Source organism: Haematobia irritans, chromosome 3 (genome assembly GCF_050003625.1).
Source record: "Haematobia irritans isolate KBUSLIRL chromosome 3, ASM5000362v1, whole genome shotgun sequence".
NCBI lineage: Eukaryota > Metazoa > Arthropoda > Insecta > Diptera > Muscidae > Haematobia > Haematobia irritans.
In genome coordinates, this window is record NC_134399.1 from 67,327,898 (window position 1) to 67,383,302 (window position 55,405).

Genomic DNA, 55,405 nt, shown 5'->3' on the forward strand with positions numbered 1-55,405 from the left:
TTTGTAAAACTATCTTCTATTGCAGGTTTGTCTCAGATACACCACACAAGTCGTCAGTGATTGTGTTCTTGGCATAGACACATTAAGTCTCTCCGATAAACCCTCTCATTTGATGAATAAAGTGCACGAGTTATTCAAACCATCTACTTCGTTGATACTCCACCAGATTGCTATTGCCCTTGTGCCCAGTTTAAAAAACATCTGGAAAGTGACGTTCTTTTCCAAATCGATAACAAAATATTTCTTCGATTTGATGGAAGGTGCCATTGAACTTAGACGAAAACAGGGTGATAACAGTCGCGTGGATTTTTTGAATTTTGTACTGCAATTACAGGATAAGAAGGAATTGCCAAGTAAAATTATGGGTGCAAATGTTATGACATTTTTAACAGATGGATTTTTCACAACTGCTCATACAATTGCACATTGTTTGCTGGAGGTAAGTTTTGATGTAGCCAGCGTTACCGTTGGGAATTTTCAAAAAGTGGCACAAAAAGTGGCAAACGTCGAAAAAAGGGGCACAATTATTTTTGAAAAGTGGCACAAAAAGTGGCACATTCTTTTTATTAACTTATACAAAAAAAAAAACTTAAGAAATAAATACTGCTATGAGGTTAAGTTAAAATATATTTTGCGAATTCATACAAATTGGTGAACAAATCCTATTTAAAATTATTTTTTAAGCGTCTATAAAATAATCAGGCCTTTCAATTATATCTTTAAATTTATTTACGATATCAAAATAATTTATATTATCATTGGTTTTGAAGTAATGCGGAACCTCCTTTTCTTCAGTTTTTTGTCATTTATGTCAATTCATGGTAAAATTTGTCCACGACTTTTGGATTGTGATGTCATTTTGTGACCTATCTATATTGTTTTAATGTTTTTAATATACAAAGAATTTTTATAGTCGATATCTGCTAAATCACGTTTTTACAAACTTTCTTACAAAATTTATGTATATTTGTAATAGAATATTTTTGTTAAATATAAGTAATAAACAATTTAAGGTAAGCACTATGTTCGATTTTCGAGTTGACATTTTCGCGGTTACTTTACTAAAACAGTTCAATATAAAGCAGATAAATTAACTCAATAACTCAATCATTTATAATTTTGATTATTTCAGGAAAAGTAATCGCGAAAATAAAGTGATTTTCAACTCGAAAACCGAACATAGTACTCACGTTTAGGAGGATTCGCTTTGAAATATTTTGTTAACGGTATTCATACTTTTGATAATATAAACTAAAAATTTAAGATAAATCTGTGGTATTTGAAAGTGCATTTTGGATCTTTAACATATACTTTTTCTAATTTCTTAGGACACTTTTATTCCAATTTTTCTCTAATGAGGTAATGCTTCAATACTGTCCACTGTTCCAGCATTCATTTTGAGGAATATAGTAGAATTGGAACAATCTGTCTCAAAGGGCGATTGCAATTTTTTCTAACTGGGTCCTTATGGGATCCATCATCAATTATTTCCTTCGGTCGTAATACAAACCTTAAACATTTTCATACCAAATAAGTTTAATCGTAACTGTTCACGTAATAAGAATTAATGAGCGAAGGCTGTTGGTGCACAAGATTAAATTTTCTTAATAACACATCTATGGTGATAACTATCCATAATATTTAAACTTTTGAAAAAGTGGCACGAATTATTGGAAAAGTGGCACAAAATCGTAAAAAGTATCACATTTAGTGGCACAAACAAAAAGTGGCGCAAAAGTGGCACCGCCCAAGAAAAGTGGCAAATTTGCCACTAAAGTGGCACAACGGTAACGCTGGATGTAGCTCACACACACACACATATACAAATACAGTGAACGTTATAATGAAGTGTATATAAGCATTTGTTTAAAAACGTCCTTTATTTCAGCTTTTACATGAAGGATTTTTTTTTAAGTTTTTGGTTTAGGTAAAGAATATTAAATTCCCTCCGTAATTAAACCTATAATTCCAAACTAAAAAATTTAGCAAAGCGAAACACTTCACACTTTATTGTAACGCTCACTGTATATTATAAAAGAGAATTAAGTTTGTGTAAGTGTAAAAAATTTGAATGTATCCGGACAGTTATGTCTTTCGTATGGCAACAAGAGTCTGGGCGGAGGAAAGCTTTCACTTCCTTATTTCCGTCTTTGCATCCAACACTGTTTTTACTTAATGATTACAAAAACTACTTTTTAGTTGGCCCGCAACCAAGATGTCCAAGAAAAATTGAGGGAAGAGATTTTAAATAACACAAACGAAGATGGTTTTGTGACCTTTGAGAGTCTTTCGGAGATGCCTTATTTGAATGCTTGTTTTAATGGTAAGTTGAATATATATATTCCAAGGGAGGTCTATTGCAATTAACCATAAACATCAGGTAACTAAGATCGATATACAAGCAACTACATTGAAAAAGGGGGATTTCTTTACTGAGGAACGTGATTTTCTGTTGACGCTAAAACCTTTTATTTAAAAGTAAAAAAAGACAATAAGCAGACATTGCAACAATTGTCATAAATTCAAGTTTAGTTGCTTCGATCATTAAGAAATTCCTTTATAATAGAGGGGAATGTTTTTTGCCCAAAACTTCAAAGAATAGGAATATGATCACAATGTCTCAACAGCAAAATGTTATTTTTGATCAGGGAACAAGTAACATGTTTGTCGCAACGGATCACGGATTCAAGCTCAGTTTTCAAAGAACAATAAAAATTAAGTTTCCTTGTCATTAAACTCAACACAGAATCGGGCAGCACTCATGAATAAGGGAGAAGATAATCACGTGTTTCACAGAAACCCTACACTTAACCTACGCGGTATTCTGATTGTATTCAATAAGAAAACAAGTAAGGAAAGTCTAAAGTCGGGCGGGGCCGACTATACTATACCCTGCACCACTTTGTAGATATAAATTTTCGATACCATATCACATCCGACAAATGTATTGGGGGATATATATAAAAGTTTGTCCCTAATACATACATTTAAATATCACTCGATCTGGACAGAATTTGATAGACCCAAAATTTAAGTCGGCTAATGCACTAGGGTGGAACGCAATGTTAGTAAAAAAATATGGGAAACATTTAAGTCTGAAGCAATTTTAAGGAAACTTCGCAAAAGTTTATTTATGATTTATCGCTCGATATATATGTATTAGAAGTTTAGGAAAATTATAGTCATTTTTACAACTTTTCGACTAAGCAGTGGCGATTTTACAAGGAAAATGATGGTATTTGGACCATTTTTGTCGAAATCAGAAAAACATATATATGGGAGCTATATCTAAATCTGAACCGATTTCAACCAAATTTGGCACGCATAGCTACAATGCTAATTCTACTCCCTGTGCAAAATTTTAACTAAATCGGAGCAAAAAATTGGCCTCTGTGGTCATATGAGTGTAAATCGGGCCAAAGCTATATATGGGAGCTATATCTAAATCTGAACCGATTTCAACCAAATTTGGCACGCATAGCTACAATGCTAATTCTACTCTCTGTGCAAAATTTCAACTAAATCGGAGTAAAAAATTGGCCTCTGTGGTCATATGAGTGTAAATCGGGCGAACGATATATATGGGAGCTATATCTAAATCTGAACCGATTTCAACCAAATTTGGCAAGCATAGTTATAATGTTAAATCTATTCCCTGTGCAAAATTTCAACCAAATTGGGCTAAAACTCTGGCTTTTAGGATAATATTAGTCCATATCGGGCGAAAGATATATATGGGAGCTATATCTGAATCTGAACCGATTTCAATCAAATTTTGCACACTTGACTATACTACTAATTGTACTCCTAGTGCAAAATTTCAACCAAATTCGGCCAAAAATCTGGCTTCTGGGACCATATAAGTCCATATCGGGCGAAAGATATATATGGGAGCTATATCTAAATCTAAACCGATTTCAATCAAATTTTGCACACTTGACTATACCACTAACTGTACTCCTAGTGCAAAATTTCAAGCAAATTCGGCCAAAAATCTGGCTTCTGGGGCCATATAAGTCCATATCGGGCGAAAGATATATATGGGAGCTATATCTAAATCTGAACCAAAATCAATAGGGTTCTATTCTGACCCAAATTAGGAACATGTGCCAAATTTGAAGGCGATTGGACTCAAGGCCGTATTCAGGGGGGGGGGGGATGAGGGGGATCAAACCCCCCCCCCGAAATGAATGAATATTTTTATATAAATAAATATATATTTTTAGCTGCATAGAAAAATCTTTTCGAAGATGTTGAAGAAAAGCTGGAGGTTTTATTTTGAAAAACGCTTACCTATAAAACTTGCACAAATCATAGAATACTAGTTGAAAAGTCCGTCAAACGACGGTCAAAAATAACAAATTGTTTTTGTTTTCGCACCACAAATTTCATTTTTGGAAAATGTATATCTGCTTTTTATGTGTGTTTGTTGTTCTTTTTGTGAACATGACTTGCTTTGTTTGGCCATAGAACAACAACGAAACAGCCAAACACACATGTGTAAATGAAATGGCGCAAAACCTACGAAAAGAACCTGCCTAATTTAGCGATGGAAGCAATAAAGAGATATATCCAAACGTGCATATTCTTTTAAAAATTTTGGTCACTTTGCCAGTTACTCAGGGATGGAAAATACAATTTTTAGGAAAGTACAAAAAAGGTATTTTTTGACAAAAATTTTGACAAAATTTTTTATATAAATAAAATTTTGCAAGAATTTTCTAAAGAAATAAAATTTTGCAAAAAAATTCTATAGAAAAAAAAATTTGCAAAATTTTTTCTATAGAAATAAAATTTTGACAAAATTTTCTATAAAAATAAAATTTTGCAAAAATTCTATATAGAAATAAAATTTTGACAACATTTTCTACCGAAATAAAAAATCGATAATGTAGAATCGCATTCGTTTTTCGACTAAAACATTTTTGAAGTTCAATAAAATCCTGTTTTTGAGTATGTCTTTTACGAAATAGATTTTTTCCCCACATGGTCTGTTTTGCCATATTTGTAATTTCTCAAAATATTAAAATATTTTGTCAAAGCTATTGTACCATAAATCTGATATCGACTCAAAAATGTCTACACAAAAGGTACTAAATCATTCGCGGGGGTACTATGGTACTGACCGGGGTGAAAAAGGTTTGAAAAAAGTACTATAGAACTGCATTTTCCATCCCTGCAGTTACTACGTGCTCATCCGAACGTTCATTTTCAACAATGAAGAGATTAAAGACGTATCTTAGAAATTCGACTAGCGAGAGTAGACTCAAAGGATTGGCATTAATGTCGGTTCATCGCCGAATAAATGTGCCGACTGAAGAAGTCATTCATTTATTTGCTGCCCAAAAAACCCGTCGGCTCAATTTAATATTATAACAAGTATATACAGCAGTAAGTTCGGCCGGGCCGAATCTTAAATACCCACCACCATGAACCAAATATTAGAGTTTCCTTTGAAATTTCAGGAGGGCTTGAGGACACTTCCCGAAGATAAATTTAAAGATTTCACCTATGAGGACTATATCAGATTCTGGATTTATAAGAACCATTTTTGTTTGAGTTTTAGAGGAATCATTAACATCTCTTGTAAGTGTGCAAGAAAATTATAAAATAACGTCTTGATTTGAAATCGTAAATCTGTAGAAGTAAAATCTGGAAATTTTACATTGAGTTTCAACCAATTTTCATGATCAGTGCGCCTTCTATACCCTGAAGAAGTAAAGTCTGTTTATATGGAGGCATTACCAAATGGAGCGATAAAAACTTAATCCGATATACGTTTTTGTGAGCCTAAAATACCATAATATTTACAATTTCAGGCAAATCAGATAAAAACTACGGTTTCTAGAAACCCAAGGAGTTAAATCGGGAGATCGTTCTTAAGGGGGCTATACTAAAATATGGACCGATACTCACCGTTTTCGGCACACCTCTTTATGACCCGAAAATACCTCTAGATTTCCAATTTCAGACAAATTAGATAAAAACTACGGTTTCTATAAGCCCAAGACCCCAAATCGGGAGGTCGTTTAATATGGGGACCATACCAAAACATGGACCGATACTCACAATTTTTGGCACACGTATTTGTGGTCTTACAATACCTCTAGATTTCCAATTTCCGGTAAATTTAATAAAAACTGCGGTTTCTATAAGCCCAAGAAGTAAAATCGGGAAATCGGTCTATATGGGGGCTATACCAAAATATGGACCGATACTCACAATTTTTGGCACAAGTATTTGTGGTCCTACAATACCTCTAGATTTCCAATTTCAGGTAAATTGAATAAAAACTGCGGTTTCTATAAGCCCAAGAAGTAAAATCGGGAGTTCGGTCTATATGGGGGCTATACCAAAACATGGACCTATACTCACCATTTTTGGCACACCTCTTTATAGTCCTAAAATACCTCTAGATTTCCCATTTCAGACAAATTGGATAAAAACAACGGTTTCTATAAGCCCAAGACCCCAAATCGGGAGGTCGTTTTATATGGGGACCATACCAAAACATGGACCGATACTCACAATTTTTGGCACACGTATTTTTGGTCCTACAATACCTCTAGATTTCCAATTTCAGGTAAATTTAATAAAAACTGCGGTTTCTATAAGCCCAAGAAGTAAAAACGGAAGATCGGTCTATATGGGGGCTATACCAAAACATGGACCGATACTCACCATTTTTGGCACACCTCTTTATGGTCATAAAATACCTCTAGATTTCAAATTTCAGGCAAATTGGATCAAAACTACGATTTCTATAAGCCCAAGACCCCAAATCGGGAGGTCGGTTTATATGGGGACTATATCAAAACCTGGACCGATATAGCCCATCTTCGAACTTGACCTTCCTGCAGACAAAGGACGAGTTTGTGCTAAATTTCAGCACGATTGCTTCATTAGTGAATACTGTAGCGTGATTACAAAAGACAGACGGACATCGTTATATCGTCTTAGAATTTCTCCCTGATCAATAATATATATACTTTATATAGTCGGAAATCGATATTTCGATGTGTTTGTAACACATGACAAACTTATTATACCCCCGTCACCATTCTATGGTGGTGGGTATAAAAATATTGTGTGCATAACTATGCATAAATAAAATTTTCTACACATGAGATTATATGAATATTTTTTTTTTAAGTTGAACCCCCCCCGAATTAAAATCCTGGCTACGGCCTTGATTGGACTTAAATTGCGACCTAGACTTTGATCACAAAAATGTGTTCACAGACAGACGGACATGGTTATATCGACTCAGGGAACCACCCTGAGTATTATTGCCAAAGACACCATGTGTCTATCTCGTCTCCTTCTGGGTGTTACAAACATATGTACTAACTTATAATACCCTGTTCCACAGTGTGGCGCAGGGTATAAAAATGTTACGACAGAAATAATGTATGTGCTTTTTTCCAAAAAAAATGGTCAAAATTCGATTTTTTTTTTGAAATTCTAATTTGTGCACTTTACAACTTTTAATTTAAAGCACATGGGTACACGTTTTTATACCCTCCATCATAGGATGGGGGTATATTAACTTTGTCATTCCGTTTGTAACACATCGAAATATTGCTCTAAGACCCCATAAAGTATATATATTCTGGGTCGTGGTGAAATTCTGAGTCGATCTAAGCATGTCCGTCCGTCCGTCCGTCCGTCCGTCCGTCCGTCCGTCCGTCCGTCCGTCCGTCCGTCCGTCTGTTGAAATCACGCTAACTTCCGAACGAAACAAGCTATCGACTTGAAACTTGGCACAAGTAGTTGTTATCGATGTAGGTCGGATGGTATTGAAAATGGGCCATATCGGTCCACTTTTACGTATAGCCCCCATATAAAGGGACCCTCAGATTTGGCTTGTGGAGCCTCTAACAGAAGCATATTTCATCCGATCGGGCTGAAATTTGGTACATGGTGTTGGTATATGGTCTCTAACAACCATGCAAAAATTGGTCCATATCGGTCCATAATTATATATAGCCCCCATATAAACCGATCCCCAGATTTGGCTTGTGGAGCCTCTAATAGAAGCATATTTAATCCGATCCGGCTGAAATTTGGTACATGGTGTTAGTATATGGTCTCTAACAATCATGCAAAAATTGGTCGACATCGGTCCATAATTATATATAGCCCCCATATAAACCGATCCCCAGATTTGGCTTGCGGAGCCTCAAAGAGAAGCAAATTTCATCCGATCCGGCTGAAATTTGGTACATGATGTTGGTATATGGTCTCTAGCAACCATGCAAAAATTGGTCCACATCGGTTCATAATTATATATAGCCCCCATATAAACCGATCCCCAGATTTGGTTTGTGGAGCCTCTAAGAGAAGCATATTTCATCCGATCCGGCTGAAATTTGGTACATGATGTTGGTATATGGTATCTAACAACCATGCAAAAATTGGTCCATATCGGTCCTTAATTATATATAGCCCCCATATAAACCGATCCCCAGATTTGGTTTGTGGAGTCTCTAAGAGAAGCATATTTCATCCGATCTGGCTGAAATTTGGTACATGGTGTTGGTATATGGTCTCTAACAATCATGCAAAAATTGGTCCACATCGGTCCATAATTATATATAACCTCCATATAAACCGATCCCCAGATTTGGCTTGCGGAGCCTCAAAGAGAAGCAAATTTCATCCGATCCGGCAGAAATTTGGTACATGATGTTGGTATATGGTCTCTAACAACCATGCAAAAATTGGTCCACATCGCTTCATAATTATATATAGCCCCCATATAAACCGATCCCCAGATTTGGCTTGCGAAGTCTCCAAGAGAAGCAAATTTCATCCAAGCCGGTTGTAATTTGGAACATGGTGTTAGTATATGATCTTTAACAACCGTGCCAGAATTGGTCCATATCGGTCCATAATTATATATAGCCCCCATATAAAACGTTCTCCAGATTTGCCCTCCGGAGCCTCTTGGAGGAGCAAAATTCATCCGATCCGGTTCAAATTAGGAACGTGGTGTTAGTATATGGTCGCTAACAACCATACCAAAATTGGTCCAATCACACAAAAATTGGTCCATATCGGTTCATAATCATGGTTGCAACTAGGGCCAAAAATAATCTACCAAAATTTTATTTCTATAGAAAATTTTGTCAAAATGTTATTTCTATAGAAAATTTTGTCAAAATTTTATTTCTAGAGAAAATTTTGTTAAAATTTTATTCGGTTCATAATAAAATTTTCATCATTTTCAAAATTTTATTTCTATAGAAAATTTTGTCAAAATTTTATTTCTATAGAAAATTTTGTTCAAATTTTATTCGGTTCATAATCATAGTTGCCACTCGAGCCACAAATAATCTACCAAGATTTTATTTCTATAGAAAATTTTGTCAAAAGTTTATTTCTATAGAAAATTTTGTTAAAATTTTATTTCTGTAGAAATTTTTGTCAAAATTTTCTTTCTATAGAATATTTTGTTAAAATTTTTATTTCTATAGAAAATTTTGTGAAAATTTTATTTCTATAGAAAATTTTGTTAAAATTTTATTTCTGTAGAAAATTTTGTCAAAATTTTATGTCTACTTTGTCAAACTGAATTATATACGTATTGGATCGATCTTTTTTGATTTAATATATACCACGTATGGACTTACATACAATTTAGAAGATGGTGTTAGGAGGTTTTAAGATACCTTGCCATCGGCAAGCGTTACCGCAACTTAAGTAATTCGATTGTGGATGGCAGTGTTTAGAAGAAGTTTCTACGCAATCCATGATGGAGGGTACATAAGCTTCGGCCTGGCCGAACTTACGGCCGTATATACTTGTTTTCTTCTAGGATTCTAGGGAATGCAGTTAAGAAGAAAAATTACGAATCCGCTCAAAAACAGTACTTCTAGGTTCAAAATACTGACTCCACTTTGTCAAAATTTTGCAAAAGAAAAAAAATTAATTGTGGGACCCATATCTTGCGAATAGTAAACGATAATTGCACACGTAGAGCTTGCTTTACAAGTTCTACCCAGCAAAGAAAAAATTATCGAAATGGGTTCAAAATTACGGGGTGACCAATTTTCAACGCCTACAGGTTAGTCCGTGGATCCACTAGGGACCCACAAATTTACAAAAGCTTTCACACACAGAAAAAAATATGTTGATATCTTTATCCGTTGAAAAGTTGCAGAATTATTTTCAAAAATAAGCGATTTGGAACCACTGTGCGATGTCCTGTATTTAGAGAAACTAGGTTGGCGATATTTGAAAGGAACTACCTAAACTTAAATGAAGTAATTGGTATAAAAGATGGCCGAGATATAAATCATTGGAAAAATCTTGTAAAATATATAAGTTACTGTTTACGATATAGAAACTTTCTTATCAATTAATTTTATTGACGGCAAACATTATTGCCAGATGTTACAGTGTAGGTTAGGTAAGGTTAGGTGGCAGCCCGATGTATCAGGATCACTTAGACTATTCAGTCCGTTGTGGTACCACATTGGTGAACTTCTCTCTTATCACTGAGTGCTGCCCGATTCCATGTTAAGCTCAATGACAAGGGACCTCCTTTTTATAGCCGAGTCCGAACGGCGTTTCACATTGCAGTGAAACCACTTAGAGAAGCTTTGAAACCCTCAGAAATGTCACCAGCATTACTGAGGTGGGATAATCCACCGCTGAAAAACTTTTTTGGTGTTCGGTCGAAGCAGGAATCGAACCCACGACCTTGTGTATGCAAGGCGGGCATGCTAACCATTGCACCACGGTGTTACAGTGTAACATGGCGTACGAATTAAAATATGGTATCTTCTTTATATTATATTATGTTATATTATGTAAATACACATATTGTACTTGTACAACCAAACTTAATATGAAAAAATAAAGAAGACATACATACATACTCGTACAAGTCAATGATTAAATATTTTAAATTTTTTAATTAAAAAATTAATTGAAACAATTAACTTTTTTAAAAAAGTGATGATAATGTCCATTTTATTTTTAATTAAAAATTTATTTCAAAAGTCAAATCAAATCAATTGTTAATCAAACTAAAAATACTAAGTCAATTCAAAAAGTAATTTAAAATTGTTATATTTTTAAATTAAAAAATTAATTGAGTTTTTCTATCAACATCAATTAAATTTTTTATTGAATATATTAAAAAATTAATTAATTAAATCAAATCAATTCAATTTTTAATCAAATATTTTGTTTATGTCCAATTAAAACTGTAACTGATACTATCATTTTTTTGATTGAATCATTCCATGATTGAATCAGAAAAAAAATTTTGGTGTGTATGGATATATGAGATTGGAGTCCAAGATGAGATATGCGCAGATCTACTGAAAATACCCCTCTTAAGCAAATCTAACTCACTGATTTTATTTATACAATTTTTCCAATTTTACAGAAGCCGTACGAATGTTTCCACCTTTCGTCATGAACACAAAACTCTGTACTAGACCCTATGAATTCGTTAACAGTGATGGTCAAACGTATAAAATGCAAAAGGGCGAAGTGGTACTCCTTCCACACTATTGTTTCCATCATGATGAACGATATTATGAAGATCCTGAAGAATTTAAACCCGAAAGATTTTTGGCAGAAAACAAAAGTATTAAAGATCATCGAGATAAGGGATTATATTTGGGTTTTGGTGATGGTCCACGCATATGCATGGGTAAGATTAAATGTAGAAAAATCCACAAACCCATGTTAATGTTTTCTTTTTATTTATGATTCAAGGAATGCGCTTTGCCTTAACACAGGGTAAAGCAGCCATTGTCGAGCTGATTCGCAATTTCCATCTTAAACTTAACCCAAAAACTCGGAAGGATATTATGTTTGAGAAGAAAGAGTTTATGGTTCGTTTGGATGGTGGTATATGGCTAGACTTTGAAATGATTAAAAACTAACCCCCAAATTCATAAAAGTTAAAGTAAACTTTAAACGTACTATTACCATACAAATTCTTACAATAAACTGTCAGTAAATTATTATGAATATATGCATAAAACTATTGACCAAATAAAAAAAGCAAACACAAAAAGAAACTAAAATATAAATTTTTACACACACATTAAAGGGTGATACGGTCAAAATATGGTCAATATAAACTTGACGTATTTCTTTCAATTTTGCATTTAAAAAACCTGAACACCCCTCATTTTGAAGGTGTGTGTGTGTAGAATGTTGCTCCTATTTTGATTTTGGAATTCACTCTTCAGTTGTCAAAATGCCGTCCAAGCAAGAAGAGCAGCGTATCAAAATTTTGCTCGCGCATCGCGAAAATCCGAGCTACTCGCACGCAAAGCTGGCAAAATCGCTAAAAGTTGCCAAATCAACCGTTACAAATGTAATTAAAGTGTTTGGGGAACGTTTGTCGACAGCCAGGAAGTCTGATTCGGGGGGAAATCGAAAACCGGAAGCCGCTGAGACGACAAAGAGAGTTGCCGGTAGTTTCAAGCGAAACCCTAACCTCTCTCTCCGAGATGCCGCAAATAAGCTGGGTGTATCGTCTACAACCGTGCATCGAGCCAAAAAACGAGCCGGACTATCGACTTACAAGAAGGTAGTGACTCCAAATCGCGAAGATAAACAAAATACGACGGCCAAAGCGCGATCCCGGAGGCTATACACGACGATGCTGACGAAGTTTGACTGCGTGGTAATGGACGACGAAACCTACGTCAAAGCCGACTACAAGCAGCTTCCGGGACAGGAGTTTTATACGGCAAAAGGAAGGGGAAAGGTAGCAGATATTTTCAAGCACATAAAACTGTCAAAGTTCGCAAAGAAATATCTGGTTTGGCAAGCCATCTGCACCTGTGGCTTGAAAAGCAGCATTTTCATAGCTTCCGGGACTGTCAACCAAGAAATTTACGTGAAAGAGTGTTTGAATAAACGTCTGCTGCCTTTCCTGAAGAAACACGGTTGTTCCGTACTGTTTTGGCCGGATTTGGCATCTTGCCATTACGGTAAAAAGGCCATGGAGTGGTACGCCGCCAACAACGTGCAGGTGATTCCCAAGGACAAGAACCCTCCCAACACGCCAGAGCTCCGCCCAATTGAGAAATACTGGGCTATTGTCAAGCGGAACCTAAAGAAGACCAAAAAAACTGCTAAGGACGAGCAGCAGTTCAAGGCAAACTGGCTTTCTACGGCGAAGAAGGTGGACAAGGTGGTTGTACAAAATCTGATGGCAGATGTCAAGCGTGAGGCCCGGCAATTCGGATTTGGAAAAGCGAAAGCCTAACTGAATATTTTTCCTGAATTTTATACTAATTGAACTTGAAAAAGAAATTTAATTTGATTTTTTAAATAAACGATTTCAGCGATTTACACGCGTTTTCCCTTGACCAAATTTTGACCGTATCACCCTTTATAACAGTTTTACACAGTTTTTTTAAATTAAACAAGTTCATAAACTCAAAATATATGATATTTTACCTATTATATCCTAAAATTCTGTTTTTTCTTGACGTTAGGAAATCACTGCATATGTACACTCACTGCACTGTTTTTCGTGGGGAATTTTCGAAATCTGTTCAGTATAATAAATAAAGGTTAGCGTTATAGTTTGTATGAAATTCTTTACTTCTACATGCGTACAAAAGGGCTTGAAGAAGTATCTTTATTTTGCAGAAAAAAAATCATTTTCTTTACTCCACGGCATTTATTCTTTATTCCACGGCCCTCCACCATAGGATGGGGGTATATTAACTTAGTCATTCCGTTTGTAACACATCGAAATATTGCTCTAAGACCCCATAAAGTATATATATTCTGGGTCATGGTGAAATTCTGAGTCGATCTGAGCATGTCCGTCCGTCTGTTGAAATCACGCTAACTTCCGAACGAAACAAGCTATCGACTTGAAATTTGGCACAAGTAGTTGTTATTGATGTAGGTCGGATGGTATTGCAAATGGGTCATATCGGTCCACTTTTGCGTATAGCCCCCATATAAACCGATTCCCCGATTTGGCTTGCGTAGCCTCTAAGAGAAGCAAATTTCATCCGATCCGGCTGAAATTTGGTACATGGTGTTAGTATATGGTCTCTAACAACCATGAAAAAATTGGTCCACATCGGTCCATAATTATATATAACGCCCATATAAACCCATGGAGAGCCACCGTGGTGCAATGGTTAGCATGCCCACCTTGCATACACAAGGTCGTGGGTTCGATTCCTGCTACGACCGAACACAAAAAAGTTTTTCAGCGGTGGATTATCCCACCTCAGTAATGCTGGTGACATTTCTGAGGGTTTCAAAGCTTTTCTAAGTGGTTTCACTAGAATGTGGAACGCCGTTCGGACTCTGCTATAGAAAGGAGGTCCCTTGTCATTGAGCTTAACATGGAATCGGGCAGCACTCAATGATAAGAGAGAAGTATACCACCACTGTGGTATCACAATGGACTGAATAGTCTAAGTGAGCCTGATATCGGGCTGCCACATAACCTAACCTAACCTAACATATAAACATGGTCACCATACAAAAATAACATTTTGCTCTTGAAACATGTTTGAGGTGATCATATTCCTTCTCTGCGTGTACAATCATCCACTTCGTGAAATCAATTCACTTGCAAAAGTCTTGGTGAAAGTTGAATTATGTCATAGATGGATGTATTTCCGGATAAAAAAGTACTCGCTTAAGAAATTTGAAATGTTTTATATTTAATACACGAGTTTTATTAAAAATATGTCATTTTTATTAAAAAAATAGTAAATTAAAATAAGTCTATTTATTCCACTTCCCAGCAAAAAAAAGAGCTTCCAAAAAAGTAGTTTGGATCCCCAATCTGTGATCCGGAAGTAGTGCAAACTTGGATCATCTCCAATGAATTTTACATAGGCTTGTCATAGGACGGAAGTACTCCCTTTTTGGATCCTTTGCATTGCTTTAGAAGTTGTGCCCTGGAAGTTAATTTGAATGAAGAAATTTAAAACGCGAAAAAAAATTTTTTTTCAACCAATTTAATTTTTTTTTCAACTATATTTTTTATTACACTATTATTCTCCTATTACCTAATTTCTTACAATTTGAAAAACTTTTTCGCTCCGACCAGGGGTTGAACCTGGGTTTGATGGCACCATAACAGAACGCCTTAGCACACTCAGCCACAAACGCCATTGAACATAAAGCGTCGAAAGGTCAATTCAAATGTTTGTGATATGATCGTAATACGACACCAAAGAATAACATTCTAATTGCTTCTCGAGATGTTCTTTATTAGTATGAACGAAAAAATAAGAAACGCAGGTTCAAATCTCACCACAGGCAATTTTTTTTATCAAATATTTTTCTAAAAAAAAATATTTTTTATGTTTTGCATCGTTTTTATTTTTTATTTTCGGCATATATTTTCGTATATTTAAATATATTTAAAAATCTACAAAAAAATTAAAAATCCTCGTAATTTGCAAACCCTTCTCAAAAGAACTTCCATGGAAGCAAAAAAGTCGAACGGCACCGGTTCAAATACTAGCGGGGATGCAATTTATTTTTTTTTATTATTATTATTATTTTACTTATTTATTAATTTTCTATTTTTTTTTTTTTAATTTTCTATTTTTTTTTTTTGTCAAATTTAATTGTTCATAATTTTCACTTAAAATAGCCTGATTGCGTACTTTCTAATACTTGTCCACAAGGACTGCATCGGAAGTAGACAAAAATCATTGGGGGATCCCAAGATGCGCTTTAGAAGAAATGATTGTGGACTTGTCCAAATGGACTGCATCGGGAGTGGAAAAAAATCATTGGGGATCCCACGATGCGCTTTAGAAGAAATGTTTGTGGACTTGTCCAAAAGGACTGCTTCGGAAGTTGAAAAAGATCGATGGGGGATTCTGGGATGGGCTTTAAAAGAAATGTTTGTGGAACAACTTCCAATTTTTTTTTGCTGGGTTGTTTTGATTTCCGTCTTAGTGAATTTTTGGGTGATTGGTGCAACCCAGCTGGTTGCAGAAAAGTTGAAAAAAGAACACCAAATTTTCACGTCGTGGATTTGACGTGAATAGTGGGAGTGGAATTGAAGAGGATATCCGAACATGGGTGAATATGTATTTATTTCCGCTCAAACAGCGGTTACCTCTTTTCAACCATGTATAAACGAACAAGTTTTATATATTTTCAGCAGTATGTTCCATAACTTAATTTTTAGTTAATACACTATCGACGCAAATCGATGAGCTTAACTAAAGACAAGAGGAACATAAATATCGCCCTAAAGTAGGCTTTGAACAAAAGGTAAACAAGCTACACGGACGAAAAAGACTGTTTTTCATATGTTATGTCTGGAACTCACATTTTTTAACACAATATTTTTAAGTGCACGCATAATATGCGTAAGAAAATATACGCTCTACAGGATCAGGAAAAACCAGATTCACTTGAATCACTTTTTTTGGATGTTGTACCTTCCGGTTCCATTCCTACACGGATGAAAAAGACTGTTTTTCATATGTTTGGCTATAAACATTATATGTTTGGAACACAAATTTTTAAACACAATATTTTTGAGTGCAAGCATATAATGTTCATAAACTAGCATAACATGTTTGGGACATATATGTTAATATGTTAGAACATATTATGTTTGGGACATAAAATGTTTGTAAATATAATATGCTTGGATGCAAACATATATTAATTTAGAAATAGCCTATAAACATATATGTGTTTAGTAGCTTGGAGCGCTATTAAACAGGGAGCGATATTGAATTAAGTTGGTGGTGTTTGCTTGTTATTACAAAATTAACATTTTATTTTTCCTTGGGCAATTGATCAGCTACTTCTTTGATCCTTACAAACTGTGTGGTCCGCTGTTCGAATCCCCGTCCGGCAAAAGGTAAAATTAAAATAAAAAAAATCATACAATTGGATAATTTCTTCTACAATGTTTGTATTACAGAAAAAGGTGCTAAGAACTAAAAAATCTCGTGGAAGTGAGAAAGATGTGGGGGAATATACAATTGGGCAGAAACAAAATTTTGAGCATTCAGGTCGAAAACCTATGTTGTTAGCACCTATATTACCTGTTTATTTTCATAATTCATTATGATTGTAAATATATAAATAAATAAATAAAATTTTGAGCACAATTTTGTTTGGGAGAATTTTTTTTAAGCATATAATATTTTTGGGTGCAAAATGCTTCCAAACATATTATATGGTCACATAATAACATATTGTTTTTTGGAAGACAACATTATTGAATTTGGATGCAAAAATACAAAATGTTTGGAACTTAGACTACCCAAACATGTATGTTTAGACCAATATGCTTTCAAACATATTATATATTGGTAGAGATCAAACATATAAATGTTTGGGCAATACCCAAAAATGTATATGCTTGAAGCAAAATATGTTTGGGAGTATATGTTACAGAAGCGATTTTTTGTGAGGGTGTAGTTATAAAGACAATTATCGCTCCTAAAAAAAAAGATTATTTATCAGAAGAATTCAATAAATTCAATTTTTTTTTTCGATTCAAAAAAATTATTATTTGTATGACAAATAACAACTAACGAATGACGAATAATTATTTGTGACACAAATAAACAGATAACAGTTGAAATTTGATTTCAAAAAATTCCAAATGAAAAATAACGAATAAAAAATTATTTGTTATTTGAATAAAAATTTATTGAATAACGCCTAACACTGCCGTCCATGTTTTGGTGGAGCCCCCATATAGACCGATTTTCTGATTTAACTTGTTGGTCTTCTAGAAACCGTATTTTCAATCCGATTTTCCTGAAATTAGAAATCTAAAGGTATGTTAGGACCACAAACAGGTGTGCTGAATATGGTGTGTATCGGTCTAGGGTTTGCTATAGCCCCCATATATTTTTGTTAGAAACAATTTTTTTTTTTTTCAAACTACAATTGGTTGTAGTAAAAAGTTTGAAAAATGTCATCATTATCTTCAAACCTTAAGTTTTTGAATAATTTTTCAGTTTGGTTGACTCATTTTTATTCATAACATCCTATCACTCAAATGAAGTAGCATACACTGTTAGAAAAATATGTTTTTCATATGTTCCGATATAAACAAAATGTGTTTCGGGCACAATTTTTAAGCACAATATATTTAAGTGCAAACATGTAATGTTCCTAAACTAACATTAAATGTTTGGGACACATATGTTAATATGTTAGATTATATTATGTTTGGGGCATGAATGTTTCATAAAAATAGTATGTGTGAATGTAAACATATATAAATTTACAAATTTCGAGTAAACATATATTTATGTTGTGATATTTTATTCACAGAGCGACAGAGAGAGATAGAGAGAGTATGGGAAAGAAATAGAGAAGGAAATCGGCAGGGTTGACGAAAGATGAAAAAGGAGGAAACAGTGAAAAGTTAAACAGTAAAATGTATAAAAACAAAGTTTAGTTCCTCTTTATTAATAAGTAGTCCAAGAGGAGTTGACGTACACATTCAAATATAAAAGCAGGCATTAACCCTCTAATGCCCAAGTTTTTAGTAAAACACACCTTAAGACAACAAAAATTTACAAAAAAAAGGAAATTTATTTGAAACTATTCAAGGGGCTTTGCATCATATGCTGAATTTTACGGTATAAATTTTTCTTGCTCAATTCTCTTGCTTTTGTGTCGTTAACATTGAAAATTTAATCAGCTGGAAAAAAATTGGGGCATTAGAGGGTTAAGTTCGAGTTTTGCAACTAAAACAATTGAAAATGTTTATTTTCTTTAAAATGAATGAAATTAAGTACAAAACACGATAAGTTTTAAATGCATTTAAAATGGTGTTAAATGCTAGTAAAAAACTGTTCACGCCTAAATAAATGTATGTGTATATTATAAAATTATTTATGTGTGTTTATACTCGACTCCACGTTCTTTTTTCGTTAGAGCTTTTGGATTCCTTCCAAAATTTCAAACTTTTATGTTATACCAAAAACAGTTTTTTGTTACAAAATTGTTATTTTTTTTTTCAATAAAAAAATAATAATTTTTCCAAAAGCTCATTCCATTTCGTTTATATCAAGCACTGTTTCTGACTGTAAATCTCCACATTTCGAAGTTTCATTATACAAATTTAATATAGTATAAATATAAATGTGTAAATTAAAAAAAAACACAAAATTGGTTCGGTCGGAGCAGGGATTGAACCCACGACCCTTTGCATGTAAGGCAGACACGCTAACCACTGCTCCACGTGGCCAAGAAATGTATGTTTCTGTAAAATAATGTTATGTTTGCATGGGCTCGTGGGCGCTGCAAACTATGCTATATAAATGTAACTTATAACGATAATTGTCTACCGGTGACTATAACAGCTAATACGTAGCCCAGTGGATAGTGTGTTGGCTTACAAACTGAATGGTCTTCGGTTCGATTCACCGTCCAGGCGAAAGGTAAAATTTAAAAAATGTATAAAATTGAATAATTTCTTCAACATTATTTGTATTACAGAAAAATGTGCCAAGAACTAAAAAATTTCGTGGAAGTGAAAATTATGTGAGGGAATGAGCACAATCTTCTTTGGGGAAAATTCTTCCAAACATATAATATTTTTGGGCTCAAAAAGCATATAATATGTTCACATAAAACAAATATATTAATATTTCGGCAGTATCCAATAATATATGTGCTTCCTGCAAAATATGTTTGGAACATATGATAGAGAAGCGATTTTTTTTGAGGGTGTAGACAAGCATTAACAATTTTAAAAAAGGAATACACTCAAGCACATTGGTAGAGACAATTTTATGTCACAACTTCAATGAAACTTCTTCGTAATTTCAACGAAAATATTTCGTTCTTTTTATAAAGAAATTTTAAAACAGAATGTTTCGTAAAATATTCATAAATTCTTAAAAACTTTTTCACAAAAATCATGAAGAAAATTTCGGTAAAAGTACGATTTTTTTTAATGAAGTATTTACGAAGAATACTTAATGAAGAAATTGACGACGATAATTCCTTTGGTGTTTTGATAACACAGTGGTGAACTTTTCTCTTATCACTGACTGCTGTGAAACCAGACTATAAGTTTATCCGGACGACAGTGCTCGTGTCAAACATATCCCAGATATTGGCCACACTGTAACTTATTTTCGAAGACACAATCGATACTGCAGCTTGTTAGTGGAATCGATAACACATTTATCGATATTTTTCTTACCTCTGACAATTCTTACACTCTTAGAAAAATATGTTTTTCATATGTTCCGATATAAACAAAATGTGTTTCGGGCACAATTTTAAAACACAATATATTTAAGTGCAAACAAGGAATGTTCCTAAACTAACACTAAATGTTTGGGACATCTATGTTAATATGTTAGAATATATTATGTTTGGGGCATGAATGTTTCATAAAAATCATATGTGAGAATGCAAACATTTATAAATTTACAAATTTCGACTAAACATACATATGTTGTGATATTTTATTCAAAGCGACAGAGAGAGTATAGAGAAAGAAATTGAGATGGAAACCGGGAGAGTTGACGGGAGAGTCCACGTGGCAAACAAATGTATGTTTCTGTTAAATAATGTTATGCTTGCATGGGCTCGTGGGCGCTGCAAACTATGCTATATAAGTGTAACTTATAACGATAATTTTCTACTGGTGACTATAACAGCTACGTAGTCCAGTGGGTAGTTTGTTGGCTTACAAACTGTATAGTCCTCGGTTCGATTCTCCGTGCAGGCGAAAGGTAAAATTTAAAAAATTTATAAAAGTGAATAATTTCTTCAACATTATTTGTATTACAGAAAAAGGTGCCAAGAACTAAAATATTTCGAGGAAGTGAAAATTACGAGTATGTTAGGCAATGAGCACAATCGTCTTTGGGAAAAATTCTTCCAAGCATATAATATTTTTGGGCTCAAAATGCTTCCAAACATATAATATGTTCACATAAAACAAACATATTAATGTTTCGGCAGTATCTAATAATTTATGTGCTCCCTGCAAAATATGTTTGGAACATATGTTAAAGAAGCGATATTTTTTGAGGGTGTAGCGTTCGGGCACATGGTAAGATTTTTTACGAACACAGACATTCCGTCCGGATAGACTTATAGTCTGGACGGCGCTTTATAGAAGCTACGAAACACTCAGATATGTCACCAGCATTATTGAGAGGGGATAATAAACTGGGATTAAGCCTTTGACCCTATGTATGCAAGGCGGATACTACAGGTCCATAAAGAGATATGGCAAATTTGGTTTATATCTGTAAGAGTTTGATATAGTTCTTGTTTGTTTCTTTGGAAAAATTTACTGATTTTTCTTCTCCTGCTCAAGTTATGGGTATTCTTGAGGTTCGCCGATCTCCTTGATTTAGAAACTTTTATCAAATCCATCTGAAATTCTATATATCGCCACGACGAGAGATTATTACAAGTGGTGGATATTTAATAGTCGGCAGTGCTGCCGCTACTACTTCAATCGAAGTATTTTGCTTCATTTTCACAAAATTTACTTCGTCACTCCTTCTTTCAAAAATCTGCTTCACTTTTTGTTCTGCTTCATATTTTAACATTTTTCCCCATATTACATAATTGTTTTTCCTATTCCTTTAATTGCGATGAACATAGCGGTTTTAATCATTGAATTATTAACCGATGTGGACTAATTTTTGCATAGTTGTTAGAGACCATATACTTACACCATGTACCAAATTTCAGCTGGATCGGATGAAATTTGCTTCTCGTTTATATGGGGGCTATACGTAAAAGTGGACCGATATGGCCCATTTGCAATACCATCCGACCTACATCAATAACAAGTACTTGTGCCAAGTTTCAAGATGATAGCATCTTTCGTTCGGAAGTTAGCGTGATTTCAACAGACGGACGGACATGCTCAGATCGACACAGAATTTTACCACGACCCATAATATATATACTTTATGGGGCCTTAGAGCAATATTTCGATGTGTTACAAACGGAATGACAAAGTTAATATACCCCCATCCTATGGTGGAGGGTATAATAAATTGAATTCTATTGTTTTGTTTTCAAAAATGTATGCTACTTCAATTTTATTCAATCTACTCCACTTTTTTCCAAAATCTACTTCACTCAATTTTTCACTAGCGGCAGCACTGATAGTCGGTCCGGTAGTTTTTACGTCCGTACATATTTTTTAAGTGCCAGTACCTTGAGATATAAATGACCTTAAACTAATACGATTTATTTACAAAAGAAGAGCTGACAAAAATGTAATTAACAATACATTTAATATTTATTGTAAGATTTCTAATGTCTTTATTGTTTACTTATAAATACTGATTTCAATATTTCAATTACGGTAATCGTCTAAAGTTCAACCAAACGCCTCCTTCCAGTTTTGATAATAAATTGGTTGGACTTAATTTATTGTCACTGCGCGTTCGGGCATTTATGGTTATTTCGTAATTTCGAACGATCTCCACAAGCGCCACTTTTATTTGTATTAAGGCGAAATGTTTTCCTGAAAAATTAACAGATTATTGTTTAAATAAACATATATGTGTAAATATTATAATAAATTTTGTATTTTATTATAAAGTTTAGGGTTTCTGGTGTATCTTTTATCATAGTGGTTAAATGTTACATATTACCTTCCCTTACTGATTTGAGTAAATACCGATTTGGTATATTTTTCTAATTTTGATTAACTTTAGGAGATTTTGTAGAAACTAAAACCAATATTTCTACCACTGGCCATTTGAGTTTTGGGGTCTAAAAGCTTAAAATGTATAACAAAGTCTAATACTAATTACCCAAACAATTTCTCGGTCCATCGCTGAATGATAAATAAAGGCCTTTGTTTCTATATCTCTTCAGCCCTCCATTAAGAAATCTTTCTGGTTGAAATTTCTCTGGATTAGGGAAATATTCACAATTGTTCATAGTAGCATGTATTGGCAATATAATTTTGGTACCCGTTTCAATTTTTAGGATATGACCTTTTTTATTCAGCATCTCAATGGGTTTGGTGCACGATTTTGTCATGAATGTCGTAGGCGGGAATAAACGAATGGTTTCTGAAAAAAAAAACACATAGATGGAGTTTGGTCAAATAATAATTTGATGAAAAATAATGTGTGATGCGAAGGAACATTGTTTTTCAATATGGCCACAGCAATCATTTGATGTTCATATATGCTGGTCAACAACAAGTATATCAAAGGGAAAATATGAAAATTTACGAGAGTGGTTCAATAAATATTTAGTTTAGAAATAACAAAATATTGCAAATTTAATTATTTAATGTAATCTCCTTGTTATACCCTCCACCATTAACTTTGTCATTCCGTTTGTAACACATCGAAATATTGCTCTAAGACCCCATAAAGTAAAGGGTGATTCTTTTGAGGTTAGGATTTTCATGCATTAGTATTTGACAGATCACGTGGGATTTCAGACATGGTGTCAAAGAGAAAGATGCTCAGTATGCTTTGACATTTCATCATGAATAGCCGAACGATCTGCCACAACGTCGAATTTTCAGTGAATGGGCCCTAGAAAAGTTGGCAGAAAATCCGCTTTTTTATCGACAAATTTTGTTCAGCGATGAGGCTCATTTCTGGTTGAATGGCTACGTAAATAAGCAAAATTGCCGCATTTGGAGTGAAGAGCAACCAGAAGCCGTTCAAGAACTGCCCATGCATCCCGAAAAATGCACTGTTTGGTGTGGTTTGTACGCTGGTGGAATCATTGGACCGTATTTTTTCAAAGATGCTGTTGGACGCAACGTTACGGTGAATGGCGATTGCTATCGTTCGATGCTAACAAACTTTTTGTTGCCAAAAATGGAAGAACTGAACTTGGTTGACATGTGGTTTCAACAAGATGGCGCTACATGCCACACAGCTCGCGATTCTATGGCCATTTTGAGGGAAAACTTCGGAGAACAATTCATCTCAAGAAATGGACCGGTAAGTTGGCCACCAAGATCATGCGATTTGACGCCTTTAGACTATTTTTTGTGGGGCTACGTCAAGTCTAAAGTCTACAGAAATAAGCCAGCAACTATTCCAGCTTTGGAAGACAACATTTCCGAAGAAATTCGGGCTATTCCGGCCGAAATGCTCGAAAAAGTTGCCCAAAATTGGACTTTCCGAATGGACCACCTAAGACGCAGCCGCGGTCAACATTTAAATGAAATTATCTTCAAAAAGTAAATGTCATGGACCAATCTAACGTTTCAAATAAAGAACCGATGAGATTTTGCATATTTTATGCGTTTTTTTTTAAAAAAAGTTATCAAGCTCTTAACAAATCACCCTTTATATATATTCGGGGTCGTGTGCAATTCTGAGTCGATCTGAGCATGTCCGTCCGTCCGTCTGTTGAAATCACGCTAACTTCCGAACGAAACAAGCTATCGACTTGAAAGGTGGTACAAGTAGTCAATAGATATAGGTCGGGTGGTATTGCAAATGGCTATATCGGTCCACTTTTACGTATAGCCCCCATATAAACGGACCCCCAAATTTGGCTTGCGGACCCTCTAAGAGAAGCAAATTTCATCCGATCCGGCTGAAATTTGGTACATGCTATTAGTATATGGTCTCTAACAACTATGCAAAAATTGGTCCACATCGGTCAATAATTATATATAGCCCCCATATAAACCGATCCCCCGATTTAGCTTGCGGAGCATCTAGAGAAGCAAATTTCATCCGATCCGGCTGAAATTTGGTACATGGTGTTAGTATATGGTCTCTAACAACCATGAAAAAATTGGTCCACATCGGTCCTTAATTATATATAACCCCCATATAAACCGATGGAGAGCCACCGTGGTGCAATGGTTAGCATGCCCGCCTTGGATACACAAGGTCGTGGGTTCGATTCCTGCTTCTACCGAACACCAAAAAGTTTTTCAACGGTGGATTATCCACCTCAGTAATGCTGGTGACATTTCTGAGGGTTTCAAAGCTTCTCTAAGTGGTTTCACTGCAATGTGGAACGCCGTTCGTACTCGGCTATAAATAGGAGGTCCCTTGTCATTGAGCTTAACATGGAATCGGGCAGCACTCAGTGATAAGAGAGAAGTTCACCAATGTGGTATCACAATGGACTGAATAGTCTAAGTGAGCCTGATACATCGGGCTGCCACCTAACCTAACCTAACCTACATCCTCTTAGAATTTCTCCCAGTAACAAATTATTGCATTGGATGTAACTTTTACTCGTTTCTCACGGTGGTTATAAATTAAAATTTCGAAATGTTTCGTACGTTCTTTTGTATGTTAGTATATTATTGATACAAAACCTGTTCAACCTAAACTATATCTGCGCCTCACCTGGAACTTCGTGGTGCCCCACTAGAGGGAGCGCGCCCCCCATTTGGGAAGCACCAGTATAAACATATGTTGACTTAATTTTTATTATTTTTTTTTAACATATATCAAGAGCATATGCGTAGGAAGGCCTCTGGGGAGGGGGCTTAGACCCCCCAGAAAAATTTAAGCCCCCCCCCCCAGAATTTGAAAACCTATCAATCGAATTACTTGGGTTGTGGTAGCAGTTGCCGATGGCAAATATATATGAAATATTTTGTTCGGCAAAAAATATTATTTCTCGCGAAACATATACATGCTTGCCGAAGTCAGATACATAATTTCCGAGAAAATAACATGGTTGCAACAAACATGTTACATGTCCCCCGTCCAAAAACAGCAGTAAAAAAAAATTTGGAGTTGTTCCAGCAAAAAAAAATTTGGAAGTTGTTCCAAAGGCACAACTTGAAAAGCACTTTCAAAAATGTCCTCCCACAGATGTTCTTTATTTTAACTACATAGGAAGTTCTTTTAATTCATTTTTTTTATAACTCGCTTTTTCATATTTTTAATGAGTAATTTTAATATTTTTCGTCTCAAAAGGTGGGTACTAAGGTCGAGTTTAGCCGCTAAAATCGCTAAAGTGAAAACTAAATCAGTAAGAAAAAGGCATAAAATTATACATATTTGTTTCATTTTTTTTATAACTTGATGGAGAAAAGCCCAATACAAATTTTCACAAAGTTTGTATCCCTTAAAATAGATTATTAAAGAAAAGTAATTGTGAAAAATGACGATTTTAGCGGCTAAACTCGAACTTAATACCCACTTAAATAGATTAAAAACAGATTACGAATTAATAAAATGGTACAAATTATAAAATAAAATAAACTAAAAATAGAAAAAAGATAAATCCAGTCTAGAAAAATTGGGAATTTTTGAAAATACTTGAAGTCAAGCATTACAAATCATAAAAAATTATAAAAATTATTTATTTGGCAAAATATTACAAAATTTTTTAATTCACATCCAAACCACTGAATTCGAATCACATCCCAAGAAGTGATGCAAATTCAGTGCAACGGCTATTGAAATGGTGGACATACGTCCTATGACAAGCCCATGTTAAATTCATCGCTTCTGAGCCAATTTTGCACCACTTCCGGATATAAAAAGAACATTTTCACTACATTTTTGCCAACGCTTTTATTGATGGGTAACAAACGTACGCAAAAAAATATTAGAGTAATAATGGTAACTTTCCCTAAACATAATTCGATAGATTAAAAAAAAAGCTAAATTGGCTTTTGTGAAATAGAGGGTTCAATTTCGAGAGTCTAAATATATAAATAGGACCACACAAAAAGGCCAAAAATTTCATGTCTTGTTTAGAACTTTTAGACTTTTTTCCAAAAGTCGATAAACTTTTCAATGAAGTCATTTTATCCTTATAGTAATGTGATTCGACTTAACTACAAAGCGAAAAAGCGTTAAAAAATAGGACATATCATTCAACATTTTAATTTAAAGACGTTTTTACAAGAAAAAGTACCATAATTTCTACTTGAAGTTACCGTTAATACGTTTTTGAAGGACTTTGAAGTGCACAAGAAGAAATAAGGAGAAAACAAGTATATACGGCCGTAAGTTCGGCCAGGCCGAAGCTTATGTACCCTCCATCATGGATTGCGTAGAAACTTCTTCTAAACACTGCCATCCACAATCGAATTACTTAAGTTGCGGTAACGCTTGCCGATGGCAAGGTATCTTAAAACCTCCTAACACCATCTTCTAAATTGTATGTAAGTCCATACGTGGTATATATTAAATCAAAAAAGATCGATCCAATACGTATATAATTCAGTTTGACAAAGTAGACATAAAATTTTGACAAAATTTTCTACAGAAATAAAATTTTAACAAAATTTTCTATAGAAATAAAATTTTCACAAAATTTTCTATAGAAATAAAAATTTTAACAAAATATTCTATAGAAAGAAAATTTTGACAAAAATTTCTACAGAAATAAAATTTTAACAAAATTTTCTATAGAAATAAACTTTTGACAAAATTTTCTATAGAAATAAAATCTTGGTAGATTATTTGTGGCTCGAGTGGCAACTATGATTATGAACCGAATAAAATTTGAACAAAATTTTCTATAGAAATAAAATTTTGACAAAATTTTCTATAGAAATAAAATTTTGAAAATGATGAAAATTTTATTATGAACCGAATAAAATTTTAACAAAATTTTCTCTAGAAATAAAATTTTGACAAAATTTTCTATAGAAATAACATTTTGACAAAATTTTCTATAGAAATAAAATTTTGGTAGATTATTTTTGGCCCTAGTTGCAACCATGATTATGAACCGATATGGACCAATTTTTGTGTGATTGGACCAATTTTGGTATGGTTGTTAGCGACCATATACTAACACCACGTTCCTAATTTGAACCGGATCGGATGAATTTTGCTCCTCCAAGAGGCTCCGGAGGGCAAATCTGGAGAACGTTTTATATGGGGGCTATATATAATTATGGACCGATATGGACCAATTCTGGCACGGTTGTTAAAGATCATATACTAACACCATGTTCCAAATTACAACCGGCTTGGATGAAATTTGCTTCTCTTGGAGACTTCGCAAGCCAAATCTGGGGATCGGTTTATATGGGGGCTATATATAATTATGAAGCGATGTGGACCAATTTTTGCATGGTTGTTAGAGACCATATACCAACATCATGTACCAAATTTCTGCCGGATCGGATGAAATTTGCTTCTCTTTGAGGCTCCGCAAGCCAAATCTGGGGATCGGTTTATATGGAGGTTATATATAATTATGGACCGATGTGGACCAATTTTTGCATGATTGTTAGAGACCATATACCAACACCATGTACCAAATTTCAGCCAGATCGGATGAAATATGCTTCTCTTAGAGACTCCACAAACCAAATCTGGGGATCGGTTTATATGGGGGCTATATATAATTAAGGACCGATATGGACCAATTTTTGCATGGTTGTTAGATACCATATACCAACATCATGTACCAAATTTCAGCCGGATCGGATGAAATATGCTTCTCTTAGAGGCTCCACAAACCAAATCTGGGGATCGGTTTATATGGGGGCTATATATAATTATGAACCGATGTGGACCAATTTTTGCATGGTTGCTAGAGACCATATACCAACATCATGTACCAAATTTCAGCCGGATCGGATGAAATTTGCTTCTCTTTGAGGCTCCGCAAGCCAAATCTGGGGATCGGTTTATATGGGGGCTATATATAATTATGGACCGATGTCGACCAATTTTTGCATGATTGTTAGAGACCATATACTAACACCATGTACCAAATTTCAGCCGGATCGGATTAAATATGCTTCTATTAGAGGCTCCACAAGCCAAATCTGGGGATCGGTTTATATGGGGGCTATATATAATTATGGACCGATATGGACCAATTTTTGCATGGTTGTTAGAGACCATATACCAACACCATGTACCAAATTTCAGCCCGATCGGATGAAATATGCTTCTGTTAGAGGCTCCACAAGCCAAATCTGAGGGTCCGTTTATATGGGGGCTATACGTAAAAGTGGACCGATATGGCCCATTTTCAATACCATCCGACCTACATCGATAACAACTACTTGTGCCAAGTTTCAAGTCGATAGCTTGTTTCGTTCGGAAGTTAGCGTGATTTCAACAGACGGACGGACGGACGGACGGACGGACGGACGGACGGACGGACGGACATGCTTAGATCGACTCAGAATTTCACCACGACCCAGAATATATATACTTTATGGGGTCTTAGAGCAATATTTCGATGTGTTACAAACGGAATGACAAAGTTAATATACCCCCATCCTATGATGGAGGGTATAAAAAACAATAAATTAAAATTTGTTTCCTAGTACTCAAGTAAGCAAAACTCAAATATAAAAGAGAATTTTGTCTTAGAAGTATCCTTACTTCAATTCTGCGCTTCTTTGGCTTGGAATAAAATACCAAAAATCATTAGTGTAAAAACAAAATCTTCGGGCATGCTTTTTTTCCAGTGTAATAGTTGCAAATATATGAAAAATAATATATCAAGTGAGGACCAGTACTTACCATGAACACAAGCATCAAGATATTCCATATCCGAAATAATTTCAAAATCATTATTTTCTCCCAATTTATTAAATATCTCTGATCGTAGAGCAGCCTGGCGAAAAGAATCACGTCCTAACTGTAAAAAAAAACAAAACTGTGAACATTGGTTCTCGCTATAAGTGAATAGGCCATTATTACATACCATAAGCAGACAATGAGATAATACATCTGGTATAGTCGTAATGCTATCTATGATCACATTTGCAGCATGGTTTCTTATGTCTTTCTCCCTTAAACGCTTCTTCTCTTGCAGTTGGATAAGATAACTCCAGAAATCTGAACGACTTCTACTTGCTCCTTTTTTTCTCCGTTCCTTTAAAGTCTCTTGTATGTGGCGCAGCAAAAATGTCTCCATTGATTTAGGTGTGAAACGCATTTTTCGAAATCTTTTCAAAATTGGCAATATTCCTATCAATGTTGTGTAAGCGATATAAATAAATGATTGTCCGGATAATTGTTTTGCATTGGAGACGATTGGTAGTGGATCTGAGCTAAACATTTCCGCTGGCTGATTCAAAATATTTTCTGAGACAACGGCACATACAAAACGTAAGCTAAGCTGAAATTGTAAAGTAGAAAATTGTTTTGTTTTGTTTTTTGAAATAACGAAAGCCAATAGATGTAATATGTCATATTTTGTCAGTGTGGAATTACACATCTGTTCAATATCCTTGTATTCTTTAATTTCTTACATCAATGCCATCAATTCCTTTCTCATCGCCAAACGTCAGCTTTTCCTCAATGTGCTGAATTAATTCTTTACCGATTTTCGATATTACAGGGAACATTAATTTTATCTGTAAATATTCTTGCAACACTTTATCATAAATAAAGAATTAATTTAATTGTGTTACTTACCCTTAACAAAGCTAAGCTTGGCTTTATTTCATTTCGGCTATCATACCAATCTTCTCCAGTCAATGCAAATGGATTGTTCGCATATAGTAAATCCGATTTTTCATCTACCTGTAGTAAGACACCAAATTGGACAGATTATTAAAAAACAAGTAAATAGGTCCAAAGTTCGGCCAGGCCAAATTTTATATCCCCTCTATCGTGGATTACGCACAAAGTTCCACTAAAGACCATAATCGATTACAATTAGAGTTGTGGTAACAAATGCTGATGATAACAGGTTGGCTGATAAGTCCCCGGTCTAACAAAGAAAAACATATTTTTTTTGTCAAAATTCGTTTTTATTATTCAACATAGTTCCCTTCAAGAGTGATACAACGATTATAACGACCTTCCAATTTTTGTATACCATTTGGTAGTACTCCTTCGGTTTTGCCTCAAAATAGGCCTCAGTTTCGGCGATCACCTCTTCATTGCAGCCAAATTTTTTCCCTGCGAGCATCCTTTTGAGGTCTGAGAACAAGAAAAAGTCGCTGGGGGCTAGATCTGGAGAATACGGTGGGTGGGGAAGCGATTCGAAGCCGAATTCATGAATTTTTTCCATCGTTCTCAATGACTTGTGGCACGGTGCGTTGTCTTGGTGGAACAACACTTTTTTCTTCTTCATATGGGGCCGTTTTGCCGCGATTTCGACCTTCAAACGCTTCAATAACGCCATATAATAGTCACTGTTGATGGTTTTTCCCTTCTCAAGATAATCGATAAAAACTATTCCATGCTCATCCCAAAAAACAGAGGCCATTACTTTGCCAGCGGACTTTTGAGTCTTTCCACGCTTCGGAGACGGTTCACCGGTCGCTGTCCACTCAGCCGACTGTCGATTGGACTCAGGAGTGTAGTTATGGAGCCATGTTTCATCCATTGTCACATATCGACGGAAAAACTCGGGTGTATTACGAGTTAACAACTGCAAACACCGCTCAGAATCATCAACACGTTGTTGTTTTTTGTCAAATGTGAGCTCTCGCGGCACCCATTTTTCGCAGAGCTTCCGGATATCCAAATATTGATGAATGATATGACCAACACGTTCATTTGATATCTTTAAGGCCTCTGCTATCTCGATCAACTTCATTTTACGGTCATTCAAAATCATTTTGTGGATTTTTTTGATGTTTTCGTCGTTAACCACCTCTTTCGGGCGTCCACTGCTCATTTCACCACGCTTGAATTTTGCATACCAATCAATTATTATCCCTGGGGCAGAGTCCGGAAACTCATTATCAAGCAAAGTTTTTGCTTCCACCGTATTTTTCCCCTTCAGAAAACAGTATTTTATCAAAACACGAAATTCCTTTTTTTCCATTTTTTTTTCACAATAAAAAAAAGTTGCTTAACAAAAGACGCTCTATCTCACAAATTTTGACACGAATCATTTGAAGGTTGGTACTATATAAAAATAATATGCATTTAATACTAGCGACGCCATCTATGTGTCAGACCGGGGACTTATCAGCCAACCTGTTATAAAATTGTATCGTAGACCATATTGACTCATTTTAATTCTTGATAGGTTTATATAGATCAAGAATTAGGCTTTATAAAAGACCACATTCAACGCGAACTGATGAAATTCGTTCCTCCATGAGGCTCCAGAACTACAATCTTGGGGGTCGGTTTATATTGGAACTTTATAAAAGTATGAACTAATATGGACCAATTTTTGCTTGATTATTAAAATGCAAATACGGGTAGCACGTACTGAACTTCAACCTCATCGCGTGAAAATTGCATGAAATTTGCTCAAATTCGGGGATCGGTTTATATGGAAGCTACATATATACATATAATTATGGACCGATATGAACCAATTTTTACACGACTGTTAGAGGGCATTTACTGAAATTTTAGTGGGATCATATGAAATTTGGTGTTCCAATTAGGTCAACAGTTTTTTAGTGCACAGAAAAAAATATCTCCAAAATATTTCCAATTGAAAAGATGATTGAAGTTGACAGTTTTTTTCAATTAAAAAATTTATTTATACAATTAACATTTTAATGAAAATAGAAATATTAAGTTAATTAGTCAATGATTGAAAATTTTAAAATTTTTAATTACAAAATTAATCGATACAATTAACTTTTCGGAACCAATAAAAAAAGGAAAGGTCAACATCATTGGATCCAAGGAAAAAGTTTTGTTTTTGAGTGTAATCTCTTATTTGCAGATACTACCTCAATTGTTTGTTTGTAGTACCTATTTCCAAAAATAAACAATTTTGGTATAATTTGATATACATTATATATATATATATAAATATATATATATATATATATATATATATATATATATATATATATATATATATATATATATATATATATATATATATATATATATATATATATATATATATATATATATATATATATATATATATATATATATATATATATATATATATATATATATATATATATATATATATATATATATATATATATATATATATATATATATATATATATATATATATATATATATATATATATATATATATATATATATATATATATATATATATATATATATATATATATATATATATATATATATATATATATATATATATATATATATATATATATATATATATATATATATATATATATATATATATATATATATATATATATATATATATATATATATTTAACCAATTTCACTTTTTTTTCATCCATATTTTTTATTACACTGTTATTTTCCTAATATCGAATTTTTACAATTTGCTTTTTCGCTCCGACCAGGAGGTTGAACCTGGATTTGTTGGCACCATAACAGAACGTCTTAGCACACTCAGCCACAAACGCCATTGAAGACAAATCGTTAAAACGTCAATTCTAATGTTTGAGATATGATCATAATACGACACCAGGGAATAACATTCTAACTGCTTCTCGATATGTTATTTATTAGTATGAACGAAAAAATAAGAAACGCTTGTTCAAATCTCATCAGCGGCAATTTTTTTTATCAAATATTTTTCTAAAAAATTGTTATTTTTTATGCTATAAATCGTTTTTATTTTTTATTCCCAGCATATATTTTCGTATAAATATATTTTTCCCATTAAAAATCAAGGAATGTTTGTGGATTTGTCCAAAAGGACTGCATTGGAAGTTGAAAAAAATCGATGGGGGATTCCGGGATCAATAAAATAAAAATTAGGATACAGATCTCATTTATCGAATAATATTATCTTTTTGCGCTTTATTAAAAAAACTAATAAATGCCAGCTTTAAAATTCAAATTATAACAAAGTAAAAAATATTTTCTTAATTCCAAAAAATCGTTAGGTTAGGTGGCAGCCCGATGTATCAAGCTCACTTAGACTATTCAGTCCATTGTGATACCACATTGGTGAACTTCTCTCTTATCACTGAGTGCTGCCCGATTCCATGCTAAGCTCAATGACAAGGGACCTCCTTTTTATAGCCGAGTCCGAACGGCGTTCCACATTGCAGTGAAACCACTTAGAGAAGCTTTGAAACCCTCAGAAATGTCACCAGCATTACTGAGGTGGGATAATCCACCGCTGAAAAACTTTTTGGTGTTCGGTCGAAGCAGGAATTGAACCCACGACCTTGTGTATTCAAGGCGGGCATGCTAACCATTGCACCACGGTGGCTCCTTAAATCAAAGATGCTAAATTCTCAAAATAACTCTTAGCCTATATTTGAAGCGTTTTTATCTTAAATCTAAAGATTCAATATTTGAGTTAATGTTAAGGGCGATTTCTTTAATCAAAACTGTTTTTCATTACTTTGAGAAAATTTTGCCTTATTTAAAAGACATACGAACTTAAGGAATGGACGCAAATTTCCAAGATTTGTGTCCTAAATTTAATATCAAACATTTTAGAAGGAAAGATTATAAACTTTATTTTAATTAAAATTTCATTATTTTAAAGAAATTTGTCCTTAATATTGTGTAAATTGCGTAGCCTACAATTAAGGTTGCATATTCTTTAACATCACGTAAATATTTTTTTCAGTGCATTTTTCGATTAAACAAAAATTTCATTTTTTGATAAAGCAAAAGTCTCAATTTCAAACAATCTCATACATAACAAATTTAGATATTAGTTACTCTTACCATAGTGGATACCTCATTATCGTGAAAATGCTTAAAATCCGTAACCAATATTCGATGCATTAGTTCAGCATCAATTACCATCAACTGAGGTGTACGACAATTGTAAACTCCAACATAATTATCCGTATTCTTATATGTCCTATAAGAAAATTATTTATTAACAAGTATATACGGCCGTAAGTTCGGCCAGGCCGAAGCTTATGTACCCTCCATCATGGATTGCGTAGAAACTTCTTCTAAACACTGCCATCCACAATCGAATTACTTAAGTTGCGGTAACGCTTGCCGATGGCAAGGTATCTTAAAACCTCCTAACACCATCTTCTAAATTGTATGTAAGTCCATACGTGGTATATATTAAATCAAAAAAGATCGATCCAATACGTATATAATTCAGTTTGACAAAGTAGACATAAAATTTTGACAAAATTTTCTACAGAAATAAAATTTTAACAAAATTTTCTATAGAAATAAAATTTTCACAAAATTTTCTATAGAAATAAAAATTTTAACAAAATATTCTATAGAAAGAAAATTTTGACAAAAATTTCTACAGAAATAAAATTTTAACAAAATTTTCTATAGAAATAAACTTTTGACAAAATTTTCTATAGAAATAAAATCTTGGTAGATTATTTGTGGCTCGAGTGGCAACTATGATTATGAACCGAATAAAATTTGAACAAAATTTTCTATAGAAATAAAATTTTGACAAAATTTTCTATAGAAATAAAATTTTGAAAATGATGAAAATTTTATTATGAACCGAATAAAATTTTAACAAAATTTTCTCTAGAAATAAAATTTTGACAAAATTTTCTATAGAAATAACATTTTGACAAAATTTTCTATAGAAATAAAATTTTGGTAGATTATTTTTGGCCCTAGTTGCAACCATGATTATGAACCGATATGGACCAATTTTTGTGTGATTGGACCAATTTTGGTATGGTTGTTAGCGACCATATACTAACACCACGTTCCTAATTTGAACCGGATCGGATGAATTTTGCTCCTCCAAGAGGCTCCGGAGGGCAAATCTGGAGAACGTTTTATATGGGGGCTATATATAATTATGGACCGATATGGACCAATTCTGGCACGGTTGTTAAAGATCATATACTAACACCATGTTCCAAATTACAACCGGCTTGGATGAAATTTGCTTCTCTTGGAGACTTCGCAAGCCAAATCTGGGGATCGGTTTATATGGGGGCTATATATAATTATGAAGCGATGTGGACCAATTTTTGCATGGTTGTTAGAGACCATATACCAACATCATGTACCAAATTTCTGCCGGATCGGATGAAATTTGCTTCTCTTTGAGGCTCCGCAAGCCAAATCTGGGGATCGGTTTATATGGAGGTTATATATAATTATGGACCGATGTGGACCAATTTTTGCATGATTGTTAGAGACCATATACCAACACCATGTACCAAATTTCAGCCAGATCGGATGAAATATGCTTCTCTTAGAGACTCCACAAACCAAATCTGGGGATCGGTTTATATGGGGGCTATATATAATTAAGGACCGATATGGACCAATTTTTGCATGGTTGTTAGATACCATATACCAACATCATGTACCAAATTTCAGCCGGATCGGATGAAATATGCTTCTCTTAGAGGCTCCACAAACCAAATCTGGGGATCGGTTTATATGGGGGCTATATATAATTATGAACCGATGTGGACCAATTTTTGCATGGTTGCTAGAGACCATATACCAACATCATGTACCAAATTTCAGCCGGATCGGATGAAATTTGCTTCTCTTTGAGGCTCCGCAAGCCAAATCTGGGGATCGGTTTATATGGGGGCTATATATAATTATGGACCGATGTCGACCAATTTTTGCATGATTGTTAGAGACCATATACTAACACCATGTACCAAATTTCAGCCGGATCGGATTAAATATGCTTCTATTAGAGGCTCCACAAGCCAAATCTGGGGATCGGTTTATATGGGGGCTATATATAATTATGGACCGATATGGACCAATTTTTGCATGGTTGTTAGAGACCATATACCAACACCATGTACCAAATTTCAGCCCGATCGGATGAAATATGCTTCTGTTAGAGGCTCCACAAGCCAAATCTGAGGGTCCCTTTATATGGGGGCTATACGTAAAAGTGGACCGATATGGCCCATTTTCAATACCATCCGACCTACATCGATAACAACTACTTGTGCCAAGTTTCAAGTCGATAGCTTGTTTCGTTCGGAAGTTAGCGTGATTTCAACAGACGGACGGACGGACGGACGGACGGACGGACGGACGGACGGACGGACGGACGGACGGACGGACGGACATGCTTAGATCGACTCAGAATTTCACCACGACCCAGAATATATATACTTTATGGGGTCTTAGAGCAATATTTCGATGTGTTACAAACGGAATGACAAAGTTAATATACCCCCATCCTATGATGGAGGGTATAAAAAAATAAGAAAATTACTTAACTCTAGAATATAAACTCACTCGTAGATATCTTGTATGTCAGAGGATATATGACGTTTATGTGTAAATACACTGGGAAAATTGCCCACCAATGGTCTCGGTTTGGGTCCTCTCACTCGACGGCTTGTCCAATAATTAAATTTCCAAACAAGAAATGTGTATGGGACTATGATATTGAAAAATACCAACCATAGAATTGTAGCAATCATTATTCAAAAAAATTAAAATCTTGTGCTTCCCACTTAGTTGCACTTCCCGTTCTGTGTGATGCATTCATATGACACCGAGATGAGAATGGAACATCAAATGATGTTGAAACTTTCTATGTAGTAAATGTGAAAATCACAATTATTTTCAATAGAAAAACATTAAATTAATGTCTGCCATGCAATGGGCTCCCCCATAAGGTATCATGCGTCGTCATGTATTTAATTATGTATCATGGTGGTGTATAACTAGAGTAGTGTAGGTTTTTATAAAATAATAGCTACTCAGTGTGGTTATTGAAATTATGATATTCGTGTGACTTCCAAGATTCAAAAATCCCAGAAAAAAAAACTTTATTTCCACAAGTGGAGTACATTTTATTGACATTGGCTCATTATATTCCCAACAAAAAAAATGTTATAAGAGAGATGTCTACCATTTCAACATCATGCAAAAAATTAAATTTGCATCACTTCTGAATGTGTGATCCGATCTCAGTGTTTTGAATGTGAACTAAAAAATTTTGTGATATTTTGTCAAATAAATAATTTTTATATTTTTTAGGATTTTTAATGCATACTAACGCTTGTCTGAAAAGTTTAACCTCAAATATTTTCAAAAATTCGCAATTTTTCTAAAATAGATTTAGCATTTTTTTCGACAAAAATTGAATCATTTGTATAATTTTATTAATTCTTACACGCAAAAAAATAATTCTTTCCTCCTAAACGAAATTTTAGACAAACAAAGTTCGTTTCTCATTTGCTTTTCGCTGTAAGGAAGTGTATTTGGAAGAAAAGTATATACTTTTTGTGATAAACGTTTATTCTTTTCCAGGATGTAAAAACAATTTCATAAAGACAAACTCAAAAAAAAAAAAAAAAAAAAACATTGTGGTCTTGCTAATTGCATTTTCCCTCACATCTTTCTTACATCCACGAGGGTTTTTAGTTCTTAACACTTTTTCCTATAATACCAACAATGCCGAAGAAATTATACGATTTTATAAATTTTTAAATTTTTTTTTTACCTTTCGCCTGGACGGAGAATCGAACCGCGGACCATGCACTTTGTAAGCCAACACACTAACCACTGAGCTATGTACCTGTTATGGTCATCAATAGATAAATATCCATATAAGTTATACTTATATAGCATAGCTTGCGGCGCCCACGAACCGAATAAACAAAGTTTATTTAACAGAAACAAACATTTAGTTTGGCACCGTGGAGCAGTGGTTGCTACGTCCGACTTGCATGCCAAGGGTCGTGGGTTCGATCCCTGCATCGACCAAAGCTTTTTTTTGTTTTTTTTTTTTTATATATTCCAGATATGTTCGGAAGATTCCGAAAAAATGTTCAACATTACATTGTAGTATATTAAATTTTGAAACTGTAAAATGTGTCTTATTAAAGACCTAAAGTCAGAAAAGAACAGTGTTTAATATAAACGAAATGGACTGTGTTGTTGTTTCAAAAATAACTTTTTTGATTGAAAAAATAAAAATTTTGTAAGAAACGAATTTTTTTGGTGATAAAAGTTTAAAATGTTCGAAGCAATTCAAAAAAACTCTAACAAAAGAAAAACGTTTTCGGTACACGTTTTCCAAACATTTTTTTTCTTTGCGTGTACTCTGTTTTAACCAACTTGAAACAAAAACTGTTAAAATTATCAATTTAAAAAAAGTGAGTAATGAAAAATTGAATTACAAGAACTTCATGCGTAGTTAAAATAAAGAACATCAGTGAGAAGACATTTCTCGAAGTGTTTTTAAAGTCGTGCCTTTAGGAGAACTTCGAAACTTTTTGCTGGGTTGTTTATAAACCACAAAAAGCCTACACGGAAGAAAAAGACTGTTTTTTATATGTTTGGGTGTTAAAATTATATGTTTGTAACTCAAATTTTTAAAACATTATTCTTAAGTGCGAGCATATAATGTTCATAAACTAGCATAACATGTTTGGGACATATATGTTAATATGTTAGAACATATTATGTTTGGGACATAACATTTTTGTAAATATAATAAGTGTGGATGCAAACATATATTAATTTAGAAGTAGCCTTTAAACATATATGTGTTTAGAAAGAGAGACCTAGAGAGTATGCTGCAAGTATCACAATGGACTGAATAGTCTAAGTGAGCATGAAATATCAGACTGCCATTATACCTAGTAAAAAAGTAAAAAAATGGATGTAACCTTAAAAATATATATACACAAAGAAAAATTCATTAAATTTTTTTTTTCTATAAGTGTATGCCTAAGGTAAAACATAATATGTTTGAACAATACAAACAATATTTTGTTTGGACCAATCCTGAAAATATATATGCTTGAAGCAAAATGTGTTTGGGGTATATGTTACAGAATCGATTTTTTGAGGGTGTATATTCAACAAAAAGTTTACTATAATCCCAAGATTTTGACTTTTCTTTAAAGAAACAGTGAATTTTGGTTAATTTTAGAAAATTTTAACTAAACCAATTTCGCACAAATAAGTAAATATTTTTCTACAAATTCAAGAAAATTTATTAGACGTAAGTATTTTTTCACTTCTTAAAGAAAATTTCGAAGTTTGGAAAAATGTCTTTAGTAGCATACGAAGTTTATGATGTTGGTAAAATTTTAAAATTTAAAAAAAATCTGAACTATTTTGAGGGAGACACGAATTTAGTAAACCTTTCTGCTTCATTTGTGTATAATGTTCCCCCTTTTTTAGTTCATTTAACTAAAGTACACAAAAAATATAATGTCAAGAAAACTTTCTCAGAACATAATACACAATCCATACATTTAAAAATGCAAGTACCAGGTGAAAACATTCTTTTTGTAAAAACATTGAACAATTGGCGGTTACTCAAATTTAAATTTGAAATGAAAATTAAAATGGACATTCTAGAAAAGTAAAATACAACTTTGTTGGAATTTGGTTGTGATTTGACTTTGCAAACCAGATGTAATTGGTTTGCTGGACTGCCCTACCTCTTCATGATCCCATATGACCATCCTGTGAGATACTTTTGTGCCCTATTGTTACAAAGAATCTCCGTTACAGTGGCTCACAGAACTTGGCCAAACAAAATTTTCTCTTGTAAAGATACCCATTTTTATGTCAAACATCTAATTATAAGGACAAAACGACTTAATTGAAAAGTTTATCGACAAGGAAAAAACTTTATATCAGAGAAATGCGTCTTCTATGCTAAGCAAAATTCGGATTCGTATTTTAAGGACATGATATCTTTGGCCTAAAGACAATATTTATTTCAATGTATAAGTATGTGTTTTTCATCTACATCGGCATCATTTTTCCTTTCTTCTTGTGGCATCCAAATAACCAACCAAATAGGAACAAACCATTTTTTGTTTGAACAAGTTTATATGCTTGAAGTAGAATATGTTTGGGAGTGTATGTTACAGAGGCGATTTTTTTTGAGTGTATACCGTCTGCCAATTTGAGTGAAAAACGTCATATCTTTCACCAACCCTAAGATTTTCGTTTCCAAAAAAATACTAAAATTATGGATTTTTGACTCCAAAACATAAGTTTATTATCAATGTACAAATTTTAGACCACACAGAAGAAAAAAAATCCGAAGTTAAACTAACGCTGATTTTAACTTATTTAAAAAAAATATACATATTTTTTAATTTAATTTGTTTGGAGTTAAATATTAGTTGTGTTCCTTTACTTTAAAGTAGTAAAAGAGAGAAATATTGAAAATCCTCTCAGAGTTCAAAATTGATAAATGTACAGGAACGAAAATATAGTAAAACAAGTAAGGAAAGTCTAAAGTCGGGCGGGGCCGACTATATTATACCCTGCACCACTTTGTAGATCTAAATTTTCGATACCATATCACATCCGTCAAATGTGTTGGGTGCTATATATAAAGGTTTGTCCCAAATACATACGTTTAAATATCACTCGATTTGGACAGAATTTGATAGACTTTTACAAAATCTATAGACTCAAAATTTAAGTTGGCTAATTCACTAGGGTGGAACACAATTTTAGTAAAAAAAAAAATACGCGAAACATTTAAATATGAAGCAATTTTAAGGAAACTTCGCAAAAGTTTATTTATGATTTATCGCTCGATATATATGTATTAGAAGTTTAGGAAAATTAGAGTCATTTTTACAACTTTTCGACTAAGCAGTGGCGATTTAACAAGGAAAATGTTGGTGTTTTGACCATTTTTGTCGAAATCAGAAAAACATATATATGGGAGCTATATCTAAATCTGAATCGATTTCAACCAAATTTGGCACGCATAGCTACAATGCTAATTCTACTCCCTGTGCAAAATTTCAACTAAAACGGAGTTAAAAATTGGCCTCTGTGGTCATATGAGTGTAAATCGGGCGAAAGCTATATATGGGAGATATATCCAAATCTGAACCGATTTGAACCAAATTTGGCACGCATAGTTACAATGCTAATTCTACTCCCCATGCAAAACTTCAACTAAATCGGAGCAAAAAATTGGCCTCTGTGGGCAAGTGAGTGTAAATCGGGCGAAAGCTATATATGGGAGATATATCCAAATCTGAACCGATTTCAACCAAATTTGGCACGCATAGTTACAATGCTAATTCTACTCCCCATGCAAAACTTCAACTAAATCGGAGCAAAAATTGGCCTCTGTGGGCAAATGAGTGTAAATCGGGCGAAAACTATATATGGGAGCTATATCTAAATCTGAACCGATTTGGCTGATATTTTGCAAGTTTTTCGAGACTCATAAAATATTAGGATGTACGGAATTTGAGGAAGATCGGTTGATATACACGCCAATTATGACCAGATCGGTGAAAAATATATATGGCAGCTATATCTAAATCTGAACCGATTTTTTCCAAAATCAATAGGGATCGTCTTTGAGCCGAAACAGGACCCTATACCAAATTTTAGGACAATCGGACTAAAACTGCGAGCTGTACTTTGCACACAAAAATACATCAACAGACAGACAGACGGACAGACAGACAGACGGACAGACAGACAGACAGACAGACAGACGGACATCGCTAAATCGACTCAGAATTTAATTCTAAGACGATCGGTATACTAAACGATGGGTCTCAGACTTTTCCTTCTTGGCGTTACATACAAATGCACAAACTTATTATACCCTGTACCACAGTAGTGGTACAGGGTCTAATCTGGCCTGTACCGTCTGTCTGGCTATCTGTTGTAATCATGCTACATCCTTCAATAATGAACCTATAGTGCGCACTCGTACACTGTTAGAAAAATATGTTTTTCATATGTTCCGATATAAATTTATAAATTTAAGTGCAAACATGTAATGTTCCTAAACTAACACTAAATGTTTGGGACATCTATGCTAATATGTTAGAATATATTATGTTTGGGGCATGAATGTTTCATAAAAATCATATGTGTGAATGCAACCGCTTGTATGTTGTTTCGGAAAATTGTTTTATGATCAGGCCAAAAATTTAATATGCTTAAATCTAAATATTATTTAATTTGAATAAAGAGAATAGACATTCGGAACCAAGAGAATAGACATTTGAAAAACAAACAGCATATGTTTTTGCCTTGAGAGCAGCATTTTATTTATGTGTGGACATGTGTTTTGTTTATCATTTTGGCATTATGGGCACAAAGAAGTCAGGGGTCTTCATAAAAATAACGAAAGGGCACTATACTCTTTCTAGAGTTGGGACAGTAAAATAAAATAAGGAGGAAATAGTGAAAAATTACACAGTAAAATGTATAATAACAAAGTTTAGTTCCTCCTTATTAATAAGTAGTCCACGAGGAGTTGACGGACACCTTCAAATATAAAAGCGGGCATTAAGTTCGAGTTTTGCACCTAAAACAATTTAAAAAGTTTATTTTCTTTAAAATGAATTATTAAAGAAAAATAAAAGGCATTTTAGAGCGATGGTGTTAAATGCAAGTAAAAAACTGTTCACGCCTAAATAAATGTATGTTTATATTATAAAATTATTTATGTATATTGTTGTTTTTGATCTCAGCTTAAAGCCATGCATTGACTAAACTACAAGTGTAGCTTAACCAACAGAAGAAAAGTATGCTTGTCAAATTTATTTGGGCAAAGCCCTATAGACTGCAAGATGGTTGGATGTACAGCTGTTTCGGAATTACCACATTCCTCATCAGCATCCTCTACTTGCACCAAAACTATCAACCAATTATCAGAATAAATTCGGGTAATTCACTCAACCCAAAGTGAACTACACTTGAACCTCCCGAAAAAGGGTTTGATAGTCGGCTACTGCCTAAACAAATTTGCCAGCATATCTCTTTTCCTTTGCCAAACTCAAATCATCGATTTGAATGTATTTGGCTGGGTTTGTTTTTGAGCGTGCTTCCTCTATCCTCATTCGTTTTGTTTGTTATTGTTGGCTTCTCTTCAATCGTTATTGTTGTTTTTGATCTCAGCTTAAAGCCATGCATTGACTAAACTGCAAGTGTACACGCTCACAAAAAATCGCTTCTGTAACATATACCCCCAAACATATTTTGCTTCAAGCATATATATTTTTGGGTATTGCCCAAACATTTATATGTTTGATCTCTTCCAATTTATAATATGTTTGAAAGCATATTGGTCTAAACAATATATGTTTGGGTAGTCTAAGTTCCAAACATTTTGTATTTTTGCATCCAAATTCAATAATGTTGTCTTCCAAAAAACAATATGTTATTATGTGACCATATAATATGTTTGGAAGCAGTTTGCACCCAAAAATATTATATGCTTAAAAAAAATTCTCCAAAACAATATTGTGCTCAAAATTTTATTTATTTATTTATATATTTACAATCATAATGAATTATGAAAATAAACAGGTAATATAGGTTAACAACATAGGTTTTCGACCTGAATGCTCAAAATTTTGTTTCTGCCCAATTGTATATTCCCCGACATCTTTCTCACTTCCACGAGATTTTTTAGTTCTTAGCACCTTTTTCTGTAATACAAACATTGTAGAAGAAATTAATCAATTTTATGATTTTTTTTATTTTAATTTTACCTTTTGCCGGACGGGGACTCGAACAGCGGACCACACAGTTTGTAAGGATCAAAGAAGTAGCTGATCAATTGCCCAAGGAAAAATAAAATGTTAATTTTGTAATAACAAGCAACAACCACCAACTTAATTCAATATCGCTCCCTGTTAAATAGCGCTCCAAGCTACTAAACACATATATGTTAATAGGCTATTTCTAAATTAATATATGTTTGCATTCAAGCATATTATATTTACAAACATTTTATGTCCCAAACATAATATGTTCTAACATATTAACATATATGTCCCAAACATGTTATGCTAGTTTATGAACATTATATGCTTGCACTCAAAAATATTGTGTTTAAAAATTTGTGTTCCAAACATATAATGTTTATAGCCAAACATATGAAAAACAGTCTTTTTCAACCGTGTAGCTTATTTATGTATGTTTATACTCGACTCCACGTTCTTCTTTTGTTAGAGTTTTTGAATTCCTTCCAACAGTTTTTGTTACAAAATTGTTATGTTTGCAATAAAAAAATAATATATTATCCAAATATCAGTCAATTTCGTTTATATCAAGCACTGTTACTGACTATAAATCTTTAATAACCCACATTTCGAAGTTTCATTATAAAAATTTAATATAGTATAAATATAAATGTGTAAATTAAAAAAAAAAAGTGTTCGGTCGGAGTAGGGATTGAACCCACGACCCTTTGCATGCAAGGCAGACATGCTAACCACTGCTCCACGTGGCAAACAAATGTATGTTTCTGTTAAATAATGTTATGATTGCATGGGCTCGTGGGCGCTGCAAACTATGCTATATAAATGTAACTTATAACGATAATTATCTACTGGTGACTATAACAGCTACGTAGCCCATTGGATAGTGTGGTGGCGTACAAACTGTATGGTCCTCGGTTCGATTCTCCGTGCAGGCGAAAGGTAAAATTTATAAAAGTGAATAATTTCTTCAACATTATTTGTATTACAGAAAAAGGTGACAAGAACTAAAAAATTTCGTGGAAGTGAAAATTATGCGAGGGAATGAGCACAATCCTCTTTGGGGAAAAATCTTCCAAGCATATACTATTTTTGGGCTCAAAATGCTTCCAAACATATAATATGTTCACATAAAACAAACATATTAATGTTTCGGCAGTATCCAATAATATATGTTCTTCCTGCAAAATATGTTTGGAACATATGTTAAAGAAGCGATTTTTTTGAGGGTGTAATTTTTGCGCACACGTATTTTGCCTACAAGCAGGTCAAGTACCGATTTGCAAGAAATTCAAAACGTAGAGGTACTTTTGGTCCATTAATAAATAGATGTACCGAATTTGGTGTGAGTCGGTCAATGTTTTGGTACTTTTTTTCGAAACAAATCGTATTGGTTCGGTATTGTTTTGAAATTTCAAATTGTGGAGTCTGCACGTTTAATCTAATACACAAAAAAGTACACATATTTTTCCTCTAGAATACGTAGAATTTCATAAGAAATGCAATTAAGAAAATAGAACAATAATCGATCTAGATCTGTCCTTCTAAATTCAAAAAACTGACCCCACTTTGTTCAAATTTTGTAAAAAAAAATAAATTGTAAGGCCCATATCTCGCAAATAATAGATATATTTTATGGAGGTTTATAAGTTCTACCCAGCAAAGCAAAAATCATGGAAATCGGTTCATAAAAGCGCGTTTGCCAAGTAAAACAAAATTTCATATATCCGAGGTTTCCAACTTCTACACTGGTAGAAGTTGGAAACCTCGTGTCATTAAAATTGAGCCAATGAAACAAATTCTTTGATATAACGAAATTTTTCGTTATTATAACGAATTTTTTGTTAGTCAACGAAACGTTTCGTACTATTAACGAACATTTTCATTGTCTTACTGAAAATGTTTCGTTGTATCAATGAAAAACTTTCGTTGGCTCAATTTCAATGAAATTTTCTTTGTGTGTATAGGCCAGCCAGTGAACCGACTAGAGACCTACAAACCTGTAAGCATAGAGGAAAACAATGCTTTCGAAGAAAATACTTTAAAAATATTATATTATTGTACATAGTGATTCCATTAAAAAGTAAAGTAAACCAGAAAGGAATGATATGATTTAGCGGTTGTCATAGGAATCATGTTTGTCATGGTTGGGAGCCACCGTGTGGTTAGTATGCCCGCCTTGCCCAAGGTCGTGGGTTCGATTCCTGCTTCGACCGAACACCAAGAAGTTTACTTTACTTTTTTTCGGTTAACTCTCTATTATGAAAATGGGGAATTTCGCTTGTAATAATGATATTTTTATTTGTTTTCAAATGTCAAAAAATGACAAGTACCGTAATGCAGGGTGATTCAAAATAACACCTCTTGTTGGAAAACCGTTTACTTGTGGGCTAACTGGCACAAAAATTTCAGCTCATATAATGAAATGAAAAGTAGGTTAATGAAGAAAGCTCATTTGTTTTTGTTATGTTCCCCTAGATATTTGTTAATAGAATATTTATTTATTTTATTTTTGTTTTGCAATAAAAATGTCATTCATTCAGTTGTTAAACACACCTAGAAATCTGTAACTCTTATTACCGTAGGCTCTCCTTTCATTTATTTCGAGACAAAAGTTACATATTTATTATAATCATGGGTATTGATACATTATTACAAAGTTTTGAATGTTGATTAAATCGCATTGACAGCTGCTTTTTCTCAAGTGTTAAGCAAGCGATAAGCGTTCGATTTTATCAACAATTTCTTAATATGGAAATCTTGATAGAATAATAATAACGTATAATGTATATGTAATCTATAATATAAATATAGAATTGATATTTCTATTATATCTATTTACTATATTATAGCAAACAAAGAAAATATCCGATATGTTTAAATACTTCTAAAATGTACTTTATATATGCACTCACAAAAAATGGTGTTTTTCATTTATTTGTATGTAAACTGAAAAAAAATATTACCGAATATGGAAGATTATGCAACATAAATTTTGGGGCTCATTCTTTAAAATAATGATATTTTAATTAAAAGAATATTTATAAACTTTGCTTAAAATTTTTTTCATTATAATTAGGACACACATATTGGAAATTTGCGCCCCTTTGTTAAAATTGTAGGTCTTTGAAGTAATGCAAATTTTCCTAAAAGTAACGAAAAACATTTTTAATTTGAAGAAATTCTCGTTAAATCAACTAGTATATTGAATCTTTAGATTTAAGATAACAGCGCTTCAAATGTAGCCTATACCTTATTAACATATAAGGATTTGCCTCTTTGGGTTATTTTTGTTTTTATACCCTCCATCATAGGATGGGGGTATATTAACTTTGTCATTCCGTTTGTAACACATCGAAATATTGCTCTAAGACCCCATAAAGTATATATATTCTGGGTCGTGGTGAAATTCTGAGTCGATCTAAGCATGTCCGTCCGTCCGTCCGTCCGTCCGTCCGTCCGTCTGTTGAAATCACGCTAACTTCCGAACGAAACAAGCTATCGACTTGAAACTTGGCACAAGTAGTTGTTATCGATGTAGGTCGGATGGTATTGAAAATGGGCCATATCGGTCCACTTTTACGTATAGCCCCCATATAAAGAGACCCTCAGATTTGGCTTGTGGAGCCTCTAACAGAAGCATATTTCATCCGATCGGGCTGAAATTTGGTACATGGTGTTGGTATATGGTCTCTAACAACCATGCAAAAATTGGTCCATATCGGTCCATAATTATATATAGCCCCCATATAAACCGATCCCCAGATTTGGCTTGTGGAGCCTCTAATAGAAGCATATTTAATCCGATCCGGCTGAAATTTGGTACATGGTGTTAGTATATGGTCTCTAACAATCATGCAAAAATTGGTCGACATCGGTCCATAATTATATATAGCCCCCATATAAACCGATCCCCAGATTTGGCTTGCGGAGCCTCAAAGAGAAGCAAATTTCATCCGATCCGGCTGAAATTTGGTACATGATGTTGGTATATGGTCTCTAGCAACCATGCAAAAATTGGTCCACATCGGTTCATAATTATATATAGCCCCCATATAAACCGATCCCCAGATTTGGTTTGTGGAGCCTCTAAGAGAAGCATATATCATCCGATCCGGCTGAAATTTGGTACATGATGTTGGTATATGGTATCTAACAACCATGCAAAAATTGGTCCATATCGGTCCTTAATTATATATAGCCCCCATATAAACCGATCCCCAGATTTGGTTTGTGGAGTCTCTAAGAGAAGCATATTTCATCCGATCTGGCTGAAATTTGGTACATGGTGTTGGTATATGGTCTCTAACAATCATGCAAAAATTGGTCCACATCGGTCCATAATTATATATAACCTCCATATAAACCGATCCCCAGATTTGGCTTGCGGAGCCTCAAAGAGAAGCAAATTTCATCCGATCCGGCAGAAATTTGGTACATGATGTTGGTATATGGTCTCTAACAACCATGCAAAAATTGGTCCACATCGCTTCATAATTATATATAGCCCCCATATAAACCGATCCCCAGATTTGGCTTGCGAAGTCTCCAAGAGAAGCAAATTTCATCCAAGCCGGTTGTAATTTGGAACATGGTGTTAGTATATGATCTTTAACAACCGTGCCAGAATTGGTCCATATCGGTCCATAATTATATATAGCCCCCATATAAAACGTTCTCCAGATTTGCCCTCCGGAGCCTCTTGGAGGAGCAAAATTCATCCGATCCGGTTCAAATTAGGAACGTGGTGTTAGTATATGGTCGCTAACAACCATACCAAAATTGGTCCAATCACACAAAAATTGGTCCATATCGGTTCATAATCATGGTTGCAACTAGGGCCAAAAATAATCTACCAAAATTTTATTTCTATAGAAAATTTTGTCAAAATGTTATTTCTATAGAAAATTTTGTCAAAATTTTATTTCTAGAGAAAATTTTGTTAAAATTTTATTCGGTTCATAATAAAATTTTCATCATTTTCAAAATTTTATTTCTATAGAAAATTTTGTCAAAATTTTATTTCTATAGAAAATTTTGTTCAAATTTTATTCGGTTCATAATCATAGTTGCCACTCGAGCCACAAATAATCTACCAAGATTTTATTTCTATAGAAAATTTTGTCAAAAGTTTATTTCTATAGAAAATTTTGTTAAAATTTTATTTCTGTAGAAATTTTTGTCAAAATTTTCTTTCTATAGAATATTTTGTTAAAATTTTTATTTCTATAGAAAATTTTGTGAAAATTTTATTTCTATAGAAAATTTTGTTAAAATTTTATTTCTGTAGAAAATTTTGTCAAAATTTTATGTCTACTTTGTCAAACTGAATTATATACGTATTGGATCGATCTTTTTATACCCTCCATCATAGGATGGGGGTATATTAACTTTGTCATTCCGTTTGTAACACATCGAAATATTGCTCTAAGACCCCATAAAGTATATATATTCTGGGTCGTGGTGAAATTCTGAGTCGATCTAAGCATGTCCGTCCGTCCGTCCGTCCGTCCGTCCGTCCGTCCATCCGTCCGTCCGTCCGTCTGTTGAAATCACGCTAACTTCCGAACGAAACAAGCTATCGACTTGAAACTTGGCACAAGTAGTTGTTATCGATGTAGGTCGGATGGTATTGAAAATGGGCCATATCGGTCCACTTTTACGTATAGCCCCCATATAAAGAGACCCTCAGATTTGGCTTGTGGAGCCTCTAACAGAAGCATATTTCATCCGATCGGGCTGAAATTTGGTACATGGTGTTGGTATATGGTCTCTAACAACCATGCAAAAATTGGTCCATATCGGTCCATAATTATATATAGCCCCCATATAAACCGATCCCCAGATTTGGCTTGTGGAGCCTCTAATAGAAGCATATTTAATCCGATCCGGCTGAAATTTGGTACATGGTGTTAGTATATGGTCTCTAACAATCATGCAAAAATTGGTCGACATCGGTCCATAATTATATATAGCCCCCATATAAACCGATCCCCAGATTTGGCTTGCGGAGCCTCAAAGAGAAGCAAATTTCATCCGATCCGGCTGAAATTTGGTACATGATGTTGGTATATGGTCTCTAGCAACCATGCAAAAATTGGTCCACATCGGTTCATAATTATATATAGCCCCCATATAAACCGATCCCCAGATTTGGTTTGTGGAGCCTCTAAGAGAAGCATATTTCATCCGATCCGGCTGAAATTTGGTACATGATGTTGGTATATGGTATCTAACAACCATGCAAAAATTGGTCCATATCGGTCCTTAATTATATATAGCCCCCATATAAACCGATCCCCAGATTTGGTTTGTGGAGTCTCTAAGAGAAGCATATTTCATCCGATCTGGCTGAAATTTGGTACATGGTGTTGGTATATGGTCTCTAACAATCATGCAAAAATTGGTCCACATCGGTCCATAATTATATATAACCTCCATATAAACCGATCCCCAGATTTGGCTTGCGGAGCCTCAAAGAGAAGCAAATTTCATCCGATCCGGCAGAAATTTGGTACATGATGTTGGTATATGGTCTCTAACAACCATGCAAAAATTGGTCCACATCGCTTCATAATTATATATAGCCCCCATATAAACCGATCCCCAGATTTGGCTTGCGAAGTCTCCAAGAGAAGCAAATTTCATCCAAGCCGGTTGTAATTTGGAACATGGTGTTAGTATATGATCTTTAACAACCGTGCCAGAATTGGTCCATATCGGTCCATAATTATATATAGCCCCCATATAAAACGTTCTCCAGATTTGCCCTCCGGAGCCTCTTGGAGGAGCAAAATTCATCCGATCCGGTTCAAATTAGGAACGTGGTGTTAGTATATGGTCGCTAACAACCATACCAAAATTGGTCCAATCACACAAAAATTGGTCCATATCGGTTCATAATCATGGTTGCAACTAGGGCCAAAAATAATCTACCAAAATTTTATTTCTATAGAAAATTTTGTCAAAATGTTATTTCTATAGAAAATTTTGTCAAAATTTTATTTCTAGAGAAAATTTTGTTAAAATTTTATTCGGTTCATAATAAAATTTTCATCATTTTCAAAATTTTATTTCTATAGAAAATTTTGTCAAAATTTTATTTCTATAGAAAATTTTGTTCAAATTTTATTCGGTTCATAATCATAGTTGCCACTCGAGCCACAAATAATCTACCAAGATTTTATTTCTATAGAAAATTTTGTCAAAAGTTTATTTCTATAGAAAATTTTGTTAAAATTTTATTTCTGTAGAAATTTTTGTCAAAATTTTCTTTCTATAGAATATTTTGTTAAAATTTTTATTTCTATAGAAAATTTTGTGAAAATTTTATTTCTATAGAAAATTTTGTTAAAATTTTATTTCTGTAGAAAATTTTGTCAAAATTTTATGTCTACTTTGTCAAACTGAATTATATACGTATTGGATCGATCTTTTTATACCCTCCATCATAGGATGGGGGTATATTAACTTTGTCATTCCGTTTGTAACACATCGAAATATTGCTCTAAGACCCCATAAAGTATATATATTCTGGGTCGTGGTGAAATTCTGAGTCGATCTAAGCATGTCCGTCCGTCCGTCCGTCCGTCCGTCCGTCCGTCCGTCCGTCCGTCCGTCCGTCTGTTGAAATCACGCTAACTTCCGAACGAAACAAGCTATCGACTTGAAACTTGGCACAAGTAGTTGTTATCGATGTAGGTCGGATGGTATTGAAAATGGGCCATATCGGTCCACTTTTACGTATAGCCCCCATATAAAGGGACCCTCAGATTTGGCTTGTGGAGCCTCTAACAGAAGCATATTTCATCCGATCGGGCTGAAATTTGGTACATGGTGTTGGTATATGGTCTCTAACAACCATGCAAAAATTGGTCCATATCGGTCCATAATTATATATAGCCCCCATATAAACCGATCCCCAGATTTGGCTTGTGGAGCCTCTAATAGAAGCATATTTAATCCGATCCGGCTGAAATTTGGTACATGGTGTTAGTATATGGTCTCTAACAATCATGCAAAAATTGGTCGACATCGGTCCATAATTATATATAGCCCCCATATAAACCGATCCCCAGATTTGGCTTGCGGAGCCTCAAAGAGAAGCAAATTTCATCCGATCCGGCTGAAATTTGGTACATGATGTTGGTATATGGTCTCTAGCAACCATGCAAAAATTGGTCCACATCGGTTCATAATTATATATAGCCCCCATATAAACCGATCCCCAGATTTGGTTTGTGGAGCCTCTAAGAGAAGCATATTTCATCCGATCCGGCTGAAATTTGGTACATGATGTTGGTATATGGTATCTAACAACCATGCAAAAATTGGTCCATATCGGTCCTTAATTATATATAGCCCCCATATAAACCGATCCCCAGATTTGGTTTGTGGAGTCTCTAAGAGAAGCATATTTCATCCGATCTGGCTGATATTTGGTACATGGTGTTGGTATATGGTCTCTAACAATCATGCAAAAATTGGTCCACATCGGTCCATAATTATATATAACCTCCATATAAACCGATCCCCAGATTTGGCTTGCGGAGCCTCAAAGAGAAGCAAATTTCATCCGATCCGGCAGAAATTTGGTACATGATGTTGGTATATGGTCTCTAACAACCATGCAAAAATTGGTCCACATCGCTTCATAATTATATATAGCCCCCATATAAACCGATCCCCAGATTTGGCTTGCGAAGTCTCCAAGAGAAGCAAATTTCATCCAAGCCGGTTGTAATTTGGAACATGGTGTTAGTATATGATCTTTAACAACCGTGCCAGAATTGGTCCATATCGGTCCATAATTATATATAGCCCCCATATAAAACGTTCTCCAGATTTGCCCTCCGGAGCCTCTTGGAGGAGCAAAATTCATCCGATCCGGTTCAAATTAGGAACGTGGTGTTAGTATATGGTCGCTAACAACCATACCAAAATTGGTCCAATCACACAAAAATTGGTCCATATCGGTTCATAATCATGGTTGCAACTAGGGCCAAAAATAATCTACCAAAATTTTATTTCTATAGAAAATTTTGTCAAAATGTTATTTCTATAGAAAATTTTGTCAAAATTTTATTTCTAGAGAAAATTTTGTTAAAATTTTATTCGGTTCATAATAAAATTTTCATCATTTTCAAAATTTTATTTCTATAGAAAATTTTGTCAAAATTTTATTTCTATAGAAAATTTTGTTCAAATTTTATTCGGTTCATAATCATAGTTGCCACTCGAGCCACAAATAATCTACCAAGATTTTATTTCTATAGAAAATTTTGTCAAAAGTTTATTTCTATAGAAAATTTTGTTAAAATTTTATTTCTGTAGAAATTTTTGTCAAAATTTTCTTTCTATAGAATATTTTGTTAAAATTTTTATTTCTATAGAAAATTTTGTGAAAATTTTATTTCTATAGAAAATTTTGTTAAAATTTTATTTCTGTAGAAAATTTTGTCAAAATTTTATGTCTACTTTGTCAAACTGAATTATATACGTATTGGATCGATCTTTTTTGATTTAATATATACCACGTATGGACTTACATACAATTTAGAAGATGGTGTTAGGAGGTTTTAAGATACCTTGCCATCGGCAAGCGTTACCGCAACTTAAGTAATTCGATTGTGGATGGCAGTGTTTAGAAGAAGTTTCTACGCAATCCATGATGGAGGGTACATAAGCTTCGGCCTGGCCGAACTTACGGCCGTATATACTTGTTTTTGTTTTTTTTTTTTAATTTACACATTTATATTTATACTATATTAATTTTTTTAAATGAAACATCGAAATGTGCGTTATTAAAGATTTATAGTCAGTAACAGTGCTTGATATAAACGAAATTGAATGATTTTTGGATAAAATATTATTTTTTATTGCAAAAATAACAATCTTGTTTGATTTAATATATACCACGTATGGACTTACATACAATTTAGAAGATGGTGTTAGGAGGTTTTAAGATACCTTGCCATCGGCAAGCGTTACCGCAACTTAAGTAATTCGATTGTGGATGGCAGTGTTTAGAAGAAGTTTCTACGCAATCCATGATGGAGGGTACATAAGCTTCGGCCTGGCCGAACTTACGGCCGTATATACTTGTTTTTTTTGGAATTAAGAAAACGTTTTTTACTTTGTCTTTATTGTAAAGAAACTGCATCTTTGGAATCCATACCAAAATCTTCAAGGGAAGATAAACTTTTTTTGAGTGAAAAAATGTGTATTTGGGATTCAATTTGTTAACATATTATTTTTAAGGACAAGTATAAAGTGTTAATAAACTAATATACAATATTTGGGACATCATGGTAGTTGGTTTTTTCGATGAGGTCAATAGTCAATAAAGGAAAATATAAAATTAAATAACGACTAGACTGAATTAAAGGCATGTGTTCTTTAATTTCAAAGGCATTAGTGGCCCGACGAAAAACAAATCCTATTGGTTATGATTGCTAATTAAAAATGTCTTGCCATAAGAAGTTCAAGATGGACACATTTGTGGTAAATACGAAATTGGTAAATCGTTTGTGTATAAACGTTTTCCCTTTTATTAGCTCATTTAACTAACGAGATATCCTGGAAGGTTCCCTTTTTTAGTGTAGTTCATTCTTATTATGTTTGGGAATCATACGAAAAATTTCTTCAATTTTAGGTTAAGTTTATTGGCAGCCCGATATTTCAGGCTCACTTAGTCTATTCAATCCATTGTGATACCACAGTGGTAAATTTCTCTCTTATCACTTAATGTTGTCCGAATTTATTTTTAGCTCAATGACCTCCTTTTTATAGCCGAACAGTCCGAACAGCATTCCACACCCAGAAAAAAGGGGCTCTAATGCCAACTGAACTTTATTTTAGTTCATGAAGTTTAGTTGATTTTAGTTAAACTTTGCACAATATGAGTAAATGTTCCTTATTTGAATAATTTTTTGCTAACTTTAATGACGTGAACTAAAAATAAGAAAAAAAGTTTTACACAAATATAGTGCACAATTTTACTAAAAAATAAAATAGTTCATAGTTTCGTAAAATGACAGAAGTTTGCTTAAATTGAGTTCACAGGTCTCTCAAATGAGTAAATTTTACTAAAATTGTACCTGTCATGAACTTCGTATAGCGCTAAAGACATTTTAACAATTTTTAAATCCAATTTTTTCTTTCAACATATGAAATTTTCTTAAACAAGAGAAAAAAATTAATTATTTTTAATAAATTTTCTTCAATTTG

General features: G+C 33.8%; 2 protein-coding genes across 4 annotated transcripts in view; one reads left to right on the forward strand and one right to left on the reverse strand.

Moving 5' to 3' along the window:
• LOC142228104 (putative cytochrome P450 28d1) overlaps positions 1–12,056 on the forward strand; it is a 22,309-nt gene extending 10,253 nt beyond the window's left edge. For 2 of the 3 annotated variants that reach the window (XM_075298419.1, XM_075298420.1), the window contains 4 exons: positions 26–439; positions 2,200–2,323; positions 11,402–11,671; positions 11,737–12,056. In XM_075298419.1, coding sequence (XP_075154534.1) covers positions 26–439; positions 2,200–2,323; positions 11,402–11,671; positions 11,737–11,906 — 978 coding nt within the window. In that variant the 3' untranslated portion in view covers positions 11,907–12,056. The remainder of the gene's footprint in view (positions 1–25; positions 440–2,199; positions 2,324–11,401; positions 11,672–11,736) is intronic. The other variant, XM_075298422.1, reaches the window with a different exon arrangement.
• A 10,134-nt stretch (positions 12,057–22,190) lies between these two features.
• On the reverse strand, positions 22,191–37,254 carry LOC142228106 (putative cytochrome P450 28a5). The gene is made up of 8 exons (XM_075298424.1): positions 36,960–37,254; positions 34,461–34,599; positions 30,306–30,413; positions 30,140–30,244; positions 29,590–30,006; positions 29,406–29,523; positions 22,764–23,027; positions 22,191–22,471 (listed from the first exon to the last, which is right to left on the reverse strand). Exons 1-8 carry the CDS (start codon positions 37,145–37,147, stop codon positions 22,305–22,307), a joined length of 1,506 nt encoding a protein of 501 aa, XP_075154539.1. The 5' UTR covers positions 37,148–37,254; the 3' UTR covers positions 22,191–22,304.
• Positions 37,255–55,405: the final 18,151 nt, after the last annotated feature.

Excerpts from the sequence above, each read along its gene's own strand:
- LOC142228106 (XM_075298424.1), bottom strand. The coding sequence starts at position 37,147 with ATGATTGCTACAATTCTATGGTTGGTATTTTTCAATATCATAGTCCCA. Across the intron at positions 30,414-34,460 it reads ATAATGAGGTATCCACTATG|GTAGATGAAAAATCGGATTT; the intron begins GTAAGAGTAACT and ends GTCTTACTACAG. Across the intron at positions 29,524-29,589 it reads TATCTCATTGTCTGCTTATG|TTAGGACGTGATTCTTTTCG; the intron begins GTATGTAATAAT and ends TTTTTTTTACAG.